Source organism: Artibeus jamaicensis, unplaced genomic scaffold (genome assembly GCF_021234435.1).
Source record: "Artibeus jamaicensis isolate MK-2021 breed Jamaican fruit bat unplaced genomic scaffold, CSHL_Jam_final contig_1016, whole genome shotgun sequence".
Lineage (NCBI taxonomy): Eukaryota > Metazoa > Chordata > Mammalia > Chiroptera > Phyllostomidae > Artibeus > Artibeus jamaicensis.
Genome location: NW_026521195.1, coordinates 18,413 through 85,949, shown reverse-complemented (window position 1 = coordinate 85,949; position 67,537 = coordinate 18,413). Strand labels below are relative to the sequence as shown.

The 67,537-nt window shown below is 59.9% G+C and overlaps 4 protein-coding genes across 11 annotated transcripts in view; 2 read left to right on the top strand and 2 right to left on the bottom strand.

The window, feature by feature from the left end:
- IGFBP3 (insulin like growth factor binding protein 3) overlaps nucleotides 1-6,042 on the top strand; it is a 6,906-nt gene extending 864 nt beyond the window's left edge. Inside the window, exons 2-5 of the mRNA XM_037156053.2 lie at nucleotides 2,486-2,706; nucleotides 3,239-3,358; nucleotides 4,000-4,134; nucleotides 4,861-6,042. Coding sequence (XP_037011948.2) covers nucleotides 2,486-2,706; nucleotides 3,239-3,358; nucleotides 4,000-4,125 — 467 coding nt within the window. The 3' untranslated portion in view covers nucleotides 4,126-4,134; nucleotides 4,861-6,042. The remainder of the gene's footprint in view (nucleotides 1-2,485; nucleotides 2,707-3,238; nucleotides 3,359-3,999; nucleotides 4,135-4,860) is intronic.
- A 2,047-nt stretch (nucleotides 6,043-8,089) lies between these two features.
- IGFBP1 (insulin like growth factor binding protein 1) lies at nucleotides 8,090-12,386 on the bottom strand. Of its 2 annotated transcripts, XM_037156059.2 has the most exons (4): nucleotides 11,904-12,383; nucleotides 10,577-10,770; nucleotides 9,409-9,537; nucleotides 8,090-8,758 (listed from the first exon to the last, which is right to left on the bottom strand). In XM_037156059.2, exons 1-4 carry the CDS (start codon nucleotides 12,262-12,264, stop codon nucleotides 8,636-8,638), a joined length of 807 nt encoding a protein of 268 aa, XP_037011954.2. In that variant the 5' UTR covers nucleotides 12,265-12,383; the 3' UTR covers nucleotides 8,090-8,635. The 2 variants fall into 2 exon arrangements, with proteins under 2 accessions (XP_037011954.2, XP_053517366.1); XM_053661391.1 differs by lacking the exons at nucleotides 8,090-8,758; nucleotides 9,409-9,537 and adding an exon at nucleotides 9,544-9,807 and having other exon boundaries at nucleotides 11,904-12,386.
- A 9,635-nt stretch (nucleotides 12,387-22,021) lies between these two features.
- CCDC201 (coiled-coil domain containing 201) lies at nucleotides 22,022-25,275 on the top strand. The gene is made up of 3 exons (XM_037156052.2): nucleotides 22,022-22,039; nucleotides 23,718-24,182; nucleotides 24,977-25,275. Exons 1-3 carry the CDS (start codon nucleotides 22,022-22,024, stop codon nucleotides 25,061-25,063), a joined length of 570 nt encoding a protein of 189 aa, XP_037011947.2. The 3' UTR covers nucleotides 25,064-25,275.
- Nucleotides 25,276-29,577: 4,302 nt separating this feature from the next.
- Nucleotides 29,578-65,206, bottom strand: ADCY1 (adenylate cyclase 1). 7 transcript variants are annotated; one of them, XM_037156007.2, is made up of 20 exons: nucleotides 64,411-65,205; nucleotides 60,402-60,551; nucleotides 56,939-57,057; nucleotides 55,442-55,553; nucleotides 50,169-50,296; nucleotides 48,702-48,860; nucleotides 47,782-47,923; nucleotides 47,176-47,331; nucleotides 43,900-44,094; nucleotides 43,657-43,754; nucleotides 42,560-42,644; nucleotides 40,232-40,321; nucleotides 39,584-39,840; nucleotides 39,183-39,309; nucleotides 38,075-38,191; nucleotides 37,390-37,536; nucleotides 36,836-36,934; nucleotides 34,188-34,302; nucleotides 32,560-32,684; nucleotides 29,578-32,431 (listed from the first exon to the last, which is right to left on the bottom strand). In XM_037156007.2, exons 1-20 carry the CDS (start codon nucleotides 65,071-65,073, stop codon nucleotides 32,093-32,095), a joined length of 3,423 nt encoding a protein of 1,140 aa, XP_037011902.2. In that variant the 5' UTR covers nucleotides 65,074-65,205; the 3' UTR covers nucleotides 29,578-32,092. The 7 variants fall into 7 exon arrangements, with proteins under 7 accessions (XP_037011902.2, XP_037011904.2, XP_037011905.2 ...); XM_037156009.2 differs by lacking the exon at nucleotides 64,411-65,205 and adding an exon at nucleotides 64,118-64,261; XM_037156010.2 differs by lacking the exon at nucleotides 64,411-65,205 and adding an exon at nucleotides 64,130-64,261.
- Between the last annotated feature and the right edge of the window lie 2,331 nt (nucleotides 65,207-67,537).

The window sequence follows — 67,537 nt, the reverse complement described above, 5'->3', positions numbered from 1 at the left end:
AGGACCCTGGACAAGGAGACTCTCCTGCGGGGATGTGGGCGTGGGCTCCGCTGCCGGTTGGCCTCCCGCGCACTAGGACCGAGCGTGTCCACACCTAGGGTGCTGGGGGCTGGGATGCAGGGAGGCGGTGGGGCCGTCTGAGGAAGCGGAAGGTGGGCAGGCCCGTTGTAGGAAGCAGCACTTGTGTTCAAAACAGTCCCATTTGCACTGACTTACGGTTTGCAAAGCAGTGTTCCCTCCAAGGGTGTCCCCAAGCGAGCCAAGTGGGAATCAGGTGTGAGTGTGTTTGCGGTTGGACACCCTGACCCTCAGAAAGAAGCAGCTCTGCAAGGTCCCCCCAGAGGCAAGGAGGAGGGTGGGGGCTGAACCCCAATTGCTACCATTCTCATCCTCCCATTTTCTACACCCCCTGCCTGCCGCCTGTGTGGCACCTCAGACGGACGCCAGGAGCTGGGGGGCGGGCAGGCAGTGTGGACCTGCAGACTTTGGTGAAAGGGAGGCAGGTGGATACGCCCCAGGCCGTTTGCAGCCGTACTCTGGCACCGAAGGGCTATGCCCTGTTAAGGGGGCCGGGAGGAGGAGGCCGCCCGGGCGGGTGAAGCACAGTGCATCAGGCCCTTGGATGAAAAGTTTAATGGAGTCCGTGTCTGACCCTCCAAATGTCAAGCCGGCTTAGCGACGTGCGTGGAGCCCCCATACCGAAGGCTGGGAGAGCTGGGCAGAGCTGGCAAGCCGCAGCCTCTCGGAGGAGGGGATTTCCACGTGGGTGGGGTGTTCCACAGGGGGGTGTCCTTCCGAGGCAGCGCTGCCCCGTTTCTCCCTGAGAACCCGCTGTTGTGGGGTTGGCAGAGACAAAACCCCAGCTGCGCCTGTCTGTCCCCCGGAGAGCAACCCCTGGGCCGCGCGGACGCCCCACTGCCGCTCCGCCCACTGCTGCTCCGCGGGTTCCGGCCGTTCAGAAAGAGGTCTGAGAAGTCCCCATAAATACTATTTTTAGTCACTTTAGTGGGCATGTTAATTACTGGTATGGATGCACGTGGCTTATTAACAAAATTATATAGCGATATTGACTTCTAAAACCCGTGTTGGGTCAGGAGAAGTAAATTTAAATGACAGTCAAAAGTTAAAATTTGCTTAAAAGGAATGATTTCCTCCTCACCCCTAAATCCTCAGGCCGGGCAAGTCTAAGAAATTACTCAGAGTGCTTGGGAAAGAAATGCAAATATGCTTATTTACATATTCGTAGCATCTCCCGTCCCCAGGAGTTCCCTGGAGAAGAAAAAGAAACGAAGGTTAAGGGAAATTGAAACCAAATCCAACCAGTTAAGAGTGTGCCCCGTGGGCGCTGAGCCACCCCTTCACCAGACCCCTGGGAAGGGTGCACGTCCTCCCCCTCGTGGGGCCGCTTCCTGGGTGGGGACGCGGAGACCCAAAGAGGAGGGGCTCCCGGAGGTCTTCCCCCCAGCACTCCGCCCCGCCCTGGGGCGCGGTCCGGTGCGCGGCGCTGCTCCCGGGAGCCCAGCACCAGAGGCGGTGGCCGGCGTCCCGGCACTGGCCGGCTGCCTCCGCGCCCGGCATGCGCCAGGAAGGGCAGGAACGGTTCCGCTGCTGCCAGCGCTGGCCCCCCAGGCCAGATTCCCCAGAGCAAAGGGCCCGGAGGCACGCGGTCGCTGCTGGTCGGAGTGAAGTGACCACATGGCCGCTACCTGGTTGGTTGTGCAGACCAGGCGAGAGGACGGACCCCCACCCACGGGCCCCTGTCCCACGGCTGTCCCCCAGTTCATCCCGAAAAAGGGACCCACGTGCTCCGGATGGTGGCAACCCCACACCCAGACTGGCCCGCCCCGCTGCGGTCAGAGTTGTTCTCCAGTTACCAGGCCGTTCGGGGAGGGACCTGCAGGAGGTGGCCCTCCGGAGTGTGAGCCGTGGCAGAGCTGCGTCCTGCCCCTCACGCGCCCGTGGTGGGGAGGGACTCACCTGCGAAGGTGCCCCAACGCAGGGTCGGAGCAGCGCCCCTGGGTGACAGTGGGTCAGAGCCCTGATGGTGGGACCTTCAACACCAGCAAACACGCCTCCCCAGCCCAGACGTGCAGCAAAGCGCTGACGGTGCAAAGCGAGCCCCCGGCCTGGCGGCCCTCGGGGGCCAGCGCTTCAGTCGGAATCCCTTCCCGAAGGGCCCCCTAGCCCAGCACTGCGGACTCAGGCTCGGTCGCCCGTGCTCAGCTCTGCCCCCTCCTGATGGAGGAGGGGACACCAGCCCGCTGCATAGGTACCTACTCAAAGCTTGTCTGGGAGCTCATTTCTGAAAGAGGCTTCTTGAGGTAAAGCCGCTACCATCACTACTCGTGTGACAGGTAACACTTTATTGAGGTGTGTTCTTGAACATACTTGGGGTTGTTGAATAATGTTTCCACTGAGACGTGACTTGGCTTAATCCTTGGATTTTGAGAGTCTGCTACAACTGTCTCCTCTGGCATCTTTCCAGGAAACAGCAGTGAGTCGGAGGAAGACTACAGCGCCGGAGCCGCTGGGAGCCCGGCGCTCCCCGGCACACACCGGGTCCCCGACTCCAAGCTCCACCCAGGCCACACCAAGATGGACGCAATCAAGAAAGGGCACGCCAAGGACAGCCAGCGCTACAAGGTCACCTACGAGGCCCAGAGCACGGACACCCAGAACTTCTCCTCCGAGCGGGAGATGGAGCACGTGAGTGCCAGCCCCTGTCCTCGTGGGGACGGGCGGCGAGGGGGGCGCCCAGGCACCATAGGGCGCCGAGTTGCTCTTCACTGAGGAGCCCCGTGGGTGCACCCTGTCCAGTGTGTGGGGGCAGCTGCCATCGATCCTCAAGTACAAGATGGGGACCTGACGGTGCCCCTGCCCCAGGGCAGACCTCGCAGGGGCGCAGGTCAAACACAGCTGGTAACAGTGTGTGGTTGGCCGCAGGCCTCCAAGCTAAAGAGAGACATTCCCATAGATGGGCTTCCTTCTGTCCACCTGGCTTCTAAGTGTCCTGGCCTTAGGGACTATGTCCCCAGGTGCAGGCCTTGTCTGGGGACACACGAGAGATGGCACCATGGTTGGCACCCTCATGGGGGCAGCGACAGCTGGGTCCAGCAGCAGATACTGGAAGGGCACCTTGAAGGTCCTGCTAGGAGGGCTCGGGGTGGATGGGGCTTTATGAGGCAACCAAGCCCCCGGTGACCAAGCCCCCGGGTGACCAGCCCCAACCCTTCCCCAGGGGCCCTGCCGCCGGGAGATGGAGGACACGTTGAGCCACCTGAAGTTCCTGAACACACTGAGTCCCAGGGGCGCACACATTCCCAACTGCGACAGGAGGGGTTTCTACAAGAAGAAGCAGGTGAGTGTGTTGCAGGCTCCCCCCCCCCCACTCGCCACAGCCCCATGAGCACCTGCCTAGCACTGCGTCAGGAGTGGTGTTGAGCATGGTGGGGCAGCCCCACAGAGTGACTTGAGGGCACTGCTGCCCTGAGACTTGTGCCCCACTGCCAAGCCCTCCTGGGAGTGGCACGTTGCAGGTGGAGGTGTTTGAAGCCACAGCAAGTCCCTCCACAGGTCACAATGACAAGTGTCCACTCTCTCACCGGACCGTGCTGTCTGAGTGTCTGCAGAATTAGCCACAGAACAGCACACGGTCACGGTGGCCCCTGTCACAGGCCTGTCTTCGCCAGTGGCCATGGGTCCTTGGCCTCTGTGTCACACTTGTTTTCTGTCCGTCACTACTCAGTAAACTCACACTGGGACCCAGCGTGCCCACAGCGTGGGGTGAGCTCTGACAGGCAGATGTGACAAGCACAAGGCAGGTGGGACACTGTCATCCCCTCCTTCAGCACCCAGGTCCCGTGACTACCCAAGACCCTGGGGGACACAAAACCCCCTTGCAAAAGCGCACAGGGGCCAGACCACCTCCCCGTGTGTCAGGTGTCAGGGCCCCACGCAGGAGCCCCTGGAGCTGACGCCACCTTCTCTCTCGGTCCACAGTGCCGCCCCTCCAAAGGCAGGAAGCGCGGCTTCTGCTGGTGCGTGGACAAGTACGGGCAGCCCCTCCCGGGCTACAGTGCGAAGGGCAAAGGGGACGTGCAGTGTGACGGCGCGGAGAGCAAGTGATGTGGCCACGTAAGCGGGGCCCGTGGCTGGGGTGGGGGCACCTGCCCGACTGTCCCTCTCCAAAGGGGCAGGGCTGTGGGCAGGAGATGGACACAGGGCGGACCCCTGAGGAAGGCGAGGGGGCCCCGACCCAACTAAACAAGAGCAGGACGAGGGTCCACGGCCCACCTGTTTCAAAACACTTCTCATGGTCACGGAGAACCGAGAACGCATCTCACACACACACACACACATGTTCAGGGGGAGGCCCTCGGAGTTCAGCTTCTCCCTTCGAGCCCCATGGTTCCTCCACCTTCCCAGGTAATGCTTTTAATCCCCAGGACCTGTTAAGGAGCACGAGTCTGCATTAAAGATGCGTGGTTTTTTCCCCTGTAAGATTCCTCACGGATAATCTAATCATCTGTGGTTTGCAGAATGTTAGCAAAGTTTATTTAAATCTAACACACACGAGGAGATTTCAGACCGTCCTTTGGAAGCATGCTGTCTCACTCACCATTCCGTCCTCGTAAGCGAGGGAGCTACTGGTGGGGAAAAGACCAATATGTTTAGTCTCCCCAAGGCAAATGTAGTGCACAGAAGAAAACTGCACCTTTAGTTACATTTTCTTTCCTTGCAAGTCAGAGAGAGTGACTAGTTTCGGGGCACCTGGGGCCTCGCTCAGGGGCCAGTGGGGCTGCCCCGGCCGCAGCCTCAGGCATCAGGGGAGGTGGTTCAATGCTGCCTTTTCTGTTTCAGCTGGTGTGGAGCTCCAGTGCGCCCTTTTTGCACAAAAGACACAGTCAGCAGCTGGCCACAGCCTTGATTTATGTTTCTTTTTGTGGTGAATCAAAGTTTTTGTTTTTTAATCCAAGTTTAGAGAGAGATGCCTGACATGCCTGGGGCTCTACATGGTGACCTTGCGTGGCTCCCCATTCTGCTTTACTGCAGCAGCCAATGAAACTGTGTGGTTTTTCTTATTGCTTCTCCAAACCTGCTTATACACGTGTGTGCAGCGCAGCCAGGCGGCGCACCGTCTGGACCCCACGCGGGCTGCCGTGGCAGACCCTCACCTCGAACCTTGTCCCTGCTGCCATGGCAGGGCACGCTGCGGCCCTCTGGGACAGCAGCCCTGCACTCCGTGTCCGCACACCGGGACGTGCCCGCTGCGAGCAAAGCCCGGCGTCCCTCCTGTTCCCAGGTGGCCTGTCCTGCTTGGGAAAGAGTGGGGACAATGAGGCCAAGTCTTTTGCATTGTTTAAAAATGACCAAGGAAGTTCTCGTGCAGAGGTGGGCACGTCAGGCAGACCCCTGAGGACTCGGCCTTGGCTGGAGGCCCCTCAGGGCAGGGGATGGCTGGGGGGGCGGGGCGGCAAGCACCACCCCTTCATTTTCAGAGGGACCCACTAGTAGCACCATGCTTGAGATGACAACAGAAAATGGTGTTTTCTCACTCAAAAAGTCAAGACCAAGGTTATTTTTTAGGATAAGCTCATCAAAGTCAAAGGAGGTTTGTGTTCACCCCTCCCATCTGCCCCCCACCTCCCGCTCCATGTAACTGGTAGTGATTGTGTCTTGCCAGAGACGAAGGGGGGCACAGAGTCGCCCCCATTTCCCTTCTGGTTTGCTGAGAAGCTCCTTCATGAACTGTCACCGGTGTGGGTTTCATAGCCCCAATACAACAGGACCCGAATGTGCCACAAGGGAATCTCAGATGAGAGCCAGCCACAGCCCAGGAAGCTCTAAGCGGCAGCTGCCCTGGGCGGGAGGGGGGGGGGAGGTGTGCACAGCCCCCTCATCTGGACGGAGGGGTCTCCAGACATTCTGCCCACCTATTAGCTTTTCTTTATTTTTTTTAAATCCTTTTCAAAAAAAGTATTTTTGAAAAATTTGTGTCACCATGTATTTATAATTGCTCAATAAAATTTTTACCATGAAGAAGCCCCCCCTCTGCCGGCGACCAGCTCCGAGGTCCTTCGGGGAGGAGCTCACAGTAAATCCAGGGCTGCGCCTCCACCAGGTCACATTGGGGGGGCACATCAGCAGGTGCATCTCCAGGGCCCTCACTGAGTTCCGGGTTTCGTCCCCACTGTCCTGTATGTCACCACTTGGCAGGCACAGAGGGCTGCACTACACAGACCGGTGCCCTCCGCTCCCAGTCTCTGCTCACGGGAGGGAAAAGGGCAGGAGGAGGAGGGAGAGCCCAGGGACAGGGTGGGGCTCTGACCCTGTGACTTTGGGGCATTGAAGGACATACTTTGTTTCAAGGAGTCACACCTGTTTAGAGTCCCTCCTGAACCCTTAACAAAGAGTCTAAGTTGGGTCCTTACCACAGTGTGTGCTGGGGGCAGGTGGGGGTCGCCTGCAAAGTGGTAAGGTCAGAGGAAGGGGGGCAACCAGCAGGGGGAGCAGGAGCCGGCGCACTGCAGGGGGCCCGCCAGTGTGGGGATCGGGGCAGGAACTGGAGCAGAGCCCCGACTAGCCTTCCCAGACACACACTGCACACCCCCCGCACGCCGGCCTCCGTGGGCTCACGTCCATGGCCACTCAGCTGAGCGTGCTCCTGTCCTCTCCAGTGATCACGGAGCCTTGCACGTGACTCCCCCGCCCCATTGCCCGCCCTGGGCCCCCAGCTAGACGCTCAGGGCTCCCCTAGGGTGCACCTGTCATCCCCCCACTGTGTGTCCCAGGCACTGTCCCTGCACTGGGTCGAGGCCATGCAGGCACCACCACTCCAGGGCCCGGTTGCCAGTCAGCACATCGTGGCCACAATGGGGTGTCCCTAAACGGTTTCTCCAGGAACAGCCGGTCCAGAGAGATGCCTTCTCCTTTGGTCAGGCTCCGCACATCTGGCAGGCATGGCCTCCAGTGTGCAGTGCACCCGATGTTTGGGCCGAGACAACGGAACTCCTGGTCTCTGATGTTAGTAACACGGGAGAATTCTCGGGGCGAAAAAAGTGAGCAGGACGCAATCGTGTCGTGTCCACGACTCCCACACACAGAACTGGGCGGAAGCACCTGACACGCTACGCTGGTCGTGTGAATGCCGAGGGCACCCTGTTCTGTCTCCCCTTCTCTGCACTTCCAGCAGTTCCCAGGCTGAACCTGAGCCTTCTCATCTGGGAAGGTGAACGGTATTTCCGTGGGTTGCCAGAGTCAGTTTGCTCACAGCAGATTCTGAGGATATTGTGTCTGAGTCCTTCAGGCGTTCTGACGTGGAGCTCTGAGCTCACAGGGCGCTCCTGGGGGGTGGCCCAGCAGTCGGAGGGGGAGGGGGAGGCCAGGGGGGCTGTGAGAACAGAGAGATGACCCGGGTGATTAGGGTCTCCAGCTTCCCACCCCCACCCCCCAACAACCCAGGGCAGGGGCTGAGCTAGAAAAAGCAAGCAGGTAACCGTTTAAGGAGGAAGGAATCCAAGGCACACAGGCCGGGGGCTCAGGGCTCAGCTGTGCACTCAGCGGGGTGGCCCAGCAGGGGAAGGTGCCCTAGGTGCCCGCCTAGGGGAGGCCACTCAGCCCTGCAGGGGACAGGCAGAGGGTGAGGGAGCCAACTCAGGAGAGTCCTGTCTTGCATCAGACAGGAGAAGCCCTGACCAATCCACAAGTGGAAGGGACTGGGCAAACGGACAAGTTAGGGCAGCAGGAGGTGGCAAGGGGACCCAGCCTGGGGGTGAGGGACGCCGCTGGGCAGTGGGAGCCATGGGTCATGGAGTGACCTCTGTGAGGCAGATCTGCATGCATAAAGGAGGGTGCACAAAAGCCCATGGCAGCCTGGCTGGTGCTGCTCAGTAGATTGAGGGTAGGGGGGCGGGGGTTGCTGCGAAGCAAAGGGTCGCAGGTTCGATTCCTAGTCAGGGCACATGCCTGGGTTGTGGGCCAGGTCCCCAGTAAGGGGCACACAAGAGGCAACCACACAATGATGTTTCTCTCCCTCTCTTTCTCCTTCCCTTTCCCTCCCTCTAAAAATAACATAAATAATTTTTTTAAAAAGTCCATGGCAGTAACAATGCTTTGAGTAAGACTTTATTTGTTTACACTGTGCAAGCGCGTTTGACAATGTATCCAATGCAAGTGTTCACGTGCAGCAACACTGCACATGTTGCTGTGATCGCATCATCAGCTGTTCCCCGAAAGCTCACACTGAGTGGCTTTGGTGCAACACACAGAGTAAGTCACTGAACAGCTTGACAAAGGCACAGCCACACATCTGATTCTGCGTTTTCTGAGCAAGATTTTCCACAGTTCTTTACAAACGGAAGCACGGACCTTTAAAGAGCTAAAACTATTTACATACAACGTGGTGAAAAGTGTTTCATGAATATAAGTTAATATAGCACAAGTTACTGTGTAGAAAAATAAACTTACAGTGAATAAATAAACCGCAGCTTTAGATGCCAGGCAGTATGTGGAGTATGAACGTGGCTCCTATATATACAAACACACACACAGATGAGTGGGCGTCTTCTGGAGTATAAATAGGTTGTGCACTTCAACACCCCGTCGGTCGGAGGACGAGGCCGCGCTGCTTCCGTGCTCAGTGGAAATACCGCTGGCAGTTGGGGTCCCCTCTGACCTCCACGGACCCCAGGATCCTCCTCCCGCTCTGGGGGTCCACACACCAGCAGAGCCCTGCCTCTCCGTCGAGGGACGTCTGGCACTGCAAAGATGGGACGTGGGGTCAGAGCAGCCAGCGCGGCAGGGAGCCACGGAGCGCCCGCCGCCCAGCACTTTGCGGAGAGCGGGCTTTGGGAGCTTAGGCCGCAGGCACCACCCACTGGCCATGACCGTGGCCTCGGCAAACCCAACACCCTCCTGGTTCTCCTCATAAAATGGGTGCTAAGGTCGAGTGTCCAGTGAGTTAAGGATTCCACATGCGTGGGAATAGGCGTGCTCCCCGCCCCCTGGGCAGGGCTGCAGGGGCCACAGACTTTTTGTCATGAAGCTCGGCCTAGGCCTCAGTTTCCCCCCTAAACACCCTGTGCTTCGCTGAGGCCTCAAGGGCCCCTCACATGGAGTCTCGGTTAGTTCGAGCTCCTTTATAATTGGGCAAGTCGAGAAATGCTCCTGTGTTTAATTATAGAGTCCTTCCCCTTCACGGGGAGAAAAAAGTAACGGAAGTCAAACAGATACTAAATTTCCTAAGCAGAGCCCAGGTGTGCCTGGGCTGCCGGCTCCTGGAGCCAGCGGGCTGGACCTCACTTCTTAGGACCAGCTATGGGGCTTTCGGGAGCGTGCCTGGGGCTGGACACCGTGTGTGAGGGAAGGGCAGCTTTGCGGGGGTGGGACCCCCTCGGCAAGGACACGCACCTGTTTGCTGTGATAGAACCCATTCTTGTTGCAGTTGGGCAGGTAAAACTTGTAGGGCCCGCCTCTGGCCTCCTGCTGCTCCTGGGCCAGCCTCTCCAGCACACTGTGCAGCTCCTGCCCGCACGGCCCCTGGAAGAGTGGTTGGGTTTGGATACTTGACTAGAAACACCAGGGCCCAGCCAGGTGGCTGAGAAAGAGGGGCTTTGTGCCCGAGGGGGAGACCAGCCGCCTCCTCCCGCCCACCTGCTGTGGGAAGGCAGCTGGGCTCTGTTGGGGGGGGGTGTGAAGATGAAGGTTGGTGCCCCATGCCCACTGGCACCGAGCACCCCTGGACCCCCATGGGAGCCGAGGGCTTCTCCACGCTCTCTCCCTGCCGCGGGCAAGTGTGGCCCCAGCTGCCTGGCGGGAGGGAGGGCAGAATAGAGACTTTAGCAGCAGAGATTTCTAGCCACTGACAATGGTGCCATTGCCCCCACTGCTAGTTCCCGTGAGCCATCACGTGAGGGGGGGGGCGTTTGCCTGGGGGTTAAGAGTGAACTTTTCCTCACTGGACATCACGTTCAGGTGAGATTTTGGCACGGCTGGAAGGTGGCCCAGCCCCTCCCTTTTCTGGGTGTGCCCCTGGGGGAATGATAGCTTTTTCCCCCCAAATCAGCCCCAGCAACCCCAGCTGTGGCTCTTTGTCGCCCTCGCGCGGCGGAATTAGAACCGGGCGGCACTGAAGATGCTGAGGGGAATCACTGGGCGGGCGGTTTCCGTCTGGGAAGGTCAAGTTCTGAAGACGGGCCGCAGCGACGGTGTCAGAAAACTGTGAATGTGTCAACTGTGGCGGCACTTTATGCTTCAAGATGGCGAAAATGCTGGATTTTTGTGTTGGGTATATTTTACGACCATCTTTAACGGGGTGGGGGAAGGGCTGCGGGCGAGGGAGGGGGAGTCCTGGGCTGGGCGGTGGAAGGGACAACTCAGCGCTCAGTCCAGAGTGTCGCCCGGTGCCCTGACTTGGAGGCACGAGGTGACGCGGCCGCGCGCACCAGGGAGGCGCTGCCCTTCCCTTCCGTCTCCGGGAGAGTCGGCGGACGGTCCCGGCCTCGGAGGCTGGGCTGGGCTAAGCTGAGCAATGTCTGCCGGCCCTGAGGGCCCCCAGGCGGCACTGACCCCACCTCACCTTCCACTGCTGGACGTCGGTGCCCCCGTGCGCCCTCACACTTTCCTGGTCACTGAGGGTCCTTCGGGGCACGGGCGGGTCCTCGCCAGAGGGCGCCACTGGGTGCGAAATGCCCAGCAGCCTCTCCTGGGTCATCTCAGCTGCTCCTGGGTCATCAGGGGACACGGTCTCCCGGGCCGCGGGGCCCTCGGCGTCTGAAAACGGAACAGCAGAGGCGGGTCAGCCCTCCTGCCATGTACGCACCTGCCCCCCCCCCCAAGGGGCTTCCCTTCCCCAGATGGCTTCTGGGGGGAGCGACACCCGTCTGCTCTGGGAAGATGCAGAGCCTCGGGTCCAGCAAGGGCACCCTGGGGCTCTCAGCCTGGGGCCGGGGAGAGGCAGGCTCGGGCACCGCACCAGGGGGGAGAGCCGGGAGGAAGCCGCAGATGAGGGTGCATCCTGGCCCCCGCCCTCAGCTCCCCGTTCATGCGGGAGCGATTCCAAAATTCCACCTGGGCTGGTGCTGGGCTGTTGGGGACAGGGTCTACCTGGCGGCTGTCCCCCTTCTATCCCAGGCGCTCTGCCTCCCCCGACGCCCCCATGAGGGGGAGGGTCAGCAGCTGTCTTGAAGATCTCGGGGGTTGGGAATGGGCGCCCAACAGAGTGTCTTAGAACTGGCCCTCTTGAGGGAGCCTGGCGGAGCCCTCGCCTTCAAGGGCCACGGGGAGGACGGCCCCGTCTCCTCCACTCTGGGCACGAAACCCGCAGGAAGGCCCCTCGTCCCCTGGTCCCCTCCGCAGGGACCGCCGTGGGGCCTAGAGGTGGGGAGTGGGGGCAGGCGGCCCTTCCTGTTTCCCACACCACCGAGTCCCGCCGCCTCCAGGAAGGGGCCTGAGGGCCAGGCTCTGAATGGCCCAGGCACATCAAACGCTGCAGCCTACACTCTCACATTATGTTCTGTAAACATCGGGGAAGCACAGGCTGTCTCCACAGGACGTATATTACAAAGGACATTCCAAACACTGGGAGGGAGCGGGGCGGCAGGAGGGGTTCCCAGCCCCAGCTGCCCATGCCCCACAGAGAGGGGGACCAGGGACCCTGGGGGCAGCCCACTGCCTCTGCCCACGCTTACCACTGGGTGGGCTGCGAGCTCTGGGCTTTCTCCCCATCTCCCCTCCCTGCCCCTGGGCAACTCCCGCAGGGCCATGTAATGATGGGGCACCTTACAGGCTTCAGCCCCAAGCCCTGGGCCTGGGCTGTTTGCACCCTACTGGCTACAGGCTTCGGTGGAGCCCCAGGCCTGCTCAGCTGTCCCGGGGGAGGGGACCAGGTGAAGGGGCCGAGGTACCTGTGGCCTCTGCACTGAGCGCGGTGTTGTCAGATTCAGGCATGCAGGCGCCCTGGCCACGGGTGAGGGCGTACAGGGGTCGAGGCTCCCCAGGCAGAGCTCGGCAGCTGAGTCCGCTGGCGCAGCGCGCCGTGGCCACTCCGCAGGCAGCGCCCAGAGGCAGGGCGCACATCGGGCAGCAGCCGCAGCCGGCAGGCCGGGCGGGCTCAGAGCAGGAGGCGGGCAGGGGCGGACAGAGCGCAAGTCTCTCAGCCGAGCAGGGTGCGCAACGCCAGGGCTGGGGAGCGCCGACGGCCACGCCAAGCCGGACGGCCAACAGGAGGAGCAGCGGCCAGATGCGGATGGCGGGGAGCACAGGCATCGTTCGGCCGGATAGCGGACAGGGGCTTGTGATCACTGCTGGCTGCTCACTGGGCGGAGGCAGACAAGGACCGGTGATCGCTGCTCGCTGGGAGCTGGCTGCTTGCTGGGTACAGCGCACGCCTTATGAAGGGCACGGGCTGGGTCACCTGTCCCCAGAGGTTAATGATTGGCAGAGCGGCGTGCTAGAGGACTGTTTTCAAAATAAGTTTGTTTTGCTCCTGTGCTCAAGGCCCGGTGCCAAGCGTGGGCGGAAGGAGGGTCTGCGTGCAGGTTTCAGACTGTTTGTCCTGTTGTGGGTTCCTTCCCACCTTGGGCCAGAGTACAGGTCCAACCAGGAGCACCCAGCCAGGTGGAGGAGGACGATGTTGTTTTGTTCAGGAGCCCAACCCAGAGATAGAGCCAAGGGAATACCCCCGCCCTCACCCCTCACCCCAGATTCAAGTGGGAAAATGAGGCTCAGGGAGAGCAGAGGAGGACCGAGGCATCTGCGGGCCTGGCTGTTCTCGGGGGCCAAGCCCAGAAGCACTTTCCTTCTGCAGGAAGCTGTCCCCAGCCCACCACGCTCAGTCTCCCGGCCCTGCCCAGGAGGGAGGAAGGAAGGATGGACAGGCTGCCCAGGAAGGATGGAGGGCCTGAGGACAGGGGCCCAGGCTGCAGAGCGGCACCCAGACCCCAAACTGCCCCTGACTGTGCAGCTCAGACGGAAGGCTCATCAGGAATCAAACAGCAAGGCCTTCTCTTTAGTCAAAATTCCCAGTTCTTGGATATTCTCCTGGGCTGTGAGAAAATGTCACTGTGCTTTCCAAGACAGTGAGGAGTGGCCCCACCGCACCCACCCCTGAGAGCGGCAGGGGCTCACCAGCCCAGCCCCTGAAAGCAGGCGGCCCTGCCCTGATTGACAAAGGAGTCTCCCGGCTTGTCCCACACGTCTGGGAGAACCTCCAGGTGTGTGCTCGACAGGCGATGGGAAAGCATGTGTCACTTCTGTGGCAGACGAATTAAAACTCCAGAAGAACGTGTGAGAAACTGACATGGGTGCCCCGCAGTGGGAGGGTGTGAAACGAGGAGACAGAGCCGAGGCTGCTGCCCCCCTGCCCCCCTGCCCCCCGCACATGCCCCGAGCCTCCAGGGTTTGCATTGTCCAGTGAACGAGCACATTCTGTGCAACCAGGTGCTCCAATCGTCAGTCCCGGGAAGGACCCAGCTCCTTTCCCGGCCACGGCCACCTGGGCCCTGGGCTCGTCAACAGCACGTCACACCCTCTCCCCTGCAACAACCAAAACAAGGTCGAGAAAGGGATACAGTTGGAAGTCCAGGGTCATGTTCGTCACTATTTTTCCAGAGCAAAGGCCAGTGTCGGCTGAGGCATGCACTGATGCTTTCTGCCAGGGCGGCGCAGGGCCTGCCGTGAGTCCCTGGGTGGCTTTGGTTCCAGAAGACCATACCCTAAGTCCCCGCCCTGCCCCCCACCTCCTCAGTGTAAAGTCAACGTCGCCCAGAAACCGTCCTCTTAACAGCAGCAGGGCCGCCCACCGTGCGCCTGCTGGTCCGTCACTCACTCGTACACGGGCCCAGGAGGTCTCGGCCCCCCTCCTCCGGGTCTCTCCTGTCCCCCTCACACAGTGGGACCCCCTGTCCAGGGCCGATGGCCAGTGTATCCATTGCTTGCTTCATACAGCAGCAAGACACATGGCCCCAAATCTGGCCCTACTGCTCCCTTCTCTGACCGCACATGCAAAAGGAGGGACCCTTCCTGGTGGTCCATGGGCCACCTGTCCATCTCTCCGGTGGGGTCAGTGGCCTGAGTGACAGGAAGGTGGTTGAGGTTGTGGTCATTTCTGGGTCCATCCTGAACCCAGGCCCCTGGGGTCCTGCTCCCAGGGCCACCTGCAGTGGGGGACAGGGTGACCCCCACCCCATTGTAGTCTCCTGCCCTGGAGCTATACCGTGGCCCCCTAAACCCAGTCCTGTGGACTCCTGCTCAGCGTCCAGCCTCGGCATCCCTGTCCCCTGTCTCCCTGTCGCCCAGGTCTGTCCCTCACTCCATCACTCGAAGTCCCTGAAGGCTCAGGGACACCCAGAGCTCCCTCTGCCCCGTGCACCCCATCACTGGACGTCCTCCTCTCTGAGAGGCCTTTTCGGTGACTCCCGGGTGGGCTGAGGGGCCCCTCTGCATCCCAAAGCCGGGCTGGGCTGGGTCAGGGCTGCACTGCAGAGCTACTTACGCCTGCGGCAGGTGGCCTGCATTTCCCATGGGGCTGGGGGCTCTCAGTTGCCCCACCCAGCACCGTGCTTGAGGCGCTGGCAGACCCCCTCCCATGTGAGCACCCAGTGGAGTCTGAGAGCTGGGCACCTCAGACAGGTCCAGAGAGCGGGGACCCCTGTTTGGACTGACCGAAAACTGCACTTGCCTGGGGGGCCGGGGACCCCCACCCAGGCCCCTCTCAGGAGGCAGGGATGAGCCACCAGCTTTCCCCACCCTGAGCTTGCTGGTGTCCAAGGTGGGGGCCTGTGCCTTCGAGCTCAGGGGCAGTCGGGGTGCACTGGGGGGCAGGGGAGTCCCCAGGGGAGGTTTTCAGGGAGTGGGGCATGTGGGCCTTGTGTCCCATTGACTGTGTCCTCCCGGAGCCTCGGAGACCCAGACACCTCCTGCCCCCGGGGGACCCACGGCAGAGGAAGGAAACCACTGTCCCTGCTCAGAAAAGCCAAGGACGAAGCCCAGGCAGCCCCTGATGCCGCCCAAGGGGGTGCAGCCACTTCAGTGCAGTCGCTGAGGAGTGAGCCCAGGATAGGAGCCCCAGGTGGGTCCTAGCAGGAGTGCCTGGGCCAGCACCTAGATCCAGCGCCCCAAGGCCTCAGTCTCCTGACCTGGGAAATGGGGGCAGCACCCTCCAGGCACAGTGAGCCTGCGCAGGCCCCACAACTCCTAGCGGAGGCAGGGCTCCCTGGGGGCTGAGACCCTGTGGGGCCTGCCTTAGCCCACCACTGCCAGCCCTGCCTCCACGGCCTGCTGCTCCCTCACAGGCAGTGGAAAATTAGGCAATCCGCACTCTGGAAAACGATGCCGGGGTCAAGGGCAAAGGCGGACTTTCAAAGGGAGAGAATGCTGCAACCCAGGGGAACCCCCCTCCAAGGGAAGTTGCTTTTAACCAGGGGAGAAAACAAAACTATGTTTGGCTGCGCTGCTCCTGGGCTGACGGTGGATGACATCTCTTGCCCCAAGGCCAGTCTGCCCCCCAAGACCAAAGTCACACACAGCCTCACGCCAAAGTGGAAAAATCACGTAGCTCCTGTCACGTCAGCACAGCACAGACCCTGAATGTGTCCACGGCCCCATCTGCCCCCAAACATCAGGGCCCCTCGTCAAGCCTCGGCAGACCAGCCTGGGGCAGCAGGACCCCTGCCCACCCACCTTCGGCTGTGGTGTGCCCACCAGGCACAGGGGTGAGGGGATGAGGTGGGCAAAGACCTGGCCCCAAAAGCGGGGACAGCCAGCCTCCTACATCAAAGGGAGAAAGAGTCTCCTACACTGAAGAGATCATCCCTGGTCAGCGTGGCTCTGCTGATGGGTCATCGTCCCATAGCCAAAAGGTTGCAGGTTCGATTCCCGGTCCAGGTGCACACAGGAGGCAACCAATCAATGCTTTTCTCTCACATCAATGTTTCCCTCTCTCCCTCCCCCACCCTTCCTAAAGCAATGAAAAAACCGTCCTCAGGTGAGGATAAAATAAAATAAAAAGGGGAGGGGCCCCCTTCACTGCAGTCGTTGGTCCCTCGAGGAGCATCCAGGGCACATCACCAGCCACCTCACAGGGCGTGGCCGCCACAAAGGCACAAGAGTCCTATCAGCTCCCCACCTGCCACCTTCGAGGTCCGAGTCTGGATTTGGCTTTGTGCCCTCTGTGTATCTTCTCTGGGGACGTGTCTGTTAGGGTTTTCGGCCATTTATCGGTCAGGTTGTGTGTTTTTCTATTTTTGAGTTTTGAGAATTTTTTGGCATGTCGGTTAATATTCGGATGTGACTTCAGCAAATATCTCCTCTGGTCGGGGTTTGTCTCCTCACTCTTGTTACATTTTCCTTCTCAGATCAAAAGGTTGTGGTTTTACTGAAGCCGGCTTATAAATGGAGTATGTGGTTGGCGCTGCATTGAAAATGCCATCGTCACGCCCAAGGTTGCCTCGGTTTCCTCCTAGCCGATCTGCTAGGAGTTTAACGTCTCACAGCTTCCATTTAGTTCTGAGTTAACTTTTACAAAGGCCTGTGTGAAAATTTTTTAAACATAATTTTTTTTAAGATTTTAGTTTTAGAGAAAGGGGGAGGGCAAAAGAGAGGTAGAGAAACATCACTGTGTGGTTGCCTCTCGCACGCCCCCTACTGGGGACCCAGCCCACAACCCAGGCCTGTGCCCTGACTGGGAAAACAAACCGACGACCTTTTGATGGATTCCCAGGCCAGCACTCAGTCCCCTGAGCCACACCAGCAGGGGCTGAAGATTCTTTCCTTTGCATGCCCACTTGTTCCAGCAACCTTTATTAAGAAACTGTCTGACTATATTGTATTGTCTTTACTCCTTTACTCAAGATCAATTAACAATATTTATGGGGTCTCTTTCTGGGCTCCCCAAACCACCCCATGGGTCTATTTGTCTCATGATTCATTATATACCACACTCCATGCTGGAGAATTTTCTATTATTTACTATAGATTTACACTAAGTCTTGAAGTCAGACAGTCTCAGTCCTTCAGCTTTGTTTTTCATCAACATCATGTGGACCCTACCCTTCTGGGTCTTTCGCCTCCATAGAAACTTTAGGACCCGTTGTCAACATCGATAAGACACCTTGCTGGGATTTTGATGGGGGTCGCGTTAAATCTATCGACCAGTTTGGGAAGAACCGGCATCCCGGCCGTACTGAGTCTTCCTGCCCACGATCATGAAGACCTCTCCATGTGTTCAGTTCTTCTTTCATGTTTAGACGCGCTTCCCTCAGATGGATCTCATGCACATTTTGTTGTATTTACACACCAGTTTTTCATGTGGGAGTGCTCCTGTAAACGGTCATATGTTCGTTTTTTGTTTCAAATCCACTCATTCATTGCCAGCCCATCCAGAAGGGACAGACTCTGTGTATTAGCTTTGTCCCCTTCAGCCTTGCAGGGCCACCTCAGTTCCCGCAGGTTCTCCGTGGATTCTCCCCGACTTCTCACACAGACCACCAAGGCACCTGCACGCGAACACAGCTCTCATCCTTTCTCCCCGTCTGTGCACCTTTCATTTTCTTGTCGTGTCCGCGGCCTCGCTGGGACTCGCAGCACAAAGCCAAACGCGGCCGCAACATCCTCACCCCATTCCGAGCTCAGCGAGGGAAGCTTCACGCTTCTCGCCGGCAGGTCTGATGTGGCCGAGGCCCCTTGCAGATGTTCTTCACCGAGTCCTGAGGAACTTCCCCTAGATCCCTAGTGTTCTGACAGTTTTCATCATGAATGGATGTTGGATTTTTTTCAATGCTTTTTCCACATCTCTTGATGCACTCACATGACATTTTCTCACCTGTTCACAGGATGGGGCCTGTTAAGTGACCTTTGAGTGCTGAGCCTGCCTTGGGTACCTGGGGCGAGTCCCAGGTGGTCACGGCATATAAGTGTTTCCGTACGCTGGGGGGCTTGAGCTGTGGACACTTTGTTGAGTGTGTTGTGTCTGTGTTCATGAGAGGTGCTGAGCTGCACTTTTTTTATTCCCGCGGTGCCTTCATTTGTCTTCGGCGTCAGGGTGATGACGGCCTCACAGAGGGCCCTGGAGAGCGTGCCCTCCGCTCCTGCACTCTGGAAGATGGGCAGCGGTGGTAAACTTTCCTCCTTTAACATCCAGGAAGGCGTGGGGCCAGCTCCTGCCACAGACCGCGCCCGGAGCCCCCGAGGGGCCCCGCACCCAGACCCCCGCCTTCTCCCCAGAGGGCTGCCCCATGCGGTGGGGAGGGGCCTGGTGGCAGGCGACACTGTGTGCCAGACGAATGTGACTACAGACACACGCAGCAGGTTTCACAATGTTTCCGCTCACAAACACAAACAGAAGAGCCGTCAATGCACTCAGAGCACCTGCGTGCCAGGAGGTCGGGGACGGGGTCAGAACACCCTGGGGCGGCCTGGCGCTGCGAGAAAACAGGACACCGGGACCATGTCCAGGCCGCCCCCACCTGACGGGCTCTAGGACCTTGGACAAAGTGTCCCCTCTGCTGCCCAAGATTTTTCATTTGGAAAATGACAGGCTGGGCCTGGCAAGCTCTATTTTTTAAAGATTTTATTTATTTATTTTTAGACAGAAGGGAAGGGAGGGAGACATCCATGTGTGGTTTTCTCTGGTGCGCCCCCTACTGGGGACCTGGCCCGCAACTCAGGCATGTGCCCTCACTGGGAGTCGAATTAGCAACCCTTTGGTTCGCAGGCCGGTGCTCAATCCACTGAGCTACACCAGCCAGGGCTCTATTTTTTTTATTTATTCTTTACTAACTGCAATTTCTTGTTTTTCTTATTGTTTAGCAGCATCCTTGGTCTTTACCCACTAGATGCCAGTGCCTTATGCTGCCCTAGTTGTGACAATCAAAACTGTGTCCAAGCATTGCCAAATGTTGGTTAGCGGGCAAACCTGCCTTCCGGCAAATCGCTGCTAGACAGCATTGCACTGTATAATATACCAGGGCCCATCCTACTGTTGGTGGCTAGTTGGGGGATTCCAGCGTAAGGCTATTGTAAACCGGCTGCTGTGAACATTCGTGAGTGTGTCTTTAGTGAGCACATTTTTGCACTTTTCCCTTTTTAAGTATATTTTATTAATTATGCTATTACAGTTTTCCCAATTTTCTCCCTTTATCCCCCCTCTGCCCCGCACCCCCAACCCTCCAGCATCCCCCCTCTTTAGTTCATGTCCATGGGTTGTTCATATAAGTTCTTTGAATTCTGTTTCCTATACCATTTTTACCTCTCCCCGTCTATTTTATGCCTACCAATTATGCTGCTTCTTCCCTGCACCTTTCCCCACTATTCTGCCCTCCTCATCCCTTCCCCACTGATAACCCTCCATGTGATCTCCATTTCTCTGATTCTGTTCCTGTTCTAGTTGTTTGCTTAGTTTGGTTTTGTTTATTCTTAGTTTCAGTTGATAGTTTTGAGTTTGCTGTCATTTTACTGTTCACAGTTTTGATCTTCTTTTTCTTAGATAAATCTCTTTAATACTTCATATAATAAAGATTTAGTGCTGATGAACTCCTTTAACTTGACCTTATCTGGGAAGCACTTTATCTGCCCTTCCATTCTAAATGAAAGCTTTGCTGGATAGAGTAAACTTGGATGGAGGTCCTTGCCTTTCATGACTTTGAATACTTTTTTCCAGCCCCTTCTTGCCTATAAAGTTTCTTTTTGAGAAATCAGCTGATGATAGTTTTATGGGAACTCCTTCATAGGTAACTGTCTCCTTTTCTCTTGCTGCTTTTAAGATTGTCTCCTTATCTTTGATCTTGGGTAATGTAATTATGATGTGGCTTGGTGTGTGTTTCCTTGGGTCCAACTTCTTTGGGACTCTCTAAGCTTCCTAGACTTCTTGAAAGTCTATTTCCTTTGCCAGATGGGAGTAGTTCTCCTTCATTATTTTTTCAGGTAAGTTTTCAGTTTCTTGCTCTTCCTCTTCTCCTTCTGGCACCCCCATGATTTGGATGTTGAAATCTCTAAAATTGTCCTGGAGATTCCTAATCCTCTCCTCATTTTTTAAAAATTCTTGTTTCGTCATTCTGTTCTGATCGAATGTTTCTTTCTTCCTTCCAGTCAAAACCTTTGACTTGAGTCCTTGGTTCCCTGTACATTTTCCTTTATTACACTTTTCATAGCCTTCACTTTTTCCTCTATTTTGCAATGATACTCAACCAGTTCTGTGAGCATGCTGCTTATCAGTGATTTGAACTGTGCATCTGTTAGGTTGGCTATCTCTTCATGGCTTAGTTGTGTTTTTTCTGGAGCTTTGATTGGAGCTTTGATGTGGGCTATTTTTTCTTGTCCTGGTGAGCACTTGCCTTTTAGAAAGAGTGAAATGGATGTAGGTGATGTTAAAATTTGCCCATCATTCCACCACCTAGATATTCCCAGTGCTACCAGTCCCTGCAGTCCCTTTCTGGACGTGTGGGTCTGCGTGTGCCTGTGCTGCGCATGTGTGGTGTGTGTGTAACTTTTTAAATGACATCACACTAGACTGTCACCTGTACAGCCTGTTGTCCTTTAACATCATGGACCTCTGGCCTGTAAGCGTGCACCTGCAGGCACACACCTACATGGGTGTGCATGCAAACACGCACGTGAGCACACACACGAGTGGTGGCAGAGTGTCCTGCCCTTGCACAAACCCAGAGGTGTTGAATCAGCATGCGTCTCCTGCTCTGTGCACAGGTACCAGTGGGCTCTTAAAGGTAATGCTGCCTCCGGGGCAGGCAGAGGCCAGAAATGAGGGGGGCTGTCAACTCCTGACACCCCCACCCCGTATGTGGGGCCCCCCCTTCACAGGCCTTGCACGCCTTCAAGTGTTGGGCCCCCAGTGACCTGCAGTCAGAAGGGTTGTGCCCCGCCCCACTGAGCCCAGACAGAGGGGTGGGAGGCTCCCTGTCCCTGGAGCGGGCGCACACAGGCCGGGCCGCCCTGCTAACTGGACAGGACAGTGCTCAGGGCCCCCTGCTGTCTAGCCTCCCCTGAGCCTCAGTCGGCCAGGATTCGGTCTTCAAGGATGGGGATAGCAACTCGGATGTGGCTGGACTCACAGAGAGGAGAGAGCAGGGACACGAGACCCCTCTGCCCAAATCACATGGTCTCTTCATGGCCAAGTTCTGGTCTTAAATCGCTTTTTCTCACACTAGAGAGTAGCCAGGACTGGGGCGCTCAGGGACTTAGAGGGGCAGACAGTCTGGGTGCTCGGCCAGGTCGGCCAGGTCCCAAGAAGACGTGACCTTGATCAGCCCTGCCCTGCCCTGCTCTGGGCTCCCCCATCCCGTCACTGAAATGGGGACACAGGGAGGGACCTGGGAGTAGCAGCGTGCACAGCCGGCGGCCTCTCTGCGTCTTCTCGCTCCGGCCCCGCCCCCGCCCCCACATGCTCCTGCGGGGAGGGCCCTACCATTCAGGGGCTTTAATGCTGGGCACCTGGGAGCACGCCCCCACGCCCACCCCTGATGCCCCCACGTTGGTCTGGTCTGGTCCACAGGCAGACAGGGAGCTGGGCCGGATGAGCTCCCACAGGCCCTGCGGGGGGGCCCCATCGGCTTGAACTTGAGACCCTCAGAAGGGAGGCTGGGACGCAGCGGTGCGTTCGACCGCCCTGCCCTGGCGCTGCCCTCAGAACGTGGCCAGGACGTCTTGGCCTCCACGGCCTTGGGGGTTGAGTTGGGGTGACGACCTCCAGCCCTTTCCGGATCGGGTGATGACAAGACTGCGGAGCCCACCGAGAGTGCAAAACTGTGGCTCGCGTTGAGGGTCCACGGGCATCCTGACTCCCTGCGGCCGGACACACACACTTGAGTCAAAAGGGGACCCGCCAGGTGCAGAACCTCCAGGCTCGCGGCCCCGCCCCGCGCCTTCTGCGCCTGCGCGGCCACGGGGCTCGACAGGTGCAAGTCGCGCCCAGGTGAGCCTCAGCGCGCCTGCACCGACCTGCTTCGCGGACGCCGCGGGGACTTCGGGGCGCCAGGTTTGCGGGGAGGTGGTCGTCGCCACGGGGAGCGGAATGGAGCCTGGGGTGCAGGTGGGTCCCGAGGGTCGCGGGTGGACGGGCGGGCGGGGGAGCCAGGTCCGTCCAGGTCGGGCTCCGCGCGTGCCGTTACCGGACCGGCTGTCCAGAAACCACCCCCCCCCCCCCCCCCGTCCTGAGGCGCGGGTTCGAAGCGAGAGGCAGGCACAGAACTAGATAACGGCTGGCAGGTGAAGGCCAGAACCGACCTTTCGCCCCAAGCCTCGGCCCCGCCGGGAGGGACCCCCATCCCCACCCATGGGTCCGGGCTTTGGGGTCTGGGCCAGAGCAGGGCACCTTTTCCTTTTTCACCTGTGAATCGGCGAGAAACAGGCCCCAGGCAACGCCCCGCTGGTCAGAAAACATCCTTTTGGAGCTGCTTCTACAATTTCTTCAGATTCTTATCTTTCCTCGGTTTTCCCGAGAAGTCTACCCAAAACGTGGAGCTCTTATGATTTTTAGAAACGCCACAGCTGAGAAACAGTGCAGGGTCCCTGCGGGGTCGACGGCAGCTGGGCGCGGCCGGAGGCAGCCGGGCCCCTCCTTTGGTTCTGTGGGAGCCTCGGTTTGTCTTCCTTCTCTTCCCAAGTGGCACTCTCCCACTTTGCTTCACGGGGGTGTTTTTAATTATATGCAGCTGTTCTCTTTCATGGCTTCCGTGTTGGGGTTTCCATCAGAAAGCTGACTTTGACGTGTTGACGGAGCAATCACCCATATTTCTACCCCACATGTTCACGCCTCTGTTTTTACCTTCAAGTCTCATATCCTTGGAATCTTCTTGGTAGGTGACGTGGTGTACGATTTTTTAAATTCTCTTTTTCTGAGTAACCTGCGAGTGTTTTAAAAAGTCCAGTATGCCAGCCCCACCACTTACTTTAGGATACCGCACGAGGCAGGGATGTGGGCTCACTCTCATTCTGGGTTTTTCCCCGACTGGCTGGCCGGTCAGCTCGGTGTGGACCGAGACAGCCCTTCCCTGCTGGCGTGTCCCAGTGTGTCTGTGAGCTCTCAGGACACTGCCTCCCACCCCGCTGGGGATGTGTCCTGGGGCCGGCATGCAACCAGCCCAGTGCTGCATAGGCAGAGCTGAGCAGTGCAGAGCAGGTCTGTGAGAAGGGAAGGGACTCGGCCTCATGCCCCTGGGAGCAGCGCTGCAGGCAGGTCCCCTCCCCTTGGCCCCACTCGGGCCACTCCCCCGGAGGACACTCAGCTTCCCGAAGGGACTTCTCTGACCAACAGATGGACATTCAGACAGACACCTGCAGTGTGTGTCCTCATTGTCACCTTTTCAGGTTGAGGTTAAATGTTAAGCTGATCTCATTCACAAGGGTTCTACTTTTCTTCCCCAAAAACATTTATAAAAAATCCTTTCCTTAGGGCAGGGGCATCAAACTCATTTTCACCGGGGGCAACATCAGCCTCACAATTGCCTTTAAAGGACCGAATGTAATTTTAGGACTGTATACATGTAACTACTCCTTAACTAGGGGCAAGGAGCTGGGCACTGCCACCAGGTAGAAACAAGGTGCCAGGCCAGATAAAATAAGGTGGAGGCCGGATTCGGCCAGCAGAGCCTTGTGTTTGCCACCTGTGCCTTAGGGGTTCGGTGACCATCCCCTGGCTTAGCTCCCTGCCCTCCCCCTGTGCCCACTTCCTGTCCCCAGGAGGCCACCTCTGCGCTCTGTTTTGACAGGTTTCTGAGTGGAGCTCCTCTGAGGACGAGGGCCGGCCTTCGGTGCCCAGACGGATGTCCTCGGGGGTGGTGCCGAAGCACAGCACCCCCGAGGAAGGCTTCCTTCCCCAGCACAGGAGCCCCCTGGGCCGTGTCCCCTACCGCCGGGGAGAGGGCCCCAACGACGGGTCCCTGCTATCCACACACTCTTCCTGGGACCTGCCGTCCCCCGTCCAAAGGAGGCGGCTTTCTACCATCTGGGCCTCTGAGAAGTCCAGCGAGCAGCTAGGGCCAGAGGAGGACCCCTGGGCTCCTGAGGAAGAGCCACCCGCACCAGCTGAGGTCACCCAGCAGCGGCGACGGCGGCAACAGCAACGCAAGAAGCAGGGAGAGGCCCCAGGGAGCTGGACGGGAAACGTGCGGTTGCCCGGTATCCCAAACACTGCTGGGCGGAGGCACCGGGACCCGAGGAAGCTGGCAGCTGTGGTAGGCAGACCCTGACCCCAGCTCATCCCTGTTCCCAGCCTGTCCCTATCCCCTGGGAGCTCTGGGTCCCCCCCAGGAGGTGGCCTGTGACGGTTGAGAGCAAGATCATAGTCCTTCCCTCACTGAGGGAACTTGGCCTGGGCTTGGTGAAGTTGCAGGCCAGAGGACGCTGGGCAACTGGCCTTTCTAACACCTGGGCCCCTCTCTGGGGATTTCCCTGCTCCCAGGAGGAGGACCTTTGCTTATGCTATTAAAATACATGTCCCACTGTCCCCTCGCTCCCCAGACTCCTCAGAACACTGTTGGGGAGAGGGCAGATGACATGGGAGCCCTGGAGAGTCCCTCACTGTCCTTGTCCTCTACACCGCCTGCAGCCACTGCCCTGCTCCCCACTCTGGCTGGCACCAAGGGTCCCGAAGTAACAGTCAGTCAGTGGGAGGGTCCCCAGGGCCCTGTGCTTCTCTGAGCTTGGGTCCCAGCCCCCAGTGCCCTGTTGACCTCCTGGTCCAGGGGGTTGCTGGGAAGGGGTTGCCGGGGAGGCCACTCGCCCCTCACACAGGTTGGCAGCTGAGACCCCTCCTGGCTCCAGACCCCTCCCACCCATCCCTGGGGTTCCGATGACCAAGGCGGTGCATGCCAGCAGTCAGGCCCCTGCCCTGGGCACCCTTGCCAGCCCATCAACTCTGGGAACCCTGCACCAGGGTGCCCAGGAGCTGACAGGTGGGGGGTAAGCAGTGTGGAGGAGGCATTGCTGTCCCTGCTGGTGCCCCTCAGCGAGCCCACTGCTCCCACAGACCGAGCGCGTGAGGCAGTGGGAGGCCCGCCTGCTCTGGAGCATCGAGGAGGCCACCCAGCACGAGCTCACCGTGCTGGACGACTGACCGTGGGAGACCAGGGGGCTCAGGGGCTCAGCCTGACTCTTGTCCCTCTGTCCATCTGTCCTACTCATCTGTCCATCCGCTTGTACACCCTACACCCTCCTTGGGACTTGCTGCAGGTACCCCCTTGAGGGCCCCCACCACATCATGCCACTCAGGTGGGGGGGGCTGTTGATAAAGACCTTGTTACTCAGATCCAAGTGTGGTCCTGGCTGCGCCAGCTGAGCTGCCCCCCCCCATGGGGTGTAGCCCCACCTACCACCTGCTTCCAAGAGTCCAGTCTGGCTCAGTGGGGGGAGTCTCACTGATGCTTTGAAGGTAAAGACCAGGGAGCTCATGGACCCGTCCGCCTGGTGATGGCTGGGGACCCCAGGTCCTGGGTTCAGAATGTCATACCAGGAAAAACCCGGAACCGGGGTTCTCAGCCTGAGGGCTTCTGGGGCCTGTGGTACCGGGTTTGTTCCCTGGAGGCAGAGGAAGGGGCCCTCCTGCCCACCCATGCCCCTGCCCACTGTGGGGAAGAAGGAACGGCACCCAGGAGGTTCAGGTGCACAGGAAACATCTTGGACCGCCAGGCCCAGCCCCCAGGTGCGTCTCTCTGGGGATGCACACGGTTGCAGGCACAGAGCTGGGCTCTACTCTTGGGCATGTTCTCATGTCCCCACTTCATCTACACATGTGTTTTTCCTTTCTTCTAAAAACCAAAGAAGCCTCATGTCTGCACTCCCTTGTCCAGGCCTGTGGGGCAGCCCAGTGCTTCTCAGGAACAGAGGCCAAGCTTGCTGCTGGGGCAGAATCAAAGGGGCATGCACCCCGACATGAAGCACCCCAAAACAGGGGCCCCCAAACAGACTCTCAGGCTGGGCGGCACAGTAGGTGGCCCGGGCAGGCGAGGTCAGGGTTGCCGAGAGGCAGAGGTGGGGGTTCCCAAGCTGTGGGAGTATGAACGGCAAAGCAGGTCCCCCTGGAAGGGCCACCTCCAGGTCCCCAGTATGGAAAGAGCAACGACAGTCCTCACAGGAGGGGACGGCGCCTGAGTCCTGTGCGTGGTGGAAATGTGTTTGCTGAGCTAGTTCCTCGCGCAGGAGCGGCTGCCTCTGCTGCTCGATGTTTCATTCAGAGGGGGGTGGGGGCTCTGCAACGGTGTTGACAATAAAAATAAAGGGGAAATTTATTTTTAAATAATATATATATTAATCTTTTGAATGAAACGCAAAAGCGGAAAGGGGCAGGAGAGCCGGCAGTGGCCCTGTGTGGGGCGGCAGGCCTTTCTCTGCCCGCCCTTCCCGGCGGCACGTCCACGACACGGCGTTTGCCCGGGAACGGGTTCTGGTCAGTGTGTGACGCCCCGCCAGGCGGCCTGTCTCCACCTTGTTTCATACTTGGAAAAACCAGAAATGGGCCAACACCTCCACCAGGCTCTTGGGGTCCCCAGGGTGTGCCCCCCACCCCACCCACACGGCCTCGGCCCTTCCCAGCCACCAGCCCTGGGTCACTGGTCCCTGCTCCAGCCCTGTTTCTCCTGCTCCTGGTTCAGGGGTGTGACAGGCGCCCCACAAGGACAGGTATCAGTTGTGTCCCAGCCAATGTCAAACCCTCCCCGACCGCTCTTCTCTGCTGAGTGCCACCTGGCCCAACATGGCCTGCTGAGTCGGGTTCGAGCCAACATTGACGCTCAGCCTGTTGATGAGGACCCCCCCCGCCGAGTCCTGCTCTGGTTGTCATACCCCACGTGATGTCCACATCCCCAGCCACCTGACCACACTCCCCTAAGTGCCCATCTGCGCTTTCCTTCACGCACAGAGTGTCACCCTCAGTTCCACCGTCACTCGACAGGCTTTGTCATCACAGGAGGGCAGAGCCCAGTGGGGGCGGGGGCATCACAGAGTCTGTCCCTTGGGTCAGCAAGACAGGCAGCGTGTTGCAACGACACCCACTCGTTCTTCCATTAAAACAGCCATGAGTTTAGTCAAGCAATTTTTTCCTTTACTTTTTGTTAAATAAGATTCCAGAAAGTATAGTGCAAACACTCAGTAGAAAAGTTGCAATTAAGAAACGTACATTCACATTTAACAGTTCAGTCCATTCGCTTGTTTTTAAAATAAAAACAGGACATATTGTTCAATGACTTGTCTCGGTTTAACAACCTTGGAAAAGACTGGAAGGTGCTCTGCAGTGTCCTGCTGGCGTAAAAATAGACCCGTATTGATCACACAAATCTATCACGAGGAGGTGACGTGGAGCCGTCGTTCCGGCATCCATGCTCGCGCATTGCGGAGCTGTCCTGGTGGGAGACCGCGCCCGTGGAGGAGAGGCCCTCCTAGGGACGCAGACGGCCCCTGCACCCTGTCCCCACGGAGGACAGCCAGCCCACAGCGGACTCAGGCTTTGCCTCAATGGGGTGAGTGGGGGCCCACCGCAAAGGGGTGAGTACGTTCCGCATGCTCGCTTGTGCGAGGCGGCGCGTGACCAGTGTGAACGGGCCGGTGGGCACGGGCTGGAGCTGAGGCACGGGCTCCGGGACCCGCCCTTTCGGGCGCTCTGCGGCCAGCCAGCAGATGGCCCTTTGCTGCGCATGCTGTGTGATTCCAAACTCAAACTGAAATCACACCATCGGGGACTTCACAGCATGCAGCCCGCGTGCAAATGGCTTGGGTGTGCACGGTTTCTACAGGGATGAAGGCAAAACCGCTCCCCTAGGCAGGACGGTGCTGGGAGTGTGGCGCCCGCTGTGCCGGCAGAGGCAGTGGGGCTCCCAGGACGAGGGGACAGTCCCCTGAGACGTGTGCTTCGTGCTGGGGCTACGTGGGGGTTGCTGGTGGGAGGCAAGAGACAAGTTCTGGCTGCCTGGGGGGCCAAGTGCCTGCCGTGCTGGGACCCCAGACGCAGCGTCCTAGTGGCTGTTCCGGCTCACCGCCCACGTGCACTTGGGAAGCCCAAAGGGCTGGATCAATCTCCTGGGGTGAGTCCAGGTTACCCTCCATTTCAACATCAATTCTCGGTGAGAGTCGCCTTGGAAACCAAAACCCCTGAAGTCTGAGCCCCGGGGACCACAGGGCTCAGGCCTGGGGGAGGCGCAGAGGCTCGAACAAGGTGTTCCCCACACCTCGCCACCCATGGAATTCCCTGCTCTCAGACCCCCTCTAGTGCCCAGGAAGGGGCGCTGACCACCCACCCCAGGCCAGCAAGGTGACAAGGACGTGGGTGGCTCTGACCAGGAGCTGGGTTGGGTTCCGGTAACTGGAGAGGTATGTGTGATTTGGGGCATCTGGGGACCCCTTTCTGCCATGTCTGATGTCCAGCAAGCCTTACAGACAGCATTTCCTTAGTCAGGGACAGGCTGTGCCCTGGGACTTGGTTCAGGACAGAAAGTGGGACCAGACACGGGAGGGGGTTTCCAGGCTGAACATGCCCCATCCCATGGGGCCCATTGCTAAAGGCAGGACGGGGCTCAGCCCTCAGGACACAACCCCATCTCTTTGTGTGGGGCCCGGGGCTGTGGGGCCGTGCCTGGGGCACACCCAGTATGGACTGTGGGGACCAGTCTGCCTCCTGGGGCCCTGTCACAGAGGGGAGGGGCACCCCTGTGTCAGTGGCTGCCTCAGGCTGTGCCCACAGGGTCCCCAGTGGGTTCAGAGGGCAAATGGGAGTCAGGTCGCAGCCACTGCCCTGCTGGCCACACCAGCCCTGCCCCCTCTGCTAAAGTCCCCGCCACGTGGGGCCCATGCTGTCTCCAGGTTCACATTCAGCTGCTCCCACCAGCTCACAGAAAATCGCCTCCCAGGCTCCCACCCCACCCTGGGAAAACTTGCAGCTGGGAGCAGGTCTCCCCTCCAGCTGAGCCCCACGGAGCCCCTCCTGCCCTCTCACCAGGGGTCTGTAGGCCCTGTCCCACCCCCTACCCACCCTCCTCAGGCTCAGTGGGGCTGGGTCCAGCTGGGAGACTGGCCTCAGACCACCTCAGACTCAGGTGTGATTTGGTGGGCGTGGGGGTGCCAGGGCCCATGGAGGCTGCAGCAACCTGACTGCCCCACTGCCCACTGTGCCAGCCACAGGGACCTGTGGCCTATCTTCACAGCGTGTGTCGCATGAGGGTGGACACTGTGCTGTTCAACTTTGAAAGCCTGCGTCCCCACTGTCAGCCCCACCCAAGCGGCTGAGCTCGGGCTCCCACACAGCCCCCCAACGTCCTGGGTCTGCGTCACCCACACCCGTAGCCCAAGGCCCAGGAAGACAAGTGCAGGCCCAAGATGCCCCATGAGAAAACGTCACATTTCTCACGGTCTACTTGCTGCAGAACCTGGAGTGTTAAATGGCAGCAAGGGACCGACCACTGCATCAGGCTTCCAACAAGAGCCCCAGAGCCTCTGGCCACCAGAAACCGGTGTCCAGGCCCAGGGACACTGCATGCTCTCCGGCCTCCAGCCATAGCACCTGCTCCTTGCCAACACTGAACTGCTACTTCCAAACCAACTGCCTCTGGGAAGGTGATTCTTTTGTTTCTCTACTTTTGTTGAGTTTGTTTGTTTGTTTGTTTGTTTGTTTGTTTGTTAATGGAAACCATTACAAAACAGGGCAAGTCCATTTCTGGGGGTCACTGACGTAGAACGTGCAGGTCTGCACATTTTCAGGATCAAAAGTGCCAAAGCGACCTTGTGGTCCCCCCATCTGCTCCGCGATGCACTCAGGTGTGGTGTCTGTCCCTGTGACAGGCACCGCTCAGTAGGACACACGCCTGGGCAGCACCTGCTTCACAAGCCACACTCGAGTGTCTCAGGCAGGACCTGTCCCTCGGGGTCACGGCAACTCCCGGTACAGAAGGAGGGGGCGCACGCTGAAACCAAGACGGGTCCCGGGAAAATCCCAAAGTCCAGGCTGACCACCCGTCCTGCCGGAGTGGCAGTAGAAGCAGGAGGCTGCTTCAAGGTGGCCGTGAGGACAGCATGGTACTCTATGAGGGGATGGGAATGTGGGGTCAGGAGGCTGGCGGGTGCTGTCCACGCCCAGGGCCCACAGCAGCCTGTTTATCACAGGAGACTGGCGTCCTGGCCAGAGCGACAGCCCCAGGACAACTCGGCAGGGGGTCCCAATCCCGGTGCACACAGCCAGCCCCAGAGAGGGGCTGCCTGAGCTGGGTGCACAGGGCCGGCCAGGAGGCGGGGGTGTCGTCCCATGGCACCCTACGCCCGGGCTGAATCACGCACGCAGCCTATCTCTGAACCAGTGGTCTGCTCAGGCCTCACTTGTCTCTGCATTTAGATACAATTATTGCTTCTGCGGCACCAGGCGCCTGGCAGCCCTGGTGGCTTTGGGGCTGGTGGACAGGTCAGGTGCAGCCAGCCGGGTCTGCGGCACAGAAGTCGTAGAGGGGCCAGCCTGGGGCCGACAGTCCCTGGAAGCATTTGGAAGTTCGGGGCTGTGTTCTGCTCTACTGAGGGGGAGCACGGGCATGCGGGGGTCACACGAGGGCAGGGTGTGCTCCAAAGGGCAGAGCACTGCCAAGCGGGGCACGATGTGCTGGAAACGCACTGGGTGGCTCTCCTCCATTCTGGGGGGATGGGCGGGCGGCGCCAGCTCCCAGCGCACTATTTACAGAGTGGCTGAGTGTTGGAGGGTCCCACTCAAAGCCCTAACATTTGTGCATGGATATTGTACAAAATTAAAAATAAATAAGGCAACACAACAGTCTTATCATGAACGAGAAGGAGGTGCTTCCTGCGCTCCCCAGCGCAGGTGTGGCTGCTGGCCCCGTGTCCCAGGAAGCAGGTGGCCTTGCCGATGGCTGAGGGGTGGCTCCCGGGGACCTCGAGCTCCAGAGTACTCAGGGGTGGTCTGTGGCCTGGGGCCCTGCCCTGCGAGGTGACACTTGAGAGTCTCATAGGACTTCTGATGTGTCCCTTGTACAGCGCTTACTAGGGTGCCCTGCCCCCACTCACTGGGTTGGGGGGTGACCTCCGCTGCCCCGATGAGAGTGGTTGGGGCATCCTCACCTCCCACCCTCTGCATCCACTCATCTTTGACCTGTCCTGACAACTCTGCTGACCTCTCCAACCTCTAAGGGGACACAAGGTCGAATGAGCCCCCTTGGAGAGTGGGGCTCTCCGAACTGTATGGCTGCACCCTCAACCCCCTCTGCAAAGCACCCTCCCACTGGAGGCCACATGCCATCTCAGGGGCCACGTCCTGTCCCCCCACCAGCTTTGCCCAGAGAAAGGTGGTCCCCACCCTGTGCTGCTGCATACCTACACGGCCTGGCCCCATCTGTGCTGTGGGGTTGGGGGGTCACGGCCTCCCCGAGCAGGAGACCTCGTCCCACACCCACAGACCCACCTACTTCCTGGAAGATGTCGCTGCCCCTGCTGGCCACGGTGGGGACCCAGTTTTATGGCTGTAGACACTGAAACCACGTCCCGGGGCTGGTTCCACCATAGAAACACCTTCGGGCAAGGAAGCTCCTTAGGCTGTGGGCTCCACTTGTTTACACAGTCAGAGAGGCTGCGCACCCCAGTCCACGTGCAGGAGCCCAAGAGGCCACTCGGAAAGTGGGGCCATGCCAACCCACCGGCACGGTGAGCAGGACAGAGCTGGGAGACAGCCCACATGACCGGGACGCACTGGTCACAAGGCAGGGATGTGGCCGCAGGGGACCGCCCTCTGGTTCTTGGCAAAAAGTGACTCTTGAAGAGAGCCAGCAGCCTCCACCCTGGGCCCGGGCCCAGGCTCCTCAGTCTCCCCAAGCCGTCCGTCCAGGGCCCAGCAGCTCTGGGTCTGGTCCCAGGCCTCATTCCCAGCCACTCTGGGCTCCTGCAGGCCTGCTCTCCTGGGAGCCTGCAGCCCTGCACTCACCTGCCCAACTTGGGCAGCCAGCCCCACCCTCCCCCGCCACGAGGACAGGATGGAGTAGCCCCGTGTCTGCTTGTCTGCGCCAGTGGGGCTGGCCACTTCCCTAGCCTGGCTGCTGGCCGGGCTGGTTCTGAAGTAACGGAAGCCCTGGGCATTGGCCCTGCGCCCCCAGCGGCCAGCAGGGCTCCACTAAGCCTCTTTCCCAGCTGCTCCTGGGGGTGGGGGTGGGTCAGGAGGCCGGGCAGCGAGCCCTAAGCCCTGCCCAGCCCCCAGCCCACCTCCAACTGGGTGGCCGACCATGGGGGCCACAGGGGGTTGGCCCGAAGCCAGTCTGGTCTGGAAGCTGGCTCTCCCATAAGGACACATTTTCTGCTCAGAGTTCAGGGACCTGGTGTGAGAGCCATTTGTGTCAATCCTGCCTTCCAGGAAGTAGGTCAGCATCTCGCCCTTGCCCTTGACGCTGACCTTGCCACGGCACAGGAAATGGTAGGCGCCCTGCCTGAGCAGCCGCTGCACCTCCTCGGTCACCTGCAGGGGAGAGAGCAGCAGCTGGGCTCACAGGTGAGAGGGGCAGGGCTCTCTGAGCCTGCAGGAAGGAGGACAACGTTGTCCCTGAAAGGCCTGGGGCCTGCGCCTCGGGGCCTGGGGTGGCTGACCTGGATCCTACCGGGGACACCGGTGCTGTCCATCCGACTGGCCACATTCACAGTGTTTCCCCAGATGTCATACTGCGGCCGGCGAGCCCCGATCACACCGGCCACCACAGGGCCAACGTTAATGCCTGGAAGACAACCACCATGGGGGTCCCAGAGATGCTTCCAGAAGACACACTGCCCCTTTCAGATCACAGGTTCTGGGAGTCACCTGGTGCGGCACCCCTTCCTAATGCAGGACCACCACCTCCTGGGGTGGCACTGTCCTGACCCCGAGAACAGTGCTGGCAACCATGCAGACTCTGGCCACGGAAGGCTGACCACTCATCTGTGGGAGCTCCGTGTGCCCCCCTGGGTGGGGTGCTGCCTGTGTCCCTGGGTGGGATCTCAAGGCTGCTTTGGGTGCGGGGCCCAGGATGGGTCATAGCGTCTCAGGACGCTCTGAGGGGGGTGAGGTCCCCTTGTCCGCACAGGCCAGGGTCCAGTCTGCCCAGGGGAAACACAAGCGGCCCTGTGGCCATCTTCCTGTTCCACCCTCCTGCGCTGGTCTTTCTGGGTGCAGCCAGGGGCGTCGGCACCATTTTGGACATGGGCCTAGTTGGTGCCCCAGAGCCTGGGCAGTGGGATTGGGGCACAGGGGAGGGCAGGGCAGGACTGGAGAGTGTGAGCTGCACTGCAGCCAGGGGACAGGGACCCAAGATGACCACTTCATACCTGGCTGGTAGACAAAGGGAACCCCCAACACCAACCAGGATGCCCTGGGCCATGGGGACGAGACTAGCGTCCAGCCCCCTGTGTGACCGGACATCGGGCACAGTGGCCAGGCTTGTCTGTGGGGTCCCTGTGGAGACACGGCAATGGCATCCCCGACAGACCCTCAGATCTGCTTCCTGTGCCACACAGGTCAGTCAGAGCCGCGGCAGGAGGAAAAGACCCAGATGCTGTGGGGGTGGGGCCCAGCACACCGTCCGCCAGACCCGGAGGGACTGGGTTTCTGCAGCAGAGCTGGGTTCAAGTCCATCTGAACCCCGCCCACTCTAATGGTCACCTGCTCCCGTCCTCACACTCAATCCCAGCACTTGGGTCTGTTTGTAAATTCTAAAGCAACCTTAAATCTCCGGTTTAATTCTACCCAGAACTAGTAGGAATTTTTCTGGTCCTGCCTTTGTCTCAGAAAAAAATCAAGTTAAAACAAAAACTGACCCCATGGTTTTGTAAAAGCTAGCGAACCACTCAGAGCTTCTTCTCCTCACTCCCAGGCAAGGGGCCACCCAGGATGACAAGGACCCACCCCCCACCCCGCACGCAGGACCTCGCCGTGTTTGGGGTCGGCCGGTGGAAACAAACCACTTTCCTCCAGCTCCCTGTGGACTCGGAGGCTTGACTTGATGTCAAGACAAAAAGAGAGGTATCTGGGTGTTTACTGAGCAGGATCTGAACCCTTCCAGCTTTACGGCACTGACACCCCACTTCCAGAGACAGCTGTCCCTGCGCCCCCAAGCTGTCCCTTTGGTGGGGTTGCCTTCCCCCATCAGCTCACCCCACTCTCAGGGACAGGGCCCAGCCACACCCCCGGAGCCGGCACCAGGAGGCAGAGCTGGCCAAGTGGCGGGAAGGCCACAGGCACGTACCCACACGGAGCACAAAGTCATTGTAGGACTGGCGGTTGATCTCGTCCAGGACGCCAAACATCTCAATGGCAAAGTCCGCCAGCGTGCTGAGGTGGGAGGAGATGGACTTCTTAGCCTGGACAAGAGCAGACACGGGCATCACATTTGGGGGAATGAGGACCAAGGGGCAGGGCCGCCCCGCAGGGCAGCTGCTGGGTATGGGGGCCCAGCCTATGGCTCCAGTGGGATCAGGGACCCCATATCACCATGGCAGTCCCCTGACGACCTCAGCCCATTCCTATGCCCTGGGGGCAGCAGGCCAATCTTTTCCAGGGATTTGTGCTCCTCCCAGATCCCCAGGGACAGCCTGAGCGGCCCCTGCAACAGGCAGGAAGCTGAGATAGGGGCCAGCACAGCCCAGGCCAGCCCTTCACAGACTAGCGGGCAGCCCCTTGAGTGGGCACCAGATGTCCCAGGTGCTGCTAGGACAACGCTGTCACTAGGCCATAAACAAGGAAAACAGGTCAGCGGGGGTCCCCCTCCCACATGGGACCAAGCTGGCCATCATTCCCTGGTGGGGAAATGTCCTTTTTTTTCTGACACAGTGACAACGCTAGATTTCTTTATAAAGATGCCAAGATTTCTCACTTTTCTTTTTAAAGGATATTTTTACTAGTCCTCAAATTCAGGGAACTAATGCATTTTTTAAAAAAATTAACTAACAGTTTTTACGCCAGTGTCAGATATGCAAGTAACTGAAGCCAGAGCACAAAGATGCCCTCCCCGCCCCCACTGTTAACTCATGATGCGCAACGATAGGTTAGTTACCACTAACGCTTCATCAGATACTTCCAATTCATCAGCGCCGGCCGCAATCCACAGTTCACACTAGGCACGGCTCTGCGTGCTGTGCATTCCACGGGTTTTGACCAGTATATGCAAAATTGTATAATACAGAACAGTTTCACTTGAAAAAATTTCTCTCGGTCAGTAGATTGTCTCTTCATTATAGTATTTTCCACAGATTAGAACTTCAAGTTTTTAACTAGGGCCAGCTGACCGATGTTCTGTTTTGTGGGCCGTGCCTTCGGTGCTGTGCCTAAAAACACATCACTGAACACAAGTCCCCTGGGTGTTCTGGTTTCTTCCCAATGTTTTCTAGTTTTCCACTTTGCATTTCAGTCTATGATCCACTTTGAGCTAATTTTTGTGAAGAGTGTCAAGTCTGTGTGTAGATGCACTTCTAAAACCAGATTGACAGATACACAGACAGACAGGCGGATGTCCAGTTGTCCCAGAACTGTTGGTTAAAGAGTCTCTCTCTGCTCCATTTGCTCCTTTGTCTGTGCTCATGGGGTCCAGTTCTGGGCTCCCTGTCCCCTCCCCCGATCCCTGTGTCTCCCTCTTGTCAGGGCCGCACTGACTTGCTTCCTCTAAGTCTGACAATCAGGTGGAGTAGCCCCCCCCCCCCGACCCCGTTCCTCTCCTTCAGCGTCATGCAGCTGTCCTGGGTCTTTGGCTCCTCCTAAACTCCGGACCCGCTGGCTGACATCCCAGAATAACCCGTTGGGATCGCCTAGAACCCACGGGTCAGCCTGGGGCTCCACTGGCGTCTCCGCAGCAGGGAGCCCCTCTACAGGAAGAAGAACCTTCCTCACCAGAGTTTTACAGGCCTCCTCCTGTGGCCCTTGTGCACAATTGTAGATTTACCCCTGGTGTTTACTCAGGGGCCGTGCGTGGGTAAATAGCCTTGTTTTTATTTCAAGTTCCACTTGTTCATTCCTGATGTATGGGAAAGCCACCAACCTTCGTAGGTCGACCTTACGTCCTGCAACCTCATGGTAATCTCTTGGTAAACTAGCTCACCTCCCCCCACTGACGCTCGGCCCCTGGCATCCTCCCAGCACCAACCGCCAGCTACAGCGGCGGGGTCACCTCTTCCTCCTGGCCACTCTGCCAGCCATTCCGCCCGCCTTCTGTCTGACTCCCTGTTAAGTGCAAACACACTGACGACTGTTACTGTTACATCTCGGAGAGGCGACTCCACTGCCCGCCTAGGCGACCCTGTATCTCTGACGATGCTCCTTAATCTAAGGTGGGTTCCAAGGTCAGGACAGCTGCTCGGGTTTTTATTCCTGTCAACATGCTCTTTCTACATCCTTTTGTTTTTAGTGTGTCTCTGTGTATCTTTATAAAGCCTGTTTCTTGTGGGAAACCCAGCTGTTCTTTTTGAAGCCACTCCGTCAGCCTGCCTTCCAGTGGGCGTGCTTGCCACATCGCCGGTGTGACTGGCCGAGCATCTGCCACGTCTGTAACTGTTGTCCACTCACTGCGCCCTTTTTTTGCATCTCCCTGTTTCTGCTTTTTTTTTAACAGACAGCCTGAGGACTCTGTGCCCAGTTCTGCACTGGGGAAGGGGGACACTCAGTGGGCGTGGGCTGGTGGAGAAGGGCAGCGCTGTGGTGAAGCCCCTGTGACCAGCCCCCCCGTGCTGACCTTCTGAAGGAGGTGGTGTCTGGAGAGAGCTGGCCACTGCCAAGGTGGTCCGCTGGCCTCTGCCTTAACCCTATGCAGAGGACAGGCCAAGGCCCAGACAGGGGGCCTGTCCAGGCTCCCAGGGCAGCTGGGGGCAGGGACAGTCCCGACTGGGGCTCCCGGGCACAACTCACCTTGGCCCCGGCTGCAGGCGCCAGCCCTGCCGCAGCCATGTAGGTGCTGCCAATGGTCTTGATCTTCTCCAGGTCCCGGTAAAAGTCCTTGTCCATGAGCTTGTTGAAAACAAAAACTGTTCAACGTTACATTACATTTTAGACAAGTCGCCATGACCATCGGACGCTAGAGTCACCGCTGAGCCCTGTGTCTCCTTTGCTCTGGGCACCGGGCCAGGTCTGGGCTGAGCCGAGAAATGCAGGCCAGAGGGGCTCCCGCAGGGGCCTGAGAAAGAGGAGCTGGGGGTGCCACCAGAATGGCCTGTGCTCCAGCCCATGCCCCCCGATCCCCCAGGGTGAGGGACAGAGGCAGCATCAGCCTCACAACCCAGTGCCTGCCCAGAGGTACTCCCCTACCCGGTCCTGTCAAAATCCAAGAAGATGGACACACATGCTCCCCTGTCCTGTCCCTCATGGGGCATGCGCCCCACTGCAGAGGAGGTGGTCCCGCCCAGGGCTGCGGTGGCCCCACCCAGCCCAGACGCCCGGCTCCAGGCGGCCGGCGGCACCCTCACCTCATCGAAGTCAGCGATGATCTCGTTGAGCAGCCGCAGACACTCCACCCCCATGTTGTTGCCGTCCAGCTCGATGTAGAAGTCATTGAAGTTGGGGATGGACGCGAACATGACACCCACCTGGGAGTACGACTGGTAGTAGAGGTCCTGGGGGCAAAGGTCAGGTCAGCTGGGGAGCTGCTGCTGGGGACTGTTGCTGCCGACGGGAGGGGCTCAGAGGGTCTGAGCCGCCCAGGTGGTCAGCTCACAGCCAGTGCAGAGCAGGGCGAGGGTGGGCAGCAAGAGGCCTCTGCAGCCCATGGCCCGAGACTGAGCCCGGGAGCTATTCCAGGCCACGCCGGTCAGGCTGACACTTGAGGCTTGTGCCTTGGGAGCCAAAAAGCTGGCCAAGCCTCTAGGCTTGCTAATTCCTCTCGAATTAGCATTTGTCAGCCCTTCTCTGCGGCTCCACGGCCGCAGGGCTTCGCTGGGCAGCTGCAGCCAGAAGAAATTCTGACCAGCCCAGACAACACACATTGGCTGCGGAAGCCACTGTCCCTCCTCAGGGATGAGGGGCACTGTGCGCTCTCCAGGATCAAAGGGAAGCCACCATTCTGGGCACCGTGTCTGTCCCAGGAGCTTCCCGACAGCCCAGCCCTCCCTGCCCTTGGGGGTGGCCTCTCAGCGTGCCTGAGGCTACACTCACCATGTTCCGGGGGTTGGACATAAGGAAGTGCTGGGCAACGTGGGCCGGCAGGAGGTTGAAGAGGATCCTTCTGTTGTCCAGCTTCACTCGCTCCATGTCATCCCTCTCCTCCTCCGCCTGCGGTGGATGCGTTCAGCCCACTCAGCACCCTGGGTGGCCACACCCGGGACCCCCTTCCCAGCTGAGTCCTGACTTGGGGAGCATCCCTGCTCGCCATCTCAGCCAGGCCTGTCCTTTATGTCTGACCACGAGGGACATTTGAGAGGCTCCTGGTCCCCCCCCCCACCCTCCCAGTGACATCAGACCACCAGGCCGTCCGCAGCTGGAATCCCGTTACATCGGCTTAGCCCAAACTGCCCCCTTACCTCTGATGCGTCCCCTGTGTGAGCATCCGTCGGCCCGCCCCACCTGCTCCTGGTTAACCATCCTTCCCTTGTACGTCTGGGGCTGAGCCCCACCCCCTCCCTGCAGGGGCCCCTGCACTGTCACGTGTGTTGTGAACGTCTGCCTCCACACTGCTAATGGGCCCCGTGAGTGCCGTATCTGCTGAGCACCGTCCCCGACATCACGAACACACGCTCCTTTCTCATCACCGAACGGAACATGGAGACACCGAGGGCCCACGCCAGGCCCATTCCAGCCCCAACCCCGTGGACACGTAGACTGAGGGGACAGCCACCCACAGGACCCATGACTTTCCAGGAAAATCACTACCCAGTCTGCTGGAACTTTCAAAGGACAGTCAGTAGGGAGCTTCACCCCATTTCCAGGGTCCCTCTCTGCCACCTCTGGGGACCAGGCATCCACAGAGCCCTTCCCACAACATAAGCCTGCCCTTGGGTCACACCAGCCCCAGGCAGTTGTCTACAGAAAGTAGACGAGTGGTTGCTTGAATGCCTTTGGGGATGGGAAACTCACTACTCACAAAACCACCAAACTCAGACCCCCAGAAGGGGTCAGCCAAGCCATCCCTCCAGCCCTGCTGTGTCGTCTTCCCTCCAGTCCCAGTCCCACTGCTCATGCCAGATGGCGCTGCCTTCACAGCTGGCTGGTACCCAGCCAGGACCCGCACCTGCCACCCCCCAGAAAGCAGAAGGGCACGTCTTGCCTGCGCAGCCCACAGGTAGTCCAGCCGCAGCTTGACGTCCACCTGCCGGGCATGCAGGGCCAGCGCGCACGAGAACAGCAGGATCGCCAGAATTGGCTCGAAGCTGCGTGCGGAGCCGGCATCACCCCTTGGGAAAGACAAGAAAGAAACCCAGCCGTGCCGACTTCGTCATCTGACACAGCCATGTCCAAAGAGCACCCTCACACACGACACCTGCCTCGACCCCTGGGACTGACTCAAGCCGAGAGAGGTAACCCCAGAACCAGAGGCCTTCCCAAACCTGGGGCTGAAATGTGGAAGCCACCAAACCAAAGGTCCCGACCAGCCACCAGAGCATGGAGCCCTCGGCCCACACACCCCAACACCACGCAGGTCTGTCCTGAAGGGAGCGGCACACCTACCCCACGGCCCTGGAGAGCCCGCTGAACTCCAGCACCAGGACATGGGACATGCTGAGCACGGCCAGCAGGGTCAGTTTGGGCAGAGATGGGACCCGCAAGAAGGTGGTGAGCGGGAGCGCACCCACAAGGCCGCAGAGCAGAGCATGGGGCGCCGCCTCGCAGGGCGATGCGGGCAGCACTGGGTTCCGGCCTCTGGGCGACAGGACCACCAGGGACCCGTTGGGACTGGAGCTCCAAGCCCAGGGCAGGCAGCCCACCTAAAGGGGGACAGAGAGCAAGGAGCAAGGGAGGGGCTCACAACACCCCCAGCTGCCCCTCCTCCCAAGGCCCCTGCAGCCTCAGGCCTCCACACCTGCAAACCCACTGGCCCAAGATCCAACAGCTTTACAACTGCCCTGCCCCCTGGTTCCTCCCACCCCCTCCTCCTACCCCTCCCCCATCTTCTGCCCTCTGCTCACGACAGAGGGGAAGGTCTCCCTTTGCAAGGAGAAGAGTGCATTTCTTCTGCTGGATGACGTGCCCCTCCCCTGGCTTCCCGGGCACCCCCAGGCCAATCTGATCCCCATGTCCAACCTCCCCGCTCTCCACGGGAGCCCCGCACCGCCCAGCTCCCTGCACCCAGCCCCGAGGCAAGTCTGCCAGGCTCACCACGCATCCCTGGGCCACAGAGTAGACCAGGACGACGATGCACACACACAGCGCAGTGCGGATCTGGACGGTCAGGCAGCCTGGGAAACACTGACAGCGCAGCGTCATTTCAGAAAAACTGGGAAGCGGCTCCCAGTACCCTCAGCGCTGCCGGGGTCTCGGCCGCTGCTCACCCTCCACGTTTCTTGGCCGTTTTCTTATTTTTAATCTCCCGGGTGACAAACTTGCTGAAAAACCTCGCATCTTTAAATCAAAAGGAGCAACGCCTCCCCCGTCCCCCCCCCCCGCATTGTGACTTTGGCACCGAAATCAACTGAATCCTCACAATGTGAGTCCTTCTACCTCACAAGTGGTGAGAATTTTTATTTATTGCCGTCTTCATGCTCAAGTAAATGTTATCATTTTCTTCACACAAGTTTTGTATAATTTTTATGTTATTTGACATTTTATTTTAAATCAAATTTTTTAAAGATTTTTTATTTATTTTATTTTTTAGAGAGAGAGGAAGGGAAGGAGAGAGGGACAGAAACATCAATGTGTGGTTGCCTCCTGCATGTTCCCTAACTGGGGACCTGGCCCACAACCCAGGCATGCGCCCTAGACTGGGAATCGAACCTGGGACCCTTTGCTTTGCAGGCCTCCGCTCAATCCACTGAGCTATACCAGCCGGGGCATAAATCGACTATTTTAAATACATTTTTCAATGGTCAACAATTCCATGGATAAAAGCCGGAGGTTTTTTTTCAGACTCACACTCTGGAAGTGGGAAATGCGATGAAAGCAAAGACCACACCGTGGACGGTCAGCCCTAACGTGGCCGACACTCTCCCGGTGACGCCATGCGGCAGCTGGGTTTGAGCCCCTTGGGCAAACAGGTGAGGCACACGGCCACAGCCCCCATGGCACTGGGGCCCGAGGAGCTCAGGGCAGGGCCCGCTGCTGCGTGGGAGACATGCCGCACGGGGGAAGGAAGCTCACGGTGGGCCCGCCCTCTTCCTCCCTGCCTGGCTCAGTACCCCAGTGGGGGTGGGGGCGTGATGGAAACACGAAGCTGAAAGGTCACTGAGGCCACCAGTCCTGGCTGCAAAGAAGGTGCCCATCCGAAGTGCACACCAGCCACCACCAGGCCACAGTGCACTCACGTCCCGGGAACCAGCGAGCCCTGTGAGCACTGCTGGCCCACACGTCTCCCCTCCTGGGCACGCACTGGGCCTCTGCTGGACAGCGTGGCCCCCACCCCTCCCAGCCTGGCCCTGCTGCCCATCTGCACCTCACAGCCCTCTGCACAGGCCCGGCGGGGCTCCCAAGCTGAGCACAGGGCCTGCTCCCAGGAGTGTAAGGGCCTGTACCGCAGGCTTCCCACTGTGCTTCCTGACCCGCCACTGGAGGGAAGGCCTGACGCTGCCTAGAATGCTGCCCGAGCCCACGGGGAGGGGGTGGGAAGCAGCAGATGCTCAGAAAGGGGCCGACGGAGCCAGGCCGTGCAGGAGAGCCGTGCACGCCGGCGGGCACACGGGTCCCACCTGGGGGGCAGACGTGCAGTCTTCAGAAATTAGCATGTGCGATGCTTTCCCTTGAAATCGTGTAAGTGTAGTATTCTTATCTGACATGGGAAGTTCTGGTTCACCAAACTGAATGTCACTGTACCTATGACAGTCGAAGCACTGGAATGTGGTTTGAATAAATAGCACTTTTTAGTTAAAAAAGGCAAGAGGTTACCTAGGACTAGAGATGAATTTCCATGAGGAAAACCAGATTTAATTTTTCAAGGAGCCCCTAGTTCTAACCGTTGCAGAAAATAGCCTTGGGTCTGCCGGACAGGCAGGGGGCAGCAGGGCAGCAGCAGTGAAGTCTGGGGGCGGGGGTGCTGGGGCAGGGGCCCTCCCACAACTACCTGTAACCACAGGGCTCAGGCGCGGTCGGCCTGGGCTCCACGGTGGACACCAGCATAGCTGTGGGGGCTGCACAGTCTACAATACCAACATGTGACAAACCGGTGCTTGAGCCCCCGTCCCCAAGGGGCTCTTCGTCCAGAATGACATTGAACTTTGTGCTCATTTACTCAGTCCCTCTTGGTCACCTGCCCCCGTGCCTCGTCCTCCACACAGCACCCAGCACACGATGGGCTCAGCGAGCTCCCGCCGCCTGGGCAATACTTGCTCCCTGCCAGGAGGAGGGCGAGCGGACCAACTCCTGCACGACCCCACCTGTCCTGCCAAGAGGACCGGCAGAGACCACAAAGGTACCTGCCCAGGTGAGGCGCATGCAGATAAGGACACACACCTGGACCAGGTGAGGTGCGGGCACAGGACACATGCACACACGTACCTGGACCCGGGTGATGTGCAGGTATAGGACACAGGCCACCAGGAAGCAGATGCAAAACACCAGCAGAAGCAGGACAGCCACACTCCTAGGACAGAGGACAGGTGGCCCTGCCGGCGGGGCCTGGAGAGCCATGCCCAGGAACTGCCTGGGAATCTACCCCCAACCCCAGCAGGCAACCCCTGTCCCCAGGAAGAAGCAGTGGTCTCCGGGGATGTGTGCAGGCTGCTTCCCTTCCAGAACAGCATCCCCTGGGCACTTGCAAGGAAGGTGCAGCCCTGGGAACCTGGCTGCAGCCTGGCCTGGGCTTCCTCTAGGAGCAGCTTTTCCAGGAAAAGCCTGTGCCCCAGTTGGTCCCCCCAGGTGCGTGATGTGCTTTCAGTGTGGGCAGGGGCAGGGTGCTGGGAGGAGCCCTTACTGAAAACTCAGAGGAGAAAGAGGAAGTACTCCACTCCGGAGAGTCCACCAGGAAAACGTGGTATATAAACAAAAGCAGAAATGTCCTGGGTCTTCCTCTCTGTGAGGCACGACAGTCACCTGTTCTTTTCCTTTTTAAAGAGGAGGCTGCCTCATGCAGCTCCCTACTGGGGAATCAGCCTGCAACACAGGCATGTGCCTCCATCGGGAATCGAACCTGCGACCTTTCAGTCTGCAGGCTAGCACTCAATACACTGAGCCACACCAGCCAGGGCCGACTGTGTGTTCCTAAAATCACTGGGCTTTTCTTTCTCCTCAGAGGCAACTCCTTCTCCCTCTAATGTCTCTGAAAGTGCCACGCACCCAGAAACCAAGGCGCCTGCCGCTGCCCTGGGAGTTTTCTTCCCCAGATGCCAAGGCAATGAATGTTGTCTGCATGTGGACCAGGACATGGGATCTTCGGGGTCCCACAGTCGCGAGCCTGGAAATTAGCACCTGAGCAGGACCAGCCCCACCCCGGCCATCGGCCTGGATAGACCAGTTCCCTGGGTCAGTGCAGAGCTAGTGTGCGGCTTGTGCTGCCCATGAACGCTGGGGGTGGGAGGGCTCCCGGGGCTCCCTGAACCGAGAGAGAGGGGCGTTCCCAGCCCCCCACCCTGCCCGATGTGGGAGCATGCACTCACTGCGGGATTATCAGAAGGTAGACGAGGCCAAACAGGGCGGCCAGGACAAGGGCGAGCACCACGGCACTGGTGAAGGACTCGTCCTGCAGCTGGTGGTACTGCAGACAGAGCTGGCGTCAGCGCAGCCATCCCTGAGACACCAGGGGCCGTCCCTGGGCCGGGCGCCGTGGAAAGAGGAGCACCCACACCCAGGTCGGAGAAGGGCGTGCGAAGCTCCCGGCCGCCCCTGTGCCCGTCACCCACCTTCCGCTCCCGCTCAGCCTGCTTATACTTGAGCGTGAAGAGGCCCAGGTCCGCCATCTCCAGCTCCGTCTGGCGGGCTTCCAGGAGGCGGCCGATGTACCTGTTGACCCGGGTGCCCGGGGCAGCGTGGACAGCGTTGGTGCAGAAGGACAAGCGGTTCCGGAGCTTCTCCGAAGCTGTTCTCAAGGCCCGACGCTGCAGCCATCGGGGAAGGAAAGGGCTGCCGTCAAGTCACCGCATTCCGAAAAAGGGGCTCTCGGCGCCCCCCACTCCTCCACCGACTGCTCCCACTCCCAGTGCATGCCGGCATCGGGTGGGGTTTGGGGCCTGCGATGCGGTCCTGGCTGTACCACCTGCTGGCGGTGACACCCCAGGTGAGTCACTTCATCATCGGTGACAGGGGCTCCATGTCCATTGGGGGGGTTACACAGCAGCCGTGTGGTGGACCCATGGGGACAGGACCCCACATGGGCACAGTGGAAGACAGCACCCAGCACAGAGCAATGAAACAACTGGTTCTTTGAAAATATCCATAAAACTGACAAATCCCAAGCAAGTGATGAAGCAAAGGACACCAGCAAACGCAGGAGGGGGACGTGATCTCAGGCCCCACAGCCACCAGGAGGGTAAAAGGGAAACCCACACACAGCACTGCCAGCAGACACAGAAGCCATTGTCCCACACGTCACCCCGCGTGACAGAGTCTGAGCAGCGCTATAACCACGAAAGACGAGCAATCATAATTTTAAATTCCTGGAAAAGCAACCTTCAGGCCCAGAGGGTTCCAATGGAGAATTCCACCAAATGTTTGAAGGGGAATGAACTCCCATCCCCCAAGGAGCTCTTCCCAATTCACTGCACATCGTCCATGTTAACCAGACAAAAAGGACCCCACAGGCCGTATCTGGCATGAATGTCGGCGCAAAGTCCTCAGCGCCACACTCGCAGGCGGAACCCAGCCGTCTGTGACTAGCAGCGCCCGCCACGCCGCTCCTGGAGGTGCGAGTCTGTCCACGCACTGCCGTGCCAGTGTGGCCCACCGAACGAACAGGTCAAACGAAGAAGAGAGCTCCCACCGTGACTTCACGACACAGAAAAAGCTTCTGAGGAGACTCAACACCCGTGTGTGCTTCATCGGATTGAGAAACTAGGAACGAAGGGGACCCCCCCAGCTATGTGACGATCACCTTCAGCCACCAGCAGTCAGCCAGTAAAGGCCTCTCTGCCCCCGCTTCCCGTTCGCCTAAGGCCAGCGCCCCAGCCACTGCAGTAGGACTAGGAAATGGAATACAAGGCCCGTGGGTCAGAAAGAAAGAACTAGAACCATCCTCATCTACAAATGGTAGCCCCGTCCATAGAAGTGATAGCCATGGAAAATCCCAAGGAACGTTCAAAATAAAACAAAACTCCTGGCACTAACGAGTGGGCTCCACAAGGTTCCTGGGCACAAGATGAACGCAGGAGGGAGAACGTGGCATTTCTTGGTACAGGCAACGAGCCTGTGAACACCAGTGTTAAGGGGCAGGCCCACTCACCAAGAGGGCGGGATGCGAGGCAAAACTCTCCCAAAACACCCACAGAACCTGCAAGCAAGGCCAGTGACAGAGGCCGAAGGCAATCGCCGTTCGTGGGGAGACACAACACGTCCACGGATCCAACGGCTCCCCGAGTGACTGTCCCCACGGAGACATACCCTGGTCTCTGTCAGATCCCAGCAGGGCTGTTTTGTAAGCAAACACGCTTATTTTACATGTTAGACACAAAGGAAAAGGGACAAGAATCGCTCATTTTTCTTAAAAGTAAAAAGTGGGAGGACTCACTGCACTGCTTTCAGACATTGTGTAAGCACAGGAGCCACACCACATGGTGCTGCCTGGGGGACAGACGCACAGACCTGCGGGACAGAACAGAGGGCCCTTCAGAGCCCCATGCAAGTCTGGCCGACAGTCTTTGTGACAGAAGCACCAAGGCCACCCCCTGGAGTGTGCAAGCCTTTCCATACCCGGCGCCGTAGCCGCTGGGCCCCCAGGAGCCAGGGACAGAGCCTGACCTCGTCCTCACACCTGACAAACGTTTGACGTAAATGGATCCTGAGAGCAACAGGTGCTCCTGGGGGTGTGGGCAGAGGACCCGGGTGGGAGGGGCGGCAGGACGGGCAAGGACTTCCAGAGAGGTGACTCCAGACACTCACTGCACCCAGGCTCCTGTCCCGGGTTGGCACACCTGCCCGGACACGTCAGGGCCCGGCTGCTACTAACCCCCACTCGTGCACTCCTGGGGTGCCTGGAAACCACTAGCTGAGTCCCAGAGCCGGGTGGAGGAGAAGGTGGACCTGCTGGCGGACTTGCTGTCCACACTGCACTTAAGGAATCTCCAGATCAAGTTCCCACAGACTCGGCTCACAGCCAGAGCCACCACGGATCCCCGAGGCAACGAGCCACCCCAGGGAGTCTGCAGAGGATCCTTCTTCCTGAAAAGCCTGGGGAGCATGGCGGTGAGATTCCTTTCGAAGGCAGAGAGCCTCAGAGGCGCAGGGGCCCTGGAGGCAGGGCCGGGATGTGCGGTGGGCAGCCCAGCACTCCGAGATGGAGGGGCAGGCCTGGGGCTGTGACAGAGGCGGACGCAAGCCGGGGTGCCGTGGGCGGGACACGGGCAGCAGCTCTCCCAGCAGTGGTGGCCAGCGCTCACACCAGCTGCCTGGCACAGCTGTCCTGCCTCAGAATCCGGGGCTCCCCTGGAGGGGACTGGGGCCTCTGGCCAGAATCACAGGCACAAGGCGGATGTGGTTAGAGTGGATGCTCAGGAACCCCATGGGCACCCCAACTTAACCCCCAGCTCTCCCCCAGGACCCTGCCTCTGACCCCAATAGAGACCAGGAGATCCAAAGGGGACTCTGACTGACCCCAGAACCCAAAACCCTGAAGCGAGGCCACAGACCAGGCCACCTACAGAGGGAGCCTCAGTCAATGCTGGAGGCCGAGTTCCATCAACCAGACAGGAGTGCACACAAGAGGAGATGGCCAGAGACACGCCCTGCCCAGCCCCCATGGAAGGGCAGCCCTGGCCAGTCTCCCGGAGACCGAGGGCAGGAACAAGGGGACAGCAACAGACCCCCTGACGCGTGAATGACCCAGGGTAGATTCAGACAATGGGGCAGATCTTAGCGTGATTTACCGGTGAGCGTGCGGGGTACCAGGCCATGAAAACCCGCAGGCCATCACGAAGCCCTGAGCGGTGCTAGCGAGGCTGCAAGTGGCACAAGGCGCGCCACCCTACCTTGTCATCGTCCTCGCACGTCATGACGTTGGAGAAGGGGATCTCCGCCTTGAACATCTTGCGGCACTGCATGAGCTGCACCAGCAGGTAGCACACGGTCTTGAACTTCATCCTCTTCGCTGGCTTGATATCTGAGAGGATCAGCCCTGGAAATATCTGTGCAGGCGCAGCAGAAGCGCCGTGAGCTCAGGCTCCTTGCCTCTCGGCACAGCGTGGCTGTCAGCGGGTGGGGTGTCTGCCCCTCCCCTGAGCCCAGAAGTGGCTCAGTCACCCTCAATCCTGCCCACATCACACTCCCTGGGCGTGGTGACCTTGGGTACTCCACCTAAGATAGCCACAGCCCTGCCATGTGCATGTGACCCTCCGTCCACATGTCTCCGGAGGCCTGGCCCCTGTGGGGGTCTCACGCCTGTTTTGTGTAAGACACAATGAAGGCCCCGAAAGGACGAAGGACGGCCCTGCCACTGAGGTCCCATGGCTCAGAGGTGGCCCAGAATGCTGGCCCCTCCCCACAACACACGCCAAAGCCAGGCCTAGAACTGGAGGGGAGGTCTCCCTGATGAGCCGAGCCCCAGACTAGAGGGGCAGTGCGCCGCAGGGAAGCACCTTGCGCCGGTGTGAGGGCACGATGAAGAAGGTCTCAATGTTGTGCGCTTTCAGGAAGCTGTTCCTCTCCTGCCCGTGGCCGGGCTCCACCTCGTAGTCGCCATTCAGGCATGCCAGCGTCGCCTCGGTGATGTGCACCTTCCTGCAGATGGGGCAGCTCAGAGTCACAGTGGGATCTGCCCTGAGGCCTGGGGTCCTCGTGGGGCCGAGGTCCTGCGGGAGGTGGCATAGGTATCCCTGGCCAGGGGAAAGCTGCACGAGGAATGCTGGGGACAGGAAGGGAGGGACTGCAGGATGGCTGCGGTGGGGGGGGGGGGGGGGAATGAGAGGCACCAAGGGGAGAGGAAAGAGCACCAGGCCTGCAGCAGGACAGGTGGGGGAAAGCGTGGCAGGGAGGTGACAGAGACACAAGCCTATCCCCGAGCCCCCAGGCCAGGAGGCCCCAGCCCCAGCCCCAGCCCCAGCATCCAGCAAGGCATCGGCAGCAAGGGACACGGGGTCTCCCCAAGTCCCCACAATGTGGATGTGTCTGGCCTCCCTGTCACCCTCGACACCACAGCTGGTACCTGCAGCCACTGCGGGCACATCCGGCCACCCTCCCAACCTGATCTCAGTGACTTTACAAAAGGTCCAGCCTTGGCTTTGTGCAGTGTGAACAGCATGAGGCCAAAGCCAGGGGCTGTGATTGGAGAGTGTGGAGTGCAGGGACCCAGAGGGGACGACACCCAGCGGGGTGCGAACCCTGCCCTGGGAAGGAAAGAAGCAGACCTGGGGCCAGGGTCAGCACCTTGGACAGCGCCCGGGCCCCCGGGGCCCTCCCTCCAGTCCTTTCCTGTCTGGCTTAGCTGGTTAGACAGCAGCTGCAGGCACAGGCTGCCAGTCCCAGCACCCCCCCCCCAGGGCTGCAACCAGGGCTGTACCCAGGCAGGCCTGCAGCCTCCATGACATTGGCCAGGGTCACGTCGTTGGACCACACGTCGTACTGCCACTTGCGCAGGCCCAGGACACCGCAGAGCACCCGGCCTGTGTGCAGCCCCACACGCATGTTCAAGTCCACCTCAGTGGCCTCAGCCACGGACCTGCAACACAGACCCGGGTGTGGGCGGTGGCTCCATCTTCAGTCCTCCAGGGCCCCAAGCTTGGGTCCAGGTCTTGTGCTGTCCCTGCCGCAGGGCCAGCGGGGGCCCCTGGGTGGCCAGAAGCATGGGGTCTCCTAGCCTGGTCAGCCCAGCCCCCAGCTGTGACCCCAGGTAGGTCCCCCGGCTCCCGGCCACTGGCTAGGTCACATTGCATCATGCCCGGCCCACCCGGTCAGCCCCAGAGAGAGAGGGTGCTGCCCTATGTGCTGTGACCTGGCAGGGACCCTCCCACCAGCTTGCTGGCCGAGGCCAGTGCAACAGCCACAGTGACACCTGATAGTCTCATGGCCCAGGAGCCCCAGAAACAGACCGGTGTGACCCCAAGCTCCAGAATGGCCTGCGAGGAGCCCCAGGGTTCATATGCCTCCCGGGAACTACGGGGAACTTTCAGTGGTGAGTCTGTCCACTGGTGCCGGAAGCAAATTGCCCAAACATGTGGACGCCAAGATCAGACCACAGACCCAAGTTCCCTGACCCCCTCCCAGCCGGTGACGGGCCAATCAACCCCGACTCCAGCCCAGCTGTGGGACCCGACAGGCAAGGCCAAGAGGCCCTCCTGGGGAGACCACCCAGGGAGGCGGGAACAGCACCAGAGGGTTCCCAGCAGAAGCTGGGTCAGGCCTCCCCCCAAATCATTTACTGATCCACAGGGGTCAGAACAGCAAAAGGAACAGAAGGGAAGGACAGGCGGCACCCAAAAGGTCCAGACCCCATGGGAGAAGCCAGGAGTTGGAAATGGCCCCAGCTCCAGGCCGCCCCTCACTGGACAGAAGGTCCTGGCTCTTCCTCCCCATCAGAGGACCAGACAAGGTGGAATGAGACAGAGCAGGCCAGGCCTATGGCGTTTCAGCAACACTCCACACAGAGAGGCCCTGTGCCCCAGCCACCTGCCCCAGGAACCCAAGGGCATGGGAACTCCTCGGGGTCTGAGCCAGCTTTCCCCAGCCCACCCCACACGTCTCAACCAGCTCCACTATGAAGGTGACTTCTCCTTGCAGAGCTAAGCCACCCTTGGCAACCCCCAGGGTAACCAGGGACAAAGAAACACAATCCCCACAAAGTTCAAAGGCTGGTCATGCACACTCCACAAGGCAGCCAGGACCTCCTCTGCTGGTCCCCTCTGCTGTGGGCTGGTTCTCTGCAGCCACAGCAGAGGGGACCCTGGGACAGAGGGGCGGCTCATGCCCGAGGGGTCTCCCAGGGCAGAGCAGGTGGGGTGTCCAGGCCGCAGCCACCGGGGGCACTCACGTGATGGTGTCAATCATGTCCAGGCCCATCTCCACACAGCAGTGGGCGTGGTCGCTCTTGGGCTGGGTCAGGCCGCACACGCAGTAGTAGCAGTCCCCGAGGATCTTGATGCGCCGGCAGTGGTTCTCCTGCAGGCAGACCGCACGTTAGGGATGCACTGGGGCCGGCCCGCCCCCGACGACCACAGCCCATGCTCAACACCAGGGCCCCAGCACCCCTCCCAAGGGGACGTGCCACAGGCAGGGCAGCCTTGGGAGGGTGGGCAGCCCCCATGGCAGTGAGCAGGGTTGTCCTGGAGTACTCCACTTCTCCCACACCCACCCTCTGCCTACCCCAGGCAAGGATCCATCCACCGGCCCCTGAGCAAGCTGGGCCAAGCGGCAGACCCGCCCAAGCCGGGAGCCAGCTCCGCCCCCAAGAGGGGCTGGCACAGGCCCCTCTGGACCAGCAACAAGGATCGCCCCATGATGCTTGTAGAACACGCTAGATTCCCCCACCCACCCTGAGAAGGACAGACCACACGCATCTGCACACCCCGAAGCTTCCGGCCCCACGTCTAAGTCCACCGGCATGGGAGCAGCTCTCCCTAGGGATTCACCTGATGGGCCAGAGCCCTGACCTCACCCCTACCTACCCAGGGATGCCACAGGAAGCCCACTGTCATGTTTTTGCAACGGTAAGAATCTCAGGACCCTGCTGGCCGCTGGGTTGGGGATGGCAAGAGAGAGATCAGAGCCTCTCACACTCGTCCCAGGCTGCGGGGCAGGCTCAGCTGACACTGGCGTGTGGCCGGAGCTCTGTCCCGGGAAATCACTAGCCCAACTGCTCTGCATCGCCCTGTCCAAGCACCTGATGGCTTGGAGCTCCCCTGTCAGCATCACAGCTGTGGGGACCTGCCACCTGAGCAGACACAGCTGGGAGAGTCTTTAAAGCATATCGGTGCGAAGCGTACCCAAGACAAAATAGCAAACATGCTAGGTGTTAACAAAAGTAACACCTTTGATGAAAAACAATGACATTTCTCAAAACAACCACTGGTGAGCAGCGTGGCCTTTGCCGCTTTTCTCTGCGATCTGTCCACTGTCCCTCACGTCTGCCCCTGCTCCACACACCTGTGACGGTGCCCAAGATGACCTCACAGAGTCGGAGCTCCACCCCTGTTCTGAGAACGCACCATGACGCCCACTTCATGCTGCCCCACCGTGTGCACACAAACCAGCTGACGCGTGTCTTCGAATCTGTGAGTTCCCTACCACCACCGGGCATGGGGTAAGCACTCGGCTCTGGGCCCCACGGGCTCCCACACGCCTCGGTCCTGTGACACTCTGCCAGTTGCACGGTGCAGAAGGAACCAGGGACACAACCCCCACTGCTGTCCCGAGGGATGGCCCAGACCACCACCCAACACCAGCTCCCCTCAGCCCTGCACCTCCCTCAGCTTGAGGACACCAGGGACATGCAGACAGAGGGAGTGAGGTAAGCACATGTTCTGCTATCAGGTGGGGCCCTGGGAAGCCAACCACTGGTTCTACTTCCCCCTGAACCCCGAAGGCAGTCCCCAGCATGGCGAGCTGGCCACAGGGAGGGTGGGGCCTGGCCGCCCAGCCTCCTGTGACCACAGGGGGCCACTTAATCTCCAGGTGCTACAGTGGCTTTCCCTCTCACACCGCCCCAGGACAGGCCGTGCTGTGGTCGGCCTGGCCTGTGACAGTGTCTGGGAGCCTGGAATCAGAGGGAGGGGCAGACACCCACCCTGTGGAGCCGGCACCAGGCCCCTGCAGGCCATGCTCACCCAAGGCTCCAGGCCAGCAGGCAGCAGCAGGCTCTTTCCTGGCACATCTAGAATGTTCCCCCACCTGTCTCCATCGTCACTGTCCATCATGAGGGGCGGCCCCTCGGGCACCTTCTCCCTATCATCACAGGTAGGTGGCCTCACCAGGCCTGGGGAGCAGCCGAGGGACCTGCCCAGACCTGCCCCTCCAGGAGCCCAGGGACCCCCCCCACCCCAGAGGAGAGCTGCAGGCCAGCGATGATCCCAACATGCCAGGGTCCTCCGCGTTCTTGGTGCCGCTCTGAGACAGCAGCCCCCCAGCAGGACAGTCCCCCCAATGACGGACACCGAGCCACCACTCCTGGGCATCAGGCTGTCCTGAGAGTAGAGCCGCACCCCTCCCTGGCCAGCCCCACATGGCCCAGAACAGACTGGGGAAGTGAAATGCATCCTCTGGTTTTATTAATCTCAAGTGCCCTGGCATCTGCTACCAGGCTTCAGAGACCAAACGACGTGCTTTTCACGGGGTCAATGTTTTAGTTCAAAAGCCTCCCTGTAAGTACTGGACTCGGTGCCTGGGGGTCCCTGAGGGCAGTGTCGTGTTGCCTGGACAGCTGTTCCCAAACGAAGCAAAGAGAGGAGGGAGGAAGCTGTGGGAGGGATGCGCTGGGGAGGGGCAGGAGGGGTGAGAGGTGACCCGGAGTGTCAGCTGGGGGAGGGGGGGTGGAGACAGGCGGGAAGGCCTCGTGCTCTGCCTCTCGAGTGTGGTCTGCAGGCTCCAGGTGCCCCGCCCCTCCCTCCTTTCCAGGCAGAGAGCTCCCCACAGGCCTGACCTGTCTGCCTGCCCAGGCCCAGGAGGAAGAGCCCAAAGGTGCCCCAGTTCCTTCTGAGGCAGGTGGGGGTCTAGAAGCCAACAGGTGAACCGAATTATGGGAAGGCGGCTCGGCTCTGGAACCTGGGGCACCTGGGGGGTGGGCAGGTGCAGGGGAGCTGGAATTACCCGATTCGGGCCCAGCTGCTGAGGAAGCAATTTCCTGGCAGCCGGGGTAGGGTGTCTACAAGTGACCCCCATACCAATGACGGGCACTCAGACTTCCAAACATCTGCCCGCTTTTCGGTCAACCGTCCATTTTCTGCTGTGGGTTGGGGGTGGGGCCAGTCCCAGAAACACAGATTCATGGTGGAGACACGGAGACCATCAACAACAATTCGACGAGCACATAAGGTGTCAGGTGGGCATTGGACTTTGGGGGTCACTTCCAGGGTGTACAGACATCTAACCGTGTGTTGTGCACCTGAAATTGGGCTATGGCAGCGACATGCTGGTAGACTCCTCTGCTGCCGTCCACCCTCCTACCTGGCCAGGGACGCGAGCAATGGGCCCCCATGCATGCGCCACCTGCACCGTCCTGGGTCCCACGCACCCCTGCGTGCCAACAGCCACCCTGGGGCTGAGGACACACAGCAGAGCGACAGGTTCCCACCGGAAACAGCCCCTGAAGGGCGGGGTCATGCCCAGAGCTGCAGAGAGGTTCCTGTTGCCTGTCACACTGAGCGGCAGGGCTGGGCCAGCCCAGGTGGCCCTCAGACTGAAGCCAACCCGGGGTCAGGTTCATCCCTGCAGCCAGCATATGGAGAACTCTCCCTGCTGCTCCACAGCCTCTGAGAACTGGCCAGACAGACATCTGCTTTTTCCACCTCGTTCACTTTCCCGTGAAGAAAGCTGACATCCAGGCAGGCCCAACCTGCCATGGGTGGTAGAGCGAGACCCAGCCCCAGGCAGGTGCTGCCCCATCGGTGCAGAAGGACACAGCTTTCCAAACACATGCGTAAACACAGATCTAAAACAGGCCTAATAAGTGGGGGAAAGGTCAGAAATCTGTGCACGTCTGCAGCCACCGGCCGGGGATAAGGGACAAACACACCGTCAGCCACTCTGAAGACCAAGGCAAACACGCACATGTTTGTCTAACCGCCGCGGCGTCCGGGAAGGCTGTGGGTGTGCTTTCCCAGGCCTGCACACAGGGCACAGCGAGGAAGACACGACCCCCACGCAAAGGAACAGTGTAAGCAAGGGGGTGGGGCACCCTGCCGTGTGGCCCCCTCACTGTCGCCCCGACAAGGGGGAGGGTCCAAACTGAACTTCGGTGCATAAATTTAAGAGGATTCAAGCCAAAAAGTGTGTTTTCTGACCACAGGGGACTTAAATTTAAAGTAAAAAACACAAAGGTTCTTTGAAAAAAATCTCTCCACCTCTAAATACACCTCTAAATAATCCATGGGTCTAAGAAAATTGAAAGGGAAATGAAGAAGTATTTTGAGCCCCATAAAAGTAAAAGCACAGCGCAGAGATTTGGGGGTTCTGCCGCCACAGTGTGTCGGGGGACGTTCGCAGCTGCCTATCTATGTCGGCGGGGGGAGTGATCTCAAATCAACAGCTTCGTTTCTAGTGTCAGAAACTACAACAAGAAGAGCAATCAAGACCAAAATAAGCAAAAGAAGCAAAGTAAAACAAGCCAGACAGGAATTCATTAAAATAGAGTAGAGAAATCAATGAAACCAAAGGAAACCACTTGAAGAAAATCAATACAACTGACAGACCTGTGCCCAGAATGACCATGAAGACACAAGCTCCTGAAACCAGCAACGGGAGCGATGGCGTTGCCGTGGCGTCTGCGGGTCTCAGGGTGATGGGAAGTACGGGAGCAACTTTATTCTTACAGCTGTGACAACCGAGAAAAAATGGAACTACCAAAGCTCATCTAAGGAAGAAGGAAAGAGGTAACCTGACTGGCCCTATTTAAAGACACTGGGTTTGCAGTTAGAAACTGTGCAAACTCCCCCAGAAAATTCCGCAGGAGGGGTCCCCCAGGCCCCTCCACAACAGGAGCCCCCTCTACCCTGAGCTGCGCCGACGGTGCAAGAAGCCGCAGGAGAACAGCCTTCAGGAGCGTGAACAGGGAATTCTAAATAAAATCCGAGCAAATAAAGCCAACAGCCCATCAGAACAACAGCGTCGGGCTGTCCCAGGACCCAAGGTCATTCCCACAGCCATCACACGTCCACACAGTTCCCCGCATCAGCAGACTGCCAACGAAAATCCACGTGAGCGTCCCGTGGACGCAATCAAGCGCTGGACAAAAGCCAGCATCCATTTCCGGCAGAAACTCTGCAAACCGAGAATAGAAGGAAATGTCCTCGACGTGGTAAAAAGCATCCCAAACGCCGGAGCCCTAACATCACACTGAGGGATGAAGATGGCCGCTTTCCTGTGAAGGAAACTCGGGCAGATGCCCCCAGAGGGCAGGGCAGTCCGGTCCAAGGCCTGGGGCTGTGCTGACGAGGTGGGCCATTGCCTCGCCTCCCTGGCGGGGCGAGTGTGGGCGCTCCCCCATCTGCAGACCCCATGCCCAGCCCCAGCAGCGAGTCAGCGAGCGGAGCACTGGCACAGGGGTGACGCCAGGCCCAGGTCCAGGGCCAGCAGCGCAGGGGCTGCTCTTACCGTGGCCAGCTCATCAAACTTGCCGAAGAGCTCATTGAGCAGCTTGACCAGCTCCTGGGCCGTGCACTGCGACGCCAAGCTCGTGAAGCCCACGATGTCCGCGAAGAGGATGCTGCAAGACACAGGTGTGCTGTCCATCCACCTGGCATGCCCGCCTCAGAGAAGGGACGACCCTGCCCCTGCCTACAGTCACCCTGGGCAGGTCACCTCAAAGTAATTCTCCCCATTTATTCCTCGGCTCAGGCTGCAGAGCAAAGTTCTCTTCTTCCCATTTTACAGGTGAGAATACTGAGGCGGGAAGGTGGCTCAGACTCCTGGTAGTCCCAGAGGCAGGAGACACTGCAGCCACACAGAGCCCCGCCAACCCTGGTCCCTTAGCCGCACCACTCACGGCCAGGGGCTGTTGCGGGACCTCAGTCCCCTCACCCACAAAGCTGAGCGGCAATGCAGGCGGGGACCGCAAGTTGTGATTGCATTACATGGAGCTGAGTGTCCACAGGAAGCTCCTCCTGCCCGGGCTCAGATGCTGGCCCCACACCGGCCCCCCCCCAGCCTTCAGTGGCCCCTCTCTAGGAGGACAGCTCTGGTCCTCCCTGAGGGGCATGGCAGTGGGCCTGAGCTCAGCCACATGGCAGTGAGCCACGCGGGCCATACACAGAGACAGCTGGGCCCTCAATGAGCAAGCACCAGATCAAGGGACCCGGTCTGCAGCACTGGACAGAGACACGACAAGGTTTCCTCGTCCGTCTGTGTCCTGGGGCCCAGCGAGCAGGGCGGCCTGACCCCAGACCTACCCCAGAGAGCTGCCCCCTCGTGCCTGAGAGACAGGTGGGTACAGTGTTACTTCCGATAAGCAACACTCAGCTGTTCTAAGTACTTGAAAGGGAATGCACCATTTATTAGAATAAAATACTCTAAGAGACTTTAAAAACAAGCAAGCAAACAGGAGGGTGTGTGGGGTGAGCTGGCTCACTCAAGAGCCGTTCCTCACCTGTAACACGGGGACAACAAGCCCTGCCCAGTGCCACCATGGATGAACAGATGGAGGAACAGAGGAACAGAGCCCCTACCCTGGGACTGGCACCGCCCGCAACAGGCTCAGCGACAAGCCTGACGCTGGACACTGCCAGCCCAAAGCCACGCCCACACCCAACCCAGGGACAGAACTCCACCTCCCCCAGCAAAGGGAAAGAGAGGTGCTGAGTCTGGGAAAGCAGCTGTGGCAGGCATCATCGGGGAAGCCACCACTCCACCCTGTGGGACCTGTTTCCCCACCAGGCAGGTGCTCACCTGGGGCTGCTGAACCCCACCTGCCCCTCCTGCCCTCAGACTGGGGCCCTCTGACCACCTGAGCCACTCCCCACCTCCTCCACCATCCCCACCATTACCCAACCTCCTGCATCACCCCCACCTGCATCACCCCCACCTGCATCACCCTGACCTGCATCAACACCACATCAGCTCCCAGGCCTACGGTCCCCAGCCAGCACACCCCACCTCACGTTGTCATGCCGCTGGATGTAAATCTTGTGGAAAATCCTCTCAGGGGGCTTCAGAAAGTCCTCCTTCATCTCCATGGCAACATTCCGGGGCAGAAGGCTCATGAGCAGCCGCTCCTGGATGGGAGAGACGCATGGTGTGCCACACGGGGCCCACTCTGCCTATCCTCAGGGCACCCCCCCAGGCCTGCGGCCCTCCTCACGCATGGCCTGCATGGGGCCCAGCCCTGCAGCCCCTTCTTGGCCCCAGAATCCCTGGCCTGGACAGTCGCTGCACAGGGAACTCAATCCCGGAGTGCAGGGCAGGCGCCCCCAGAACACCAGCCACTCACAGCACCCTGCCTGCCCCAGCCCAGTCGCTCACCATGTGTCCCAGCTTCTCCAAGGCAGCCAGTCACAGGAGGGGGCCCAGGTTGCCAGCCCTGTGCTCGACCCCCACCTTGTCCACACTGAGAGGACCACTGAGAGTCCCCATCTCTGGGACAAAAAGGGGTCCTGTTCTTGCAGAGATAAGCAGCTTTGGAGGCAATGTGGCATTTTTTCTCCCAGCCTCATCCTCTGATTTCTCCCTGGCCCCAGGGGTCAGATGTTCTTTCCCCAGGGGACAGGAGCAAGGCCTGGGCTGCTCTGCAGGGGCACCACCCGGACTCTGCCGCCCACCTGGGCCACAGCTTTCTCCTCCAGCCTCGGACTCGCCCTGCTAGCCTTGGCGGTCCAGCCGCACAGGGCCTGAGGCCCGCTCCTCCCTCAGTTCTCAAGCCCCCTTCCACTGGCTTTGGGAAGAAAACCAAAGAAAGGAGTTCAGACCCCACATGGAATCAGTGAGGCCATCCTCCCAAGAAGGGTGGGCCCAGCGGGGACGCGGATGAGTCCCCAGAAACGCAAGGGATCAGGGGTGAAATGACACGTCACTACTGGCCCCAAAGACATCACAGGCCAGAGGGAGCAGTAACGGCTCTTCACGCATAAATTTGGAAGAAATAAATACACCGATGTCTCTAAAAACGTAAATTATGACAATTCCCTGAATGTGAAACAAGCACTATGAGTAAAATATTTGAGTAGCTGTATAACTATTAAGGAAATTGAATGCTTAATATAAAAACTCGTAAGAAAGAACTCTCCAGAGCCAAATGGCTCTACTGGACATATATACCAAGCACTTAAAAAAGAATTAACTAACACTAATTCTACATTAAGTCTCCCATAAAAGATGAAGGAATACATCCCAATTCATTTTGTAAAGTTAGTATTACCTGACACCAAAATCACACCAAGACAGGAAGAGAAACCTGCAGACCGATGTCCCTGAAGAATAGAGATACAAAACCTGTAACACAACTGTCAGCCTTTCAGCAAGACCTGAAAACCTGCCTCGGGGGCGCTGCGCTGGTTCAGCACCGAAACATCAGTCTTCATCACACCACATGTGACAGGACACCAGTGCCGCTCACAGGGCAGTCGCTGCCGGAAAAAACTCGGCAAAACCCACTCACGACAGAAAGTCTCAGGAAATGAAGAAAAGACGGGACTTCTTCATCTGAGGGAGGGACATCCGGCAAGAGGCCCCAGCTAACACCTCACTGGTGAGCAGCGTCTGCGCAGCCCTGGACGGTCCGGCCAGTGCAGGAAAGAAAAGGAAATTAAGCCAAGGGTGGCCCAGCTGGACCTCCACTTGGACTGTGACAACACCGGTCCCACAGGTCTGCCTCCTGGGTGGTCCCGTCTCTAGGCCGTTCCTGAAACGACGCTGTTTCCATACACTTGCTGCCGCTGAGTCCCAGCACACTCCAGACTTCCCTCTCTCCCCGAGTCGCCTGCAGTAACTGACCCCGTTCTGGGAATCAGTCCACGTGTCAGCGTCTGATCGTTCCCAGTGTCTCCCTGTTATCTATTTTTAACCTGCCTTTACCTGCGGCCACGCGGCCCGTCCCTGAGGCTCTTATTTCTGCCGCCCTTTCTTCTGGATCGGGGCTCCGAGGATTCTTCCCACTTCAAAGAGCCGAGGCTGACAGTCCGTTCCCACATGGACAGAGGCTCCCAGGCCTCCACAGCCTGTGGACAGGTTCCCTGGGGGGTCCTTCTACCCAGAGCCCTGGGGGCGCTTTTTAGAGTGAGGCGACCTGAGGTGTAGGCCCCGGGCTCCGGCCTCCACTGTGCCCCCTCCTCGCTGGCTTCCTTCTGCCTCGTTCCCCACCCCCCCACCCCTGCCCAAGTCAGGAAAGGTCCATTCCCAGACACAAGGCAGAACCAAGTCCCTTCGTGAAGCAGGGACACAGCGACGAAGCAGAGACCTGAATGAGCTGACAGAGCCCAAAACCCAGCCAGAAGGAACAGCTTATCTGTCCCGCCAGGACTGTGTCCTGCAGCTGGACACTCGGGAGGAGGGGTCCCTTCAGCATCGAGGACCAAGGTCCTGTCATGGGGCTCAGCCACAGGGACACAGGGACATGGGCAGCTTTTTCGATGAGGAGCAGAGAGCCTTCCAGAGGTGAAGTGTCTGGTGGGCAGACAAGCCCCGCCCACCCTCGCCCTGCCCCCGGTCCCGAGGCTGCCCTGGAAGGTGGATGGTGGCATTCTCCACTGCCCATCTGGGCTATTTTCATGGCGAGACACTGAAGGAGGCCGTGCCCATCCGGACCGTGGGGCCCAGGCTGCAAAGCCAATCCAAACACAGGTTCTGCAGCCAAAGAGCTCAGACCTCCTTCTCACGTGACTTCCCTCAACAGCAATGCTCTTCCTTCTAAACCAAGGAGGGGTCTAGTACTGCTGCAGACACCCCCTCCTCATGGGGTTGCCCCAAACTCAGCCTCAACAGGCCCAGGATATGCAGGATGATCCCGGCCACAGACGCCAAATCCTGTCCCCAAGCAACACAGTCCAGCCGCTGGGACAGACTCGGGGCCCAACACTGGATGTCTGAATTTCAGGGCACATCCTTCAGTGTCCCCCCCACACAAGCCCTGTTGGCCCATGGTGGCCACACAGGTGCAGACCTGCCCTGCGGAACACCTGCTCCGTGCACCTAAGCACCCTCATCCCTCACCAGGGAGCCTCGGCCTGAGCCTGCTGGCACCCGAGTGCACTGCGAGGTGGTCCAGCCCCATCAGAGCTCGAGCACCACCCCCCAAAGTTCAGCTGAAGGTGCGGGGCCAGCACAGCAGGAGTGGGCTTGAGCTCCAGCGACAAGTGGCAAAGCCGCCCAGAGAGACAGCTGCCCTGTGACAGAGCCCAGGCTGCACCTCTGTCAGCAGAGGCGGCAGGTCAGGAAGCTGACTGGCCCACGCCCAGGACCCACCAGTGACCTCCTGGGAAGTGAGCGACCTGGCTCACAGTCTGACCTCGAAACGCTCTGCCAGAAGCACCAGGTGAGACCAGTGAGGATAATGGCCCAGGCGCCTGACACTGCGAAAGGCCGCACTTCAACGCAGAGGCCCAGACCGGAGGCTGGGCACACCCACCTGCTTCTCGTTCTCGTCCTCCAGCCGCAGCCGGTCCTCGATGCAGGTCCGCGCCTGCAGGAAGGCCCTCCGCTGGGAGCGCTGGGCCAGGACCCTGGCGCACACCCCATACATGTTCACGCCCACGAAGAGCAGGGCGTTGGCGCCAAGCTGGAAGGGAGAAAGCAAGGCCGGTGGGCAGGGGCCCCACTCGGCAGACGTGCCGGAGCCCCTCCTGTTAACACGAACCTGTGGTGTGGGGGGTTGTCATCAGCGAGCTAGACAGAGCCAGCTGGGTCTGGACCCTGCCAGAGCGGAGCACAGGCCTGCCCACCTCAGACAGACATGAGAGGGAGTCTCCTGGAGACCGCCGCACAAACACCCTCTGCCAGCCAGAGGGCCAGCTACCCCCACAAATGGACACACAGCAGTGGCCCCCTTGACCCTGAACACCCCCGCAAGACCCTGTCCTCTCTAGCAGACCCTGGTCACCTTCCCTGTGGCTTCAGACACCTCCAGTCCCTCTAACCCCAAGCACTGACTCCCAGCTGGACTCTCCGCATGGGCATCGGGTTTAGATCTGGAGCTGGGTGCCAGGGAGCCACCGTGAGGCTGGTTCCTGGCACTGCCAGCCAAGCTGGCGGCTGTGCCGGAGGCCTGGGTCCCCGTGACCAGGGGAGATCTTCGTGCTGAGACCAGCCATCTGCTGTGTTTGGACACACGCTGAAGCCAGTCGTTTTCGGAGGCACTGGTGGCAGGTGGAAGGCCAGCACGGATGAGACAATAAAGCGCATTTTGCAGAGTCAATATTTGAACTGTGCTGAGCGGGCTTACGGTGCCCAGTGGGACACATTCCACTCAGATAGCACATCTTCCCAGGGGACATGTGACCATTTCGGCTCCCAGCCTCCACTTAACGTCTTGAACACGCAGAACGCACGACACGTGGTACCTCGGTCCTCCTGCCAGGCAGCAGCAACCCCTCCCCCAAGATGGCTCCCTGCCCAGCACCCTGGTGCCCGAGGGCCCTGGCCTGGCACTCTCAGCTGTCATCACCTCGGGTGGGCACCATCAGGTGGAGGAGCCCAGTCCATCCTGGGCCGGGCAGCCGTGGCCTTTCCAGAAAGCAGGACTTCGGCTGGCCAGAGGGGCAGGAATGGGGGAGGGCCCTCCGCACCCCCAGCGACCTGGCCTCTGTGGCTCCCATCCAGTCCTCTTAGGGAGGTTGTCAGGGGTTGAGGGGACCACACGGGGGCAGGAAGCTAGCTGTGGGGGCCAAACACAATGGACTCCACTGAGGTCGGAGTGGGACAGAGTGGCTGAGGGACAGACCAGGGAGGGGGCACAAGGGTTGGGGGAAGCAGGACAGTGTGGTCAAGGGGGAAATCGCTGGTTGAGTTGGGGCGGGTCAGCTGGGAGCCCAACCTTGTCATGCCGCACACCCACCTGCATCCCACCTTCCCTCCACTCCAGCCGGGTGGGCCCTGAGCACCTGCCACCCAGCGAACACTGTCTAAGCCGCTCGCCTGGAGAGGGAGCCCCATGACCTGCCCAAGGATCAGTGTCCAGTGGGCAAGGGGGGCGTCTCCCCCAATTAGTGCCTGTATTCGCACACTCAGGGGCTTCCCTGCACCTCATCACCCCGCCCCCAGGAGACTGCTGCTCACCTGCTCCCCAGCAACCTCCACTCACACAGCCCCAAGGGGGGGGCGCCCGCAGGGATGAGGGAGACAACACAGGGAGAGGCCACCTGCCAGCAGGTGTGGGCGAGGCTGGGTGCTCGGGGAGGGTGCTCTCAGCAGGCGAGCACTGCGGGCAGTGGGGAGGGGGCAGGGGCAGGGGTGCCACATGGGAGCCACCGTCTTCACTGGCCTCAGGAAAGTCGCCCAGTTCCCTCGCCACTGGTTTCTCCGAGCCCACCTTCCATCGGTCACCACTGTTGCCACCACCTGCGTCCAGTGCGAATCCAGACGTGTTCTAAAAAAGTGGCAGGAGACTCCCATACAAGCTTTTCCATGTGAGACCCTTGCCTTCGCCACAAGCAGGCAGCTATGGTGCTCTTTACTGGAGGCAATTTTGCTGAAGCTCGGCCAGGGAAAGGCCTGCACTGCCCGGGAGGGTGGGGGAGGGGCAGCGGGTCCAGGTGGCTGGTTCCCAAGAGCAGGACAGGCCTTCCCTAGAACTCGGGGGTGCCCCACCTCTGGGAGGAAGACCGTCTCCTCTTCCCTTTAACCTTCGATTCTCTAAAAGAGGCTCTAGCCCTGGCTGGTGTAGCTCAGTGGATTTCGTGCAGGCCCTCGAACCAAAAGATCGCAGTTGGATTCCATCAGGGCACATGCCTGGGTTGCAGGCCAGTTCCCAGCAGGGGATGCATACGTACATTCCGTCTATACAGAGGCAACCATACACTGATGTTTCTCTCCCTCTTTCCTTCCCTTCCCCTCTAAAGATAAATAAATAAAATCTTTATAAAAGAGGCTCTGGAGGCTGCACAGACATTTTTCACTGGAAACGCGGTAACCAACCATGAGCCCTTCATAGTACCCGCCACCCCTGCGGCCACACTCAGGGCCCATGGAACTCCAGGCGGGCCCTCCGCACCCCCAGCGACCTGGCCTCTGTGCCTCCCATCCAGTCCTCTTAGGGAGGTTGTCGGAGGTTGAGGGGACCACACGAGGGCAGGAAGCTAGCTGTGGGGGCCAAACACAATGGACAGGAGAGTGGTGGAGGGAAAGCTGCAGGAGTGACTCTTCCCAGAAGGTCAAGCAAGGCCAGGTGCTACCCACAGGCGGCTAGGGGGCGGGGCCTGTGAACCGGCTTCCGAACCTACCCAACCCCCTCCCCCATTCCTCTGGGCTAGCAGCCCTGCCCATTTTCCCTTCTCTGTTTTGTCCCTACTTCCCTTCCTCTCCCCCAGGCCCACTCCAGGTCCTCCCAGCCCCTCCCCTCTCCGCCCCGAAATCCAGATCCAGAATTGTCTCTCCACTGGGCTCCTCCGACCACGTGCATCCAGGGAGTGACCAGGGCACCACCGCCCGGGGTGGGGGCCTTCCTCTCTTGGCCCCAGCCCCAGCTGCCTGATTCCCAACCCCCACCAGGTGTCTTATACGTCCAGCTTCTCCTCCTCACCCTCTTTCCCCACCTCCTCCTCCACCTGACACCTTCTCTCCCCCACCCCTCGTGTTCCCACCACCCTCTGGGTAAAACGCAACCCGAGGCAGACACAGAAGGGGGGCTGCACCCCGCGGAAAGGCTGGAGAAGCTCCGAAAGCTGCATACGGCAAAGGAGGAGCCCGCGGGAAGAGACCGCGCGTTCTCGCCACCAGCTCGCCCACCCAGCCCAGACGGCGACAGTGACAAAGTTCGGCTTTACGAGCGAGGCCGGAGCCGCGACGGACCGCGGACCAGCGGACCGGGGGCCGTGGAGACCAGAGCTATGTGCGACCTTGGCAAACTCGGTCCTTCTGGACACGAGGGGGTCCACCAAAGGGCCAAAGTCCCTTTCCCCTTCCTCGCCCACGCCCCCTGGGGACCCTCAGTGCCGGGAGGGGTCTCTGAGAACCTGGAGCGCGCGCGCTCTCCCCAGGCGCACCCAGGAGAGGAGCCCCGGGCTGTGCGCAAAGCGGGCGAGGAGCCCTGTCCGCCCGGACCCACTCTGCGCCCAGTTTCCACCCCACCTGCGGTAACCGGTGCATCCAGAACCGCGGACCCGGCTCCCGCCCGGCCTGGCTGCTCACCAGCTGCCTGACCTTGGGGCAATCCTGCGCTCTCCACGTCCGTCTCCCGTCCCCACGTCCCACACCCAGAGGTGCTTGGTGGACTGTGACTCAGAAAAGAGCCCAGCCCCAGGGTGCCAACCCCACTGTGTTCCAAGTCACTGAGTGACCTTGAACGCCTCCGCCCCAAAAAAGATCCGAGCTTCAGTTCCCCACCTGCCCAGTAGGTAGATGCGCGCCTGGTTTCCAGCTTTCCCAGTCCCTCCCTGGCAGGTGTGTCCCAGACTCTAGGGGGAACGCGCGGCGGCACTTACTGTTCTCCAGAGACGTGGGCGCTTGGCGGGGACCAAGGTGGCTGTGACCAGCAAATGCGAGGCGGCCACCACAAGCCCGAAGCCAATGGCCAGCAGGCTGCGCACAGGCAGCAGGGCGTAGGACACGAAGGTGACAAGGAGGAGCTGCCAGACGCCCTGGTCCGCGGCCGCCGGCCCTGAAGCCGTCCCGGCATGGAACCCGGAGGGGCCACCGAGCGCGAAGGGGCAGCAGAGCAGCGCGAAGGTGAGGCTGAAGAACAGCGCCAGCTGGCCGACCTGCTGCAGCTGCGGCACCTGCAGCGAGCGGACGTTGGTCACCACGAGCAGCGCCAAGAACAGCACGCAGTGCACGGGGTGCGAGCCCTTGGCCAGGCCGGGCGCGGGCCCCGGCGCGCCCAGCAGCTCAGCCAGCGCCAGCGCGCCCGCCAGCAGGCTGAGCATTGCCAGCGCCTTCAGCGTGGCCGCCTGCTCCAGCCGCAGCGTGTAGCCACGGAACAGCGCCTCCAGCTCGGGGCACGCGAACTCCTCGTCGCACGCCCGCAGCCCGCGCCGGCAGCCCGACTCGGCCGCCCGCTCGGCGGCCCCGGGCTCGCCCCCACCGCCTCCGCTGCTGCCTCCGCCTCCGCCTCCGCCGCCGCCTCGGCCGCGCGGCGCCCCCGCCATCTCAGCGCCATGCAGCGGGCGCGCCCCTCGCCGGCCGGGGCGCCGGGGCGGGCGGGCGGCGAGGCGCCGGGGCGGGCGGGCCGATTTGGGGCGCCTGCTGCCCCGCGCGCGCGCCCCGAGCGCGTCCCCTCCTGCCCGCCGCGCCTGCGCACTGGTGCCGCCCGCGCCCCCGCCGCGATCCTCCGGCGACCGCGCTGCGACAGCGGAGCCCGGAGCCGCCTGGCTAGGCGCGCACAGCCCACGCGCGTCTCCACCCGGCCACCCGCGTCCCCCATAGCCGGACGGTCCGCGTGACCTTGGGCTCCCGCTTTGCATCTCTGAGCCTCAGTTTCCCCACCCGTAAGCAGAGCAGCTCACTGTGCCATCCCTGGGCCGTCTGGGGGGATGTTAAGAATGCAGACATCCTGCGCTCTTCCCCGTGGCGTGTTAATCCTGCCAAATGTGTCTCCCCTCCCACCAGTATGACCAGGCCCCTCAGTTCCCGAGGAGCTGGGGATGCTGCGCACGCCCAGGTCCAGGGTCCTGCGAGACGCAGAAGCGGTACCAAGAACACGGGGCGAGGGTCCTAGGGGTCCCCCTGCTCCTCGCCATCCCATCCCAACCCCCGCAAACCGGACTCTCCCCGCGGCGGACTGAGGACAAGCCCTGCCCTGGCTCCTCCAAACCCTGCAAGCCAGTACGGGGTGCAGGTGCGTGGCAAGGTCCTGAGGTCCCAAGTAGCAGAGCCCAGGGGGTGTGGAGGTGGGACAGTGCCGCCTGGGTGGCCAGCGAGCCAGGGAGAGGGTCCTGGAGCTGAAGTGTTTAGGAAGCAGCAGTGCGGCTGGTTCTGGGGTGGGCAGGGCAGGAAAGGAGAGGGCCCGGCTGTCTGCTTGCGCCAAGGGGCTGCTGGAAACCCAGCCCGTGTAGGACAGTGTGCTCACTCCCTGGGGTTACACACACACACACACACACACACACACACACACACACACACACACACACACTGCTCAAGCTAGGGAAGGGCTTTGTGCCGGAGATTCATCTGTGTTATCTCCAGGGCTGCACCACTGCCCTGGTGGGCACCTGTGCACCCAAACAAGGACCCCAGGATAAGTGCTGCCCCTGGAAGGGTGCAGAGGGGTGAGGACCCTCAGCAGAGGCCCAGGTTCCTCCTTACATGTGGAACTGGGGTCCCATGAACCCGGACCCCAGAAAGCCAGCCCCTGCCAGAGATGCTTCCCAGCCTGCTTCCCAGTGTGCTTTCCAACACCCAGTTTCACTGGGGTGGCCCCAGCATCATTCTCCTTAGGGGCGCCCCAGGTCCCAGGGGGCCCTGGAGATGAGAGCCACCTTGCCACAAGCTGCTCTTTGAGTCCGAGGGTCAGAACGTGAGGTGTGCTTGATGTCCGTCTGCAGTCAGTGTTGGTGGCACCACGTGAAGTTCCCGTTTCCGTAAAATGTCCAACATGGTCACAGGTCAGCTCAGACAGCTGTAGAGACGGCACCTGGGCCTTTCCCCAGGCCAGGGCTTCCGCCACGCCCTGTCCCAGCAGCTCATGTCAGCAAGTGCACGTGGCCCCCAGGTCCCTCTGTGCCTCCCCACCCTCAGCCCCCCATCTCCCTAACGCCCACCACTCCGTCTGGTCATCTGTCTCCATCCCCCCTTGGAATCCCTGCCAGATCGCCCGGCCCCACCCTCCTCGTGGCCGACGTGGCACCACATCTTCCTGTCCCCAGATGGCAGCAGCATCTGCAGGATTTCCCTTCTCCAGCGGCAAGTGTGAAGGGCGGATTCTCTGGTTCACAGGCGGGGTGTGTTTTATTTGGTGTCCTAACAATCTTAGGAAAGGAAAGCTGAGTAGCACCCAAAATTCGGTCACACCAGGAGAGACTGGAGGCTGTGGAGCCAAGGAATGTGGCTGACAGTCCACAAACCAATATCTCCCTCCGCCCCGGCCCCTGCCCTCGCTGCAGGGCCGGCACCCTGCCTTCCAAAGAGCTTGTGACACTCTCGTAAGGGCGGATGTCCCAGGCCACACGCACTGTCCTAGACGCATGGGTCACTGTCATGTCATCCATTTGCTCCTCATGGCACCCTGAACAGAAAGCCGGTCCCCTCCTCTCGCTGACAAAAAAGCAGAGGCCGTGGGGGCTTGTGCTGAGTCACAGAGATGGGACAGGCCAGAGCCTGGTGGGAGCTCAGCCCCCCACCCCACCAACTCGAGGTTCTGCCTGGGAAGGGGTGTCCCCGTTGGCAGGGCCAACTTGCCCCATGACTTGTGTATCTTTCCTCCCGGTTGCTGGGTAGTACGTAGAAGGCCCCAAAGGGCAGTCGGCAGCCAGGGACATCGGGGACGTCACAAGAGGCAGTGATGTGTGCACACCCCGAGCCCCTGCCTGCATCATTGGTTGAACTGTGCCCCCACAAATTCACAGGCTGAGGTCTTCACCCCCAGGACTTCAAATGGCAACCTTGCTGGGAAAT

Coding starts and splice junctions, on each gene's coding strand:
- IGFBP1 (XM_037156059.2), bottom strand. CDS start 12,264: ATGCCTGTGCTCCCCGCCATCCGCATCTGGCCGCTGCTCCTCCTGTTG. Junction 9,538..10,576: donor CCGACGTCCAGCAGTGGAAG/GTGAGGTGGGGT, acceptor CCACTCTTCCAG/GGGCCGTGCGGGCAGGAGCT. Junction 8,759..9,408: donor GGTTCTATCACAGCAAACAG/GTGCGTGTCCTT, acceptor CCATCTTTGCAG/TGCCAGACGTCCCTCGACGG.
- CCDC201 (XM_037156052.2), top strand. Junction 24,183..24,976: donor CGAGGAAGCTGGCAGCTGTG/GTAGGCAGACCC, acceptor CTGCTCCCACAG/ACCGAGCGCGTGAGGCAGTG.
- ADCY1 (XM_037156007.2), bottom strand. CDS start 65,073: ATGGCGGGGGCGCCGCGCGGCCGAGGCGGCGGCGGAGGCGGAGGCGGA. Junction 47,924..48,701: donor GAGGCTGCAGGCCTGCCTGG/GTACAGCCCTGG, acceptor CCCCATCTGCAG/GAAGGTGCACATCACCGAGG. Junction 39,841..40,231: donor CTGTGGCCCAGGGATGCGTG/GTGAGCCTGGCA, acceptor GTCCCCCTTTAG/GTGGGCTGCCTGCCCTGGGC.